Raw genomic sequence first — 72,089 nt, forward strand, 5'->3', positions numbered from 1 at the left:
GCACATGTTGGAAATAGGGCACTTATATGCTGCAGAATTAACAACCTTAGATAATTTGATTTAGTTCAATTTATCGATTGGTGCAAACAAGCAAAAAGAATGTTGCGCTGAGATGATTAAATGTGATGGGTTCTTTTTTTAAAGCAGTAAAATATACCAAAGGCATGACCAAAGAATTAATATGCAGCTTATAAACATGCTGCAGGGCAAATTCAAAAAGGAAACAAACAAGAACCAAAATAGACATACCCATAAAGTTTCTGGGAGCAAAAGAATCTGCTCATGTAAACTTAGTGATTGAAACTGGCCACATGAAACAAAGCTTTATTTTCAGTGGCACCTGGGAATGGTGAGATGGAAGTAATTCCCCTTTAATGAAGATATTGTTGTGTGTCTGAGGCTTTCGACAGAACAGCAATCTCTGCTGACTGGGAAAAGCTTGTATTAAGTTACAGTTCAGCTCTGCTGGATGGGAAACTGTATGTTTTAAAGTAAAACCTTAGCTTGCATTATCTGTTTAATTTGTTGCATGCCATTTAGGGCATAAACATTTCCAGTTCATTTTAATTTCATATCATAGGAGAATAATAAAGACAGCACAGTTATTGGTCACAGCTGTGTGAATGTGCTGAATGTAACCTAAAGAATTATGCTGTCAAATATACGGAGCCAGTTATTATTGTTTTCCCTTACAATCTTGCCAACACTTAATTATAGGATTTTATTAAAAATATTCATGCAATTAAAATCTCTATATTTGAAAGCCTTTTTAGTAAGAGACTAAACAAGAATAAAAAAATTGTATTCAAAGGTTGCCAGGTTTTGTAACAAGATAATGTTGGTGTCAAATTATAAAACTAATAAACTGCTCTTATCTGGTGTCTTACATATTTTAAATGTAGCAAGTTTGAAATATGCAGTGCTTTTGAACCGTTTAATAAGACTATGTTTCTGGAAAATAACAGTTTATAATCTCTGGACAATTAAATTTGGTTATAAAAATTCATTGATGTCATCATTTTGGGATAAAAGTCTGTGCTGGGATACTAAAAAAATGCTTTGTTACATACAATAAACATGGCACACTGAAAGCAAATAACTAATGTACATCCCTTTTCAGTTGGTTGTGTGTAATTGTATCTTCTATGTGAGAGTTAGACAGTAGCATTTTTTCTTTCTTTGTGTTACACCCAGCTAAGTTTAAGAACTTTGTACAAGATATTCAAAGGAATTCCATTTATTAAAATAATTACTTAGATTTGTGCTACTAATCATGTAGGGTCTGATTCTGTACCCATTAAAGTCAATGGGCCAAATCCTCAACTGGAGTAAATTGACAGCTCCAGTGCAATGCTAATTTAGATCACCTGATGATCCCATGGGTTCAAACTTGGTGACCTTATATTTAATCAATGAAATCTTTCTTGTTGGCAGCTTTGAGGCCAATGTATTTGTAAGCCAGGCTGCATAATCTGATTGTGAGGTTAATATCATTGATACAGTAGTTTTAAAACAGTATGGCAATGGCAAAGAATAGACACCAAGGGAAATTGAAATTTTTTCTCAGTCTCCAAAAATGGATGAAATAATCTGGGCAAAAGCAGACTCAACAAATTCCCAAACCTCTTGAAGATTTGTTCAGTAATAAATAACTGTTTCAGTCCACTACACTGATCAAAAGAAATGCTTTAATCAATCCCAGGCAACATGTCATGCCATTGTGTAATCACTGGCGCAAATAATCAAAAATACAAAACAAAAATATCTGTTTAATACAGTCCAGATTAGGAATGTCTTTTAGAAAAGTGCTTTTCACACAGGTGTATTCTATTTTAAGAAAATAGACAGGATTAAAATCTATAGGCTGAACAGGCGTCTAATGTTGGCATATGGCTGTCAAAATAAAAACCATTAGATTGAAACTGACCGAGTACAATTACTGGAAATAAAGCAGGCAAAATGCTTTACTTTCACTCCATGTATGTTTTGATTTTTTTTAAAGTACAAATTACTTTAAAATCATTCTTTCATGTTTTCACCTGCTTCAAGGCAAATCCATTTTCAACCTCTTGGTCATGAGGCCTCCAAATTTCTTTCCTGTGATTAGAAAATGAATCATTATTACCAAACCTCTTCTGCCTATCAAAGAAAAATGTTTCAAGCCCAGTTGTGCTCAGGATTTAATCTCCATGCTATCATGCTGCTAGGATTTTTCTTTCTGATTCTGTAAGGAGAGAGAATGCAGGGGAAAATTTGAAGGCCAAATGTTTTCATTGTTTGTATGAGAAGTGGTGCGAGGAAAAAAGACTAAAGCAAGGTTGCAAAACCTGGGTAATAAGCAGGGAAATACAAAGAAAAATTGTCCTTGAAAATTCTGGGAGGATGTTCTGCTGAAACCAACTGTGCTTCAAAAAGAGGTGGGAGTGGCTAGAAGAGTGGGGATCCCCAAAAGAGCACCAGATTCTTTCATTCCAAAAGAGCGGCACACATGTTAAATACACCACTGCAGAACGTCTCCACATTAAGTAGCTCTGTTCACCCACTGCTGGAGCAGATGGAACACAAGACAGTGTGCTAAATGCCAAGGCCAAAACTTGCAAAGAGAGGAGCCCAAAGTTAGACACCTAAATACGTATTCTTATGGATTGAATTAAAACTTGTTGTTCTGGGTAGAGAAGCCATTGTAATCAGGTGGCTGAAACACTGGCTGTACCAGTCAAACACAGGCAGATGGAAAAGCTGAGTAGAAATTGAATTATGTGGTCCAAGGGGCTTCAGTTGCAGGGGCAGCTGCAGTTTTGATTGGTGGAACTATTTTGGTCTATGTGTGCATGTGGGAGAGAGAGAACACAAGCTGAAGTTCCACAGAGAGACAGAGGCAGTGAGGGAACGACAAGCAGACAGTAACAGAAGGCTGTTAATGTGACCCTGAGAGAGAGCTAGGAGAGAAAGCTTTTTGGATACCAAGTTCTGACTGAAAGAGGTTGGGAACAATGAGCAAAGGAACCATTTCCTGCTGCTTGCTTCCTACTGTGTTTAGGGAAACAGGACTTTTTGCATGTAAATAAACCAAACTGCATCATAGAAATACCTATCACGAATTTCTCTTCCTAACTGGAAAAATCTACAAGATCCTAATTTTTTGGCTAGCTTCTCTGGTCAAAAGGAGCTACAATATATAGGTGCTAAAATGAGTGCCTGGATTCTCAGGGGTGTTGGGTGCCCCATAGATGTCACTGAGATCAGAGTAAATTTGATATGGATTTATGACACCAGCTGTAGGCACTCATTTTTTTAAAATCTTGGCTCAGTTCTTTGCCTACCTACAAACTGGTAGATCAAAGACTAATATGATCAAATGGGTCTACTCTAATGACACAAATAAACGTAAGTGTGGTGAAGTGCAGACCATGGAGCATCTTGGTCACTTGTTGACTCCTTGGGGAGACCTGTACGAAGGAAGACCTCACTGCACCGATGGAAAGAGCCATCGCTTGTGCACAGTTCTGGAAAAACATCTAGTTTGTGACAAGGACATTAAGAGAAGAAGGCTGTGTCTCACAATACCTAGAGTGCCTAGCTTTATTGGTCAGAAGCAGAAGGTCTCTGGGCTCATTGCAGGGCCTGAGGCAGCATATAAACAGTGCATAATCTGGGGCTGCTGTCTCCTCACAGAGGGTATAGTAAAGAAAAATAGCTGCTAGCGCTAAGGAGGGAAATGTTATCTGTCTGGAGCACAGATGTTACACTCCACTCTACCTTCTGAAAGAAGGCCTTGAAACCCACAGCCCTGTGCTAGAGGAGGTGGAGAGCTGTATTCAGGGCTGGCTCCAGCTTTTTTGCCACGCCAAGCGGCGAAGCGGAAAAAAAAAACAAGATAAAGCCAATCGGCGGCACTTCGGTGGCAGCTCAATAGCGTCGCTTTATTCTTCTGCGGCAATTCGGCGGCGGGTCCTTCGCTCCCTCTCTTTCTCTTTGGTGGCACTTCGGCGGCAGCTCAAAGAGGACGGGACTGAGGGACCCGCTGCTGAATTGCCACCGAAGACCCGGATTTGCCGCCCCTTTCCATTGGCCACCCCAAGCACCTGCTTCCTTCGCTGGTGCCTGGAGCCGGCCCTGGCTGTACTTCCCCAGCAGGATCAGCAGGCTGCTGCATTGTGAGCTTCCTAGAGCGTAGGGGGAGCGTGCCAGCTGCTACCTCATAAGGAAATGCTGGCCAGTGCAGAGGGAGACTGGGGCAGCTATTCTCTATTAAGCAATAGCCTATCCTGGCTCCTAGCTAGGGTGACCAGACGTCCCGATTTTATCGGGACTGTCCCGATATTTCCTTGTTTGTCCCGCGTCCTGACCGACATGCGGTCGGGACACTGGACAAACAAGGAAATGCCCCGGAGCCCGGAAGTACTCGCACCCCCCCCCCCGCCGCCCCGACTCCGCCCCCTCCTCCCCCGATTGGCTCCCTCCCCGAATCCCCGCCTCTTCCCCGGGCTCACCATTCCCCCTCCCTCCACAAGCGCTGGAGGGAGGCCCGGGAGACGCAGGGGGAGCGTGGGGCCGGGGTGAGGAAGAGTCCGGCCTGGTCCCGAGCAGGCAGGACTCAGTTGGGTGGTTAGGAGAGGAGGGGGGCGGCCCGCGGGGCCAGGCGGCGGCTGTTGTTCTCCCCGCCCCGGGCAGCGGGACTCGGGAGCAGCCGCTGCTGCAGCTCCCACTGCCGCGGGGGAGGAAGCAGCCATGGCGCTCCATGGCTGCGGCGCCTCCGAACCCCCCGAGACGGGGCCTGCTGCAGGGACCCAGCAGTGCGTACGTTGGGCCCAGCCCCTGGCCGGTCGCGTCTGGGCTGCTGCCCAGCTGGTGCTATCCCGTGGCGGCCCCGGGGCGGAGGCATCGGCAGCCCAGCCCCGTTCGTTCCCCTGTGGGACGGGGGGCTGGGGCCTGCTGCCCCCACTCCGGGGCCACCGCGGGATAGCACCAGCTGGGCAGCAGCCCAGACATGACTGGCCAGGGGCTGGGCCCAGCGTGTGCGCTGCTGGGTCCCCGCAGCAGGCCCCGGCTCGGGGGGTTCGGGGGCGCCAGAGCTGCAGCCGCGGAGCGCCATGGCCGCTTCCTGCCCCCGCGGCAGTGGGAGCTGCAGCAGCGGCTGCTCCCGAGTCCCGCTGCCCGGGGGTGAGAACAGCCGCCACCTGGCCCCGCGGGCCGCCCCCCTCCTCTCCCAACCACCCAACTGAGTCCTGCCTGCAAGGGACCAGGCCGGACTGTTACTCACCCCGGCCCCGCGCTTCCCCTGAGTCTCCCGGGCCTCCCTCCAGCGCTTGCGGAGGAAGGTTTTTTTTTTTGGCCCCGCCCCCCCCCGCCCCCCCCGCGTCACTCCCCCCCCACGTCCCGATATTTGTCTTGGGTGATCTGGTCACCCTACTCCTAGCAAAGCAAATGGCAGAATTCTTATTCACCTGAATGCCAGCAGATCTGGCCTATATGCTGGATGTTAGAACTTCCTGTTTCAATTTCATTTTTTATTTGCAATATTGATAAGTTATTTCCTGGTTTGTATTTAATATAATATTAAATCAAAAATGATCAAAATGACAAGGTTTTAAATGACCAGTAAAGGAAGAAAAATGCAAATTTGCATGGCTATATGTAACATTTTTGACAATAAATTACCTGAAAATGAAAACAGAGAGAAGAATTCAGAGCAGATATCTGTACATTGCTACAATTAAACATTTTGTAATGATTTTTGTCCAGTGGAGCAAGATTAGTAAACTTCTTGTCTAATCATTTATAGTTTTAGTAAATATTGAGTTTCATTTCAATATCATTAACATTTTAGTTCTCTGCATTCTGGTCCCTGAATGACGCTAGAATAAAGATATTCAGGTAAACCTGAAGAAAGTCAGATATCTCTGCATGTGCAGTTGTGTTTAAGCTTTCACATGTTTTTTTTTAATGCCACAGGGAGCCATTAATAGGGCTAAAATAACATGGAATCTTTTCTTTTGATGTTTCCACCATGTAGGAGGTGAAATGCTGTCAGAAGACAAGATTTCATATTATTTAGGCCACATTAGGGTGTCCCTGAGGCAAGAAAAAAGGCTGTGAATACCAGAAACAGAAAGATATATACTAGACCCCAGCAACATCCACTTCTTTAGTTAGTCCTTGAGTTCTTGCTTCCAGTGAAGTCAATGGTACTTCCTGCAGTCATTAACTTTAGCTGTAACAAGATTGGGCCAACAATAACTATTAATGGCTTGAGTTGTTTACAATATTATTGGGAAATAACCTAGGATGTAAATTTGAAGATCTCAGTGTTTAGAATGAATTCTAATCTTGATAAATAATAAATCTCAGTAGTGTTTGACTTTTGAACAGTCCCTTACCTAAGAAATACAGTTCTAGGATTTGCACGCCAAAGTTTGCTGTATCTTAGCATGTATTTTTATAGCATGCTCTAGTTAAAATTGAATTACAGCTTCCGTCATAACATCCCTCATTTCCTCCAAACATGGCTGGACTGATTTTGTCCAGTTGTCTTGTTCTTTTCTTTGGTAGATTTCACATATGCACAGAAAAATGTAGAATTAGCTGTGTTTTTCGTTTAGCTCAGTCTAGCATGGCTGTTACTGGGATCACTATGAAGCACATTAGCTCAGTCTGAATTTACAGGGTTTCATCCCATTTTAAATTTTAAGCCCAAGGGGACAGAATTAGGATGGAGTTTTCAATCTTAACACTGATTTTTCTGACCTCTAAGTGCTTAATTTTGGAACCTTAACACAGAATGTTTACCAGCCATGCACCATATCATATATGTTATCTAACAGCAATGAATGATGGTCAGAAACAAATGGAGCATAAGGGAGTATACAACAAGCAAAGGTCATGATGCAGCTAGCAATGTGTGCATTCAACTTCTATTGATTTGCACAGTTGGGACCAAGTCTTGGTGTAGTTTAGAGACCCTTAACCTATTTGCTGAGAAATGCGCTGGCTTCTTTATCTTCTGAGGGTCATCTGGCAGTATATATTACATTAAAATGTATTAAACAAATGTTGTTTTGTTCAAGGTTTCAATTTAACTTTAAGTGGAAGTTCCTTCTATAACCATGCTGATATTTAAATGCCCTCCGATTTTGATATAAAAGGCTGATTTTAAACATGCAGATGAAGCATTGTATATGCAGATGTAAATGGGATCTTTTCTCCAGAATTGTGGAGAGGCAATTTCCCCTATATAGCTTTGGCACTCATTTTTATGCATGGAAATGTGGAAAAAAGATCTGTATGTTCAAGCTTATTTGTAATATGCCTCAGTTTGGTTCAGAAATGTCTAGTAATCACCTCCTGTGCTAAGCAAAAATCACTATGAATATGCATATAATTTCTTTAGTCTTAAAGGTGAATTATTTTGTAATTATAACAGAAAAGTAATGTAATACTGTGACGAACTGGGATTGTTCTTAATGTGGTCTTTGAATGCTGAGTGGGGAGGTTGGCTGGGATGGTCTGCATTGGGGGATGGGAGACAGGCCTTGAGGAAAGATACCTGAGCATGTAATGTGAGAACCCAGGAAGGGGTGGGAGGCGAGGTGACACCTTTTCCCCGGGAAACTGAACAAAGGCTGGGGGAGGAGATGCTGGGGAGAGTGAGAGTTGCAGGAGCTGGCTGGTGTAATGGAGGGGAGCCCAGACTGGGCTCTGACCCCCCCAATGGGGCTGTGGTGCCCCTGGGACCCCAAGATGGACCTAATTGGGGGGGGGTCCTGTTGTCTGTGTCTGCACGACCTGTCTTGGACTGTGTTCCTGTCGTCTAAACCTTCTGCTTTACTGGCTGGCTGAGAGTCATGGTGAATCGCAGGAAGCCGGGGGTGCAGGGCCTTGTGTCCCCCCACACTCCGTGACAAATACTGTGATGCTTCTTGAGGTCCCCAGGATGGTGAATCACTCAGTTACCGCCCCTCTCTCCACCTCCAATGAGAGACATATTTGCTTATACTTAACTGGGTTTCATCTCCCTGACACCACCAGCCTGTTAGCTGGCCAAACAATCTCTGAGCTATGCCAGCCCTTACTTCGCCTTACAGGTTAATAATACTTCAATAACAATAACTTCAGTACCCGGAAAGATAATGGAGCAAATAATTAAGCAATCAATTTCTAAACACCTAGAAGATAATAAGGTGATATGTAACAGTCAGCATGAATGTGTCAAGAACAAATCGTGTCAAACCAACCTAATAGCTTTCTTTGACAGGGTAACAAGCCTTGTGAATAGGGGGAAACTGTAGACGTGGTATATCTTGACTTTTATTAAGGCTTTTGATATTGTCTCATCTGACCCTCTCATAAACAAACTAGGGAAATACAACCTAGATGTTGCTAATTTATGGTGGGTGCATAACTGGTTGGAAAACCATTCCCAAAGAGTAGGCTTTGTTGCTTGAAATGTTCATGGTAAACATGATGGAAATTAGTCTGATCTCCTGAATAATCTCCAGCCTTCTGCATAAAATGTTATTTCTATAGGTTCCAGTATGAGAAATTCTACTTGACTGGTGGTGAATTAATGTGGTTGCAATACTCTAATGCACTCAACGGCCAAAGCAAAAATAAAATGACTATCTTTGAAACACGGGTTGAGGTAATAGTAAGAATAACTGAAAGTAATCTTGCCAGTCCATTACTATTTTCTTCCTTTTTGAGTCTAAGCCCTTTTTATTCACAAACCTGACTCAAAGCAGATGGATCTGTCAAAGATCACTCTCACAGGTGAGCTGAATTGAGCTGATTAGCTGTTAAGAGCTAACAGCTGTAAAGCGAGGCATTGAGGAAATTGTTGGAGACCATGCCCTACTAAAAGATGAGATTTCGATCAAACACCAAAAAGAAAAACATAGAACAGCTCTGAGAAGTTGTACTATTGAAATGTTAAAGAAAAAGGTTTTTAAAATCTTAGAAACTACCTGAACCCCTCGTTAAGAATGTAATATGTCTTCATACTGCAAACAGTTGGAAATTTTCTTTAAAAAAATACATCAGGTTCTGTTGTTCTTAACAAACTATCTGTTTTAGAGATCCAGTATTGCTGTTTCTGGGGAGTATCTAATTTCAAGTCCACAGAAAGATCTTAAATTTGATTTGCCGCTTTATGCTGTATGATTTATAAACATAAAGGGTCCTGTACAAAGTATGGAACACTTACTTTCCTAAATTGCAACAAAAACTTGGAACTTTACCTAGCACTTTAGGATGTGAAATCTACTTCATGGGAAGGGAAACTGGTCTGACATATGGAAATAGAGGGTAGCTCCTTCCTGTGAGTGTCACTGTAAGGACATGGCAAAGGATGGATACAGCAGTTCTCAAACTATGGGTTGGAACCCCAAAGTGGGTTGTGACCCTGTTTTAATGGGGTCAGTAGGGATGGCGTTAGACTTGCTGGGGCCCAGGGCCTAAGTCCAAGCCCAAGCCCCACGACCTTGGGCAGCAGGGCTCAGGCTTCGGCTCCAGCCCTGGGCGGCGGGTCTCAGGCTACAGGCCCTGCAGTCTTGGGGTTGGGTACTCATTTTTGTTGTCAGAAGGGGGTCACAGTGCAATGAAGTTTGAGAACCTTTAGATTAAAACATAGATATAAAAATGACACGCTACCCAGGCACAACGAAAAATAAGCTGCATGAAACATGAATAGAAAGCTAAGGAACATTGATATAATAGCCAACATCTGTAAAAACCCTACCAGCCAGTAGTATCCTCAAGACTATTTAGGGCCAGATCCAATCTCGCTTATACCAGTTTTCACTGAGGTAGCTCCATTTAGTTCAGTAGTGTTATTCATGATTTGCACAAGTGTAAGTAAGGAAGGAATTGGGCTCAGAGTTTAATCATGAAATGGCAGCTCTAGCAGGGAGAAAATGTGATATCCTTTGCTAATAAAACAGTTCCAAATCACAAATAAGTTGTTTTCCTATTCATGTTTATATTACTATAAATTGTGGACAAAAAAATAAGTTATTTTTTTAACTGTGTGATTGCAGAATCAGTGTAGTGTGCCGAAGTAGCAAAGTTGTGTGAGGTGGCTGCAGAAGTAGGAGGGTTGTGACTCAGTAGAGTCTTACTGCACCCCCATTGCGTCGCTGACCAGGAGCTGCCCAAGGTAAGCCTGTGCCCCAGCCCCACGCCCCAGCCTCTGCCACAACCCTGAGCCCCCCTAAAACCCAGAGCCCCTTCCTGCACCCCAAACCCCTCATCCTGGGCCCCACCCCAGACTCTGCACCCCCAACCCAGAGCTCTGACCCCCTCCCACACCTCAACCCTCTGCCCCAGCCCTGAGCACCCCCCCAAACCCAGAGCCCCCTTCTGCACTCCAAACCTCTCAGCCCTGGCCTCACCCTGCAGTCCTCACCCCTGCACCCCAACCTTCTGCCCCAGCCCTGAGCCCCTCCCACACCCCAAACCCTCATCCCCAGCTCCATTGGGTCATGGGCATCAACAGTTTTCTTCAACTGGGTTGCCAGAAAAAAAGTTTGAAAACCACTGCAGTAGAGCATAGCTGCTGAATAAGGACATCTTTCCATGACTGGACTTGGTTTTGGCATGTTAGTACCTTTTGGAAACATCATAGAAGACCTTGGCTCCAAAATAGATTATAGTTATTTTAGGTGCTTGTGCTCTAAAGAGTTCTCAGGAATGACCTGAATGTTGTTTGGAAAGAGAGTAGAAAGAGCATTATTAAAATGATCAGACTACTTTAACATAGGACCCAAGCTCAGGCCTCACAGCTGTACTTCATTTTCAACTCCCGCAATGCTTTTCTTTCATAGTTAAGTTCAGGGATGAAATCTGGGAGTTACTTTCACAGGCATGAGGTGGCTGGCAGGCATACTGTGAGCTGAGGTTGTAAAAGCTTTCCTTCACTACTGTGGCAATGCATCACAGTCATGACCTGCAATAGCCCCTTAATTCAGGTCTTTGGCCTTCCTTGAGCAAAGGCTGTCAGTCAGTCAGTGTTTTTATGAAATGCACAAATGGGGAATAAAATGATACACTCAAATTCATTTTCATTTATGAACTAAATCAGGATTTGAACTCATTTCTTCAGAATTGAATGATTAGTCCACTGAGGCACAGAGATGTACGTCAAATATCATGGGTTCTTCTGAAAATAAAAGGTTTGCCTGGAATCATATATTGAAGTGATTTCTTCACAAAAGGCATCTACAAGATCCTCAATCTTAATCCACTTTGAAATCAATTTAAAATCCACTTTACTTGAAGTTTAAGGATCTAATACATATTCATTCACAAATTTTATTTACGATGAAATACCTAGCTAACCCTTTAGCTATTACATCTGAAAATCAGAATAGATGTGAGGCTCAGGTTAAGAGGTAAAGTCTTATTTCCTTCTGAGCAGCTCTAACTTGTGCTAGTCCTGTCAAAAACATGCACACTGGGCCCAATCCTTGCACCCAGCCTGATTAAATAGACTGTGGGCAATGAAATTACACAAGGGGTTGTGAAATGGCCTAATTTCTTCTCCCCAACCCATGAGCAGGGTGCTGAGTACCCAAGCCCTATGTGTTACGTACATTAATGTTCATATCTTATATACTTTATTTTATATTTTATGTCATTTTTAATTTATACAAAACAATGGAAGCATTGGCCCAAAGATCTAGGCATTTCTGGCAAATATTTACATATTTAAATATTTACAGCAAATATTTAAAAGCAGAAATAAAACCAGCAGCTTCCACTCATTCCCAATCAGAGCTTGCCAACCAGATAATAAATATTTAAGCTAACAAACCACCCTACTCATATGTACCAGTCTTCATTAAATTGCTTCCACCCTGAAAATCGGGGGGAAAGGGCTTTGCGGCATGCCCTTTACAGGCTCTTTCACATTAATAGGGGAGCAAATTCCAGAGTTGGGGTTCCTCCCAGAGTAAGCTTTGCCAGAAGCCTCATCTCTTGGAAACCAAAAGAGAGCCTGGGCTCATCACAGTTATGTCAGTATCACCAGAATAAAAAGTTGTCCACCAAGTAGGGAGATGCCCAGCTATACAGAGATACACAGAGCTAATCAGAGGGCTAGGTTGCTTAAAGTCTTTTTCAAAAAAGACAAAACCTAAAATTGAAATAAAAATCCACTCCATCCCCATCTTATCTGCATGCTACCTATAATCTCCTACACTATTAAGATGTCAGACCCTGCCTTTGCTCAGCCAGTAAAGCCAACTATTACGGACCTCCTATTAAATATGCAAACAAGCATCTTTGTGCTTTTTCCCATGCTGCCTCTCAGACATGGGTTCCCCTTGAAAATCTCCAAAGTTACATCATTGTTCTTCTTCAGATCCCTTTGTAAAACTCTCCTTTGCAGTTATGTCTACTGAAAACTTGCTAATGGTTAAGCAGTTGGTATCCTGAGACCACTGTCAATCATGTAGCTCAGTATTGTCTCATTGTTTCCTGGTGCTCCCTATCTGTCTGTATCCATCTGTTGTCTCTTATATTTTGAGCTTTTTGGGGTAGGAAGTATCTTTTTTGTTCTATATTTGTACAGCGCCTAACACAACAAGGTACTGGTCCATGACAAGAACTCCTTCATGCTACTGCAATACAAATAATTACAATATATAGTCCCTGCATATTTAAGTGTCAGGCCATTTCATTTTGTGAAATAATAATATTTCGATTTGATTTATGGCTATCTTTTTCAGAATGTTCAAATTACAGCGCCATTTCCCATAGGCACCATACAAAGATTTTGTTTCTGTTTGGTGAAAAGCGTCAGTATTGATCATTATCCTTGTCAGTACACACGATCTTCAAAATGATATTGAAGGAAAATAAAAAAAACGAGGCCATATATTAGACAAATAAACGACCGCAATACAAGAAAATTAAAATAACAATTTAATGTGGTATGATTTGGCTGGTTTTGCATCCATATTTTTTTTAAATAGTACATCTTTCAGGTGCTTTTAAGAGACAAAACCAGCATATATATATATATATATATATATATATATATATATATATATATATATATATATATATATATATAATATATATATGAAGAAAGAACATGTAAATATTGTATCTCCATCTGTTCCCAATACGGTATGTTTACATATTAATGTGCAGTACAAATTTGTAAACATGAACATTTGAAACTTTTGGAGGAAGTGATACTAGCTCTTTTCCTTTCTATAACTTTATTGGAACAGCATGTCTGAAATGGCCCAAACCACACATGTAAATACGTTTAATACTGGATATGTTTCAAGTGTTTTATATATTTATTTGTCTGTTTTATATTGCCATCCAATCCAGGTTTGTATATATAATTTTAATACAAATTATCATCTAATTGCAGCCCAAACCTCAGAAGATTAAATATATACTAAGGCACTTATATCAAAGCAACTACCACCAATGTCCAAACGATGCATTTGGCTTATTTTAATCATAGCCAGTAAACATATTAAATTCTGGTGAAACCAACTGGTAAACTACAGTTGGATTCACAAACACTATTGTTATTTTGTCTCATTGAAGAAGAGGTTTCTAAACACAAATGTAGCATATTCCAAAGTGGAGTACAAAAACAGTGCTTAAATATTGTCAATTCAATTCACTGAGTACTGTAAATATAATAAGATATTTCTGAATAGATTTGAATCTGAGGTTGGATTAACAACATTTTAATTTGTGGAATAAGTTTCAGCTTTTGAGAAATGTATTTCCCTCCCTATTTAATTCACCCACACAGCATTTTTATGTTTATTTTATTTTCAATCCACTGACGAAGGCTAGAAAGTTGGAAGTTTTGCACTTGTCATATATTCCACATAATAGTAAAGAAAAGAACTTCATTGGTACAGTATATAGACTACACCTGCATGTTATGGACATATGGTCCTTTTGAAGTTGTCTGTCATTCATTCCGTTTGCACATTTAAAAAAAAAGATTTATTATTATTAATATTTGAAGTAATGGTGGTGATTTATTTTCTCATGTTCTGTCACTCAGTCATCACTACTAGCAGTTTAAAACGGTAAGACTAAAAGGAAACTTGTAAGTCATCACTGATCATTTGGACATAGCTTTTCTACTATAAACAAAACCATATATACAATGGTGTTCAAATTCTGGCAAAAATACCATCATGGCTATTACAAATGTAGCTGTTAGCTCCGCTTGGCACTCTCCCAATTTATCAAAAGTTGGACCCTTCGCATCTGGATACTGTCTCCTTGGCTAGCTATTCACAGCCTGATTGGAATTCTGGTTTTCTGACCTGCATGGACTCCACGGATTATGAAATGTCCTCCAACTGTTCACAGGGAAGCTCAAATCACATCCTTTCCAATAGCTATACTGTACACGGAATAAGCCCAGCATGTGCCATGTTAGTGGACTTCACTAAGCACCTTCATTGATTTGGGGCCAGAATTCCCAAGGCTATTGTCATAAACTGGTGACTCTTTAAAAAGAATCATTATGGAGCTGGAGAGAACAATGAAATGTGAAATGGAATGTTCAGTGAAATGGAAAAAATATGTTAGATGTTCTAAAATCAAAGGACGTGATTCTCTTCTCATTTATACCAATGTAAATCAAGAGTAATCCCATTCAAGCCAATGTTGCATAACTGGTGTAAGAGAGAAGAAAATCAGATCTGGAATAGTTAGTCAGAGTTTTGCCACCTAAGCAGAAACATCTAGCCACAGGTCGAAAACCTTGGGTCATTTATTTCAGTCTGATCAACTGTTAGGTTTTTGAAAGGCCTATACAGTGCTTGCTATATAAAGGTCAAAATGTGGCATCTCTCTCCTCCTGCCCTCTCCCACCCCTCCTCGGTGCCTGGCTTGTCTATGTATTTCTTATTACTCACTTGTCCAGCCGCAGAGTCAAAATCTGCAAACTTCCATAAAACTTTTTGGTGGAACAGCAAATAGCAGAATTACATTTAGAAACAGCTCAACAGAGGTGTGTTAAAAAGTACTTCATGGGGTTCTTGAATCATACGTTTAATATCACGCCAGTCAGAAGCCTTTTCTCCTTCACCTTTGTAGTATGTCTAAAGTGCATAATATTCTCCAGACACTTTCACTCAAAGTGTTGATTCCTTTTTGGATAAGACTGTTCATACCAATGTCTGGTTCTGTAAGTACCTCATACCTGTGGCCCTGTGAGTTAGAACCCCTGAAGCCCACTCATAGCCTCCCACTGAAGTCAATGGGGGTTTTCCATTGTCTTCAGTGGGAGTCAGATCAGGAGCCTCGCTCCTTTTATTGTTTACAGTGCTACCACCACAGCAAGTAAATGGTAGAGAATGCTCCACTCCCCTTTGTGAGGTCTCATGAATCAGTGAACTGGCCTGAGTCTGTTCCCATTTAAATTACTAGTAAAACTCTCCTTAAGTTCAGTGGGAGCAGAACTGGTGTTTGCAATTATACAATTAAGAGCTAAGCGCAAGAGGAGAGAAAAAAAAACAGTAAAATAAATTCACATCATCTACATCCTAACATCTTGCCTTTATATTATTTGCCTTTTGATACAGAGTTTATTCTTATTCTTATTCTATCCTTTATACATCTAACAAATCTACTTTTTCCTTTGGTTTGGATCTGAAGGGTAAAGCCAGTGGAGTTCCACACTTGTAGCCAAGAACAAAATTTGGCTCACTGTACTGAATATTCACTCTGTGGGCCAAATTCCTTGTGCTATACCACTGAAGTCGCTCTAGGAGGGAGTAAGGTGAATAGGTTTTGGCTCATACTAGATGTTGCCAGTGCACAATGAAATGTACCTTTGAATTTAGCTGAAGTATCTGATAGTCACTGAGAGTTTGCCAACAATTGCACCACCACATTGCGCTGCATGAGCACAACAAAAATGTCCCATAAATATTCATGTTAAACAATCGATTAGCGATGTTTGCATTCCCCTTTTTGCTCTCTGCAAATAATTGCATGATTGGGTTTTCCTGGAATGCTCAAGGAACACAAAAGTTATGCTTGCCTGCTTCTGAAAAACTTCATTTTAAATTTGTTTTCCATTTGTATTCACAGCAGGAACCTGAATTATCCATATCCAATCAGGAACCATAAACAATATAACGTGACTCATAAGAATGATCATAACTAAACAATACAACTCCAATGTCAGATTGCTCATTTTAAAAGGTAAAAAGAAAAGTGGAGAAAAGTTAATCAAATAACAAATACATTTGAGGAAATCATATTCTGTTTACATCATACATTCTGTGAATGGAAAAAGAAGGTGATTTTGACAAATTGTTCGCTCAGCTCTAGGAAATAAAAATATAATTTATTTGATCCAGATTTAAATGATACTTTTTCATAAAGTCTTCTATGCCAAAAATTTATAGCTTAGGTTTCAATCAATTCTTTTAAGTGGACAAATACCAATTTTGTTCCACAACTTCAAATCTATCATGATTGTAATATTTTATTTAATCACTGCTGTTATTGTGGAATTTGGGATTTACCGTTTGCATCCACCCAGAAAGAAATGACTGATCTAGAAGAGCCTCCTCCTGCTCCCCCAGTAATTTAGTCAAGATTTAGGACCATGTCTTGCTCCTGTTATTCTCGTGAGCAGTCCTGATGAACCAATATTCTGATCTCTGTGATACAAATGTGCAAAATCTGGTCCATTGTCTTCAATGGAACTACTCACGTGAGTAAAGCAGTCAGGGTTTGTCCCATTGCAGGTGAAGGTGGTTGTAAGACATTTGGTTATAAACAGTGCTTCATTGCAATGTTTCACTTTTAATTAAAAAACAAAACCCTAGACATTGCTAAAAAATAACATTAGAACGCAGATATTCTCCTTTTTCCAATATTACTAACTGTTTTGATATCAATTTAACAGAGTTATGTATATCCTAAGCACTCATCTCTTATTGATATATATGAGAGTTGTGTGAATAGGTCACAGACAGCTCTACCAGCAGGAAATGTTAAAGCTACCAATCTCCAGAATGCATTTGCATTTTAGAAAAGTCCTATGACAATAGATCTTCAAACTGTGTTATTTAAACAGCATTTGCTCCTGTTTTTGTCTAGTTTCACTAAAATTTATGAATGAGAGTAAAAATAGAATTTTGCCAATAACTTTTCATTCTTAAATCCACGTGCATTTGCAATGTAGTACCATTTTTATGTTTGTAAATTCAGGATTCTCTCTCTCTCTCTCTCTAGTTCTAATTCCACAACCTGTCTGATTCCTGTCAAATATTCTCTGCAAATGTCTATTATATATCGAGTTAGATGTACAAATCAACTGACTTCAGGAAGGGCCTGAATATACATCAAATAAAGAAAAATAAATATCATGCCTCCAATTGTGGATTACTGTTAGTGTTCTATTGTGCCCTTGCGTGGTGGAGAATATTTACATGGGTAGCACGACTATCCAGAGTTAGAACAGTTAATGCTAAAAAAAAAAATTGGGAGGGAATTAAAACCTCATGCTTCAGAGTTTGTCAATCGCTAGCTCTTAGGGATCAATATGAGATCTCTATGGCATCAGATTACCCCATATCTGCCTGCTGTAGGTTTTTTATACCTTTCTCTGTAGCACCTGATGCTGGCCACTGTTAGAGAGAAGATAATGGACTAGATGGGCCATGGGTCTGACCCAGTCTGGCAATTCCTATTTTCCTTCATGCCCCGAGGGGTTGGAGGAAATGCAGATGAGCACTCCCCCAGCAAGTGATTCAGGAAAAGTTTTGTCTCACTTTTAGGCTCAATGTTTCCTGGAGTTCTGAGATCTGCATCCTGAGCTCCCCTTATATGGGACCAGCTGGCCAACATGAAGGGTGACATGGCCCTGCCCTGTCCTCCCTGCCCACTTTGGAATGGGCTGGTGCCACTTTCAGCATTATCTAGTGGAGTCCTTAGGAAAGCACAATGAGCAGAGTGTGCTGTGTAGGGGCACAGGCACAGGAAGGCACCTTGAACTCTTCTCTCATCAGATGCCCTTTCCCCACCACTCTAGGCCAGGAATAATCAAGCCCTTGGACTGTCGGTCAGTCTTTGCTTCCTTCAACATCAAATGTTTAGATTTGGGACCAAATCCTGCTAAGCTGGTTCATTCAGGTCTTGAGTCAGCAAGATGCTTGCTTCGCTCGAAGTGTGCCCCATAAAGTCAATAAGTCTTAACCATGGGCTTAAGCACATAGCTAAATAGGGACAGTTTGCTAAATCAGGGCCTCAGATAGTCCCATTAACATCAGTAGGACAACTCAAGTAAGATGAGCAGAAGCTAGCCCTTCATCTTCAAGATAATAAAGGGGAAGCTAGATAAAGAGTTTCATGAAAATAATGTTTAAAGTACTGTGTATTTATTATACTTAGTTGCTGAGGTTCATTCCTGCTGCAGAGTGCAAATATTAAAAGGGTGAATGTAAAGTTTGCGCCTATCCTATGAACATTACATAAATAACGCTTACCAAAAGGCATCTCTCTGTTGTTGGCTATTTTGTTGTCCCCCATGCTCAGAACATTTTTTACAACACAGTTGCATATGAAACGTTAAATATCGAGGCAGGTCACTCCTGTATTATGAGGCACTTTATATACAATAATCAGCAAACCTTTGGGAACGACTGAAGAAAAGACTTGCTTACATGTCACTGCGTTAGAAACGTTATATAGTTCCATTAGAGGCAATGGTTAATTGCTGAATGCCAGATAGAATGATTACATCTGCCATCTCTAAAAGAAGTCGGAATGCTGTCATTCACTTTGAAATGGCTTGTTGCGTTCATCAGTCTAGATGGCATAGAAAAGTTATAACCATACAAGCCATATGGAGAATGTAAAGAACAATTAAGTGCTTCCCGAGCAATGGGACTTGATGGGAAAATGTTTCCAGATGCATGTAATCCATACAACATTTGATTAGCAGAATTGGGTACTTGTAGACACTGCCCAGTTAAGTCTTCAGATTTACCATTTTTCAGATTTGTTATGCCAAGGGAAGATAGCACAGGCACATCCATCATGAAGTGGGGCAAAATATGTGGAGTGCCTCCCAGTTTTTCGTGGCTTGGAAATACAAGTGACTGTTGTCTCAAAAGGCTTGTAGGACAAATCTTGTAGTAAAGGGGCAAATTGAGATTATGTAGATATGTTTCAGGGCATGACCCTCCAATGTTGCTCGCTGACAAGTGAAACGTAGGAGGTGAGCAAGATGGAGAAAGCAAGGAGTTCAGAGGAGATGGCGTCCCACCACTTGAGGTTGTAGGTGAAGAACCAGAACTCCCATCTAAAAATGAAAGCAAAAGTCATCAAAATGATGCTATTGGATGTTAACAAATAAGAATTATGGGTGGAATCCTGACCACACTGAAGTCAATATAGTCTGCTATCATTTTCATCTAAATATCTACTGATTCCAAAGGGAATTCTGCAAGCAGGACTATGGCAAGATCCATCCAGCCATCCATAAATTATGCATCAAATCTTTGTTATTTAGGCCCCAGTTCAGCAAGGTAGTCATGCATGTGTATGTAAACATGTGACTACTCCCATTAACTTTTTTGCGGCAGGAACGGGGAAAGATTTTATTTATTAATATTTGGGTCATTTACAATAAGACATTACAATTACATTCTCTTGACATGTATAGGTACATATCTTAGTACAGAATTAACAGTATTAAGCAACATCCTGTATATTGATCATATCTTGTTATATCATTAACATCTCTCTTTTTTTGTCCCAGTAACTTGATTGGAACTTCTTAGGTGCTGAAACTCACACACATTCTTAAATACCTTGTTGAATCAGGCCTCTATGTATAATCAATTCTCTTCTTCTGTTTATAAATGAACAGTGTCATTTCAATGTGCTCTATTTTCCTCGTGATTTCCAGGGATTGTCCTTACATATAACAATAGAAATACTTCTTATTCAGCATTGATGGCGATTTTGCCTTGCACCCCTGATCACAGGAATTAACTCATTTTATTTAGTTTCCACTGCAGTTTATAAGACATCTTTAGTCACTGTTTCTCAAACAACTTTAAACGTTCTTTTCAATTTAACATCCTATTTTCTGAAGTGGATCAATGAGTGCTTTCATAAATTTATTAGAAAAACAGCATCCACTTATTTTACATTTATTAGGTTACTGGTGTATAATGCCATTGTTCAGCACAAGTTTTCAGCAATGTGTATTCCTGTTACTAAGCTGACATTATTTTAAGATGGCATCATTTAAAAGCCCCATTCTTCTCCTGCAGATGTATTAGCACAGCTCCATTGCACCTTATATCACAAAATTTTGGATCTACTTTTTTCTCATTTATTTATATGTATTAATGCTGTCATGGAAAAAAACAAAATATCCCCAGTTGCTTTTTGTCACATTTGTAAAATGGTTGTGGCATGTTTAGGATCTTTTTTCATTTACACTATAATTCAAATTAATGTACGCAAGACATGATCTGGTCAGGTTTTATATGTAATGGTCTATGAGGAATCTTTTGATATTCTATACTTTTTGCTGTCAGTGTATGAGACTGATATAATGTGAAAGTTTAAGAAGTGATGCAATGTAGAAACTATTCTTGTTCTCGGATTAACTGCAGACCATATCATGTATGTATTTACAGGAATGATGGCATATTTTTGCACATTAAGGGCTTCATCTTTTTCACACTGATGTCAATTGCTGTTTTAATATTGATTTCAATGGGAGAGGGAGCAGGCAACAGAAAGGACCCATTCTCCTCCTCCTCTCTAATTCTCATTAATATTATAGTGTTTTAGGGGCAATTTAAGCAATGTAAGATCACATTTGTGATGGCAAGATCATTATCTAAACTTGCACAAGTCGTCTCAATGCAGCTAAGTCGGGGACAGTGTGTAAAATATTATTATAAACTTAAAATGCTCCTTAAAATGTACATAAAATGGTTTCCAATAGATCTTTGGATTTTGTGGGGTGGGAAATGAATAAAATAATGCTGCAAATATGGTTCAGCATTTTTATTAGGTACCATAAATATATTGTTGCTGAGATTTTTTTCAGCATCTACAGTATTCATTTTGTCTGCGCTCTATGTGTGTCACTATTAGTAGTGCACCATTCCTTGGCAGGTCTATTAACTTTTGGAATGTGAAAATTCTTGCCCATCCGTAAGCTGCTCTACAGTTCTGATGGATCTATGTAGGCATGTTTAGACTAGATGGCCTTGTCATGTTCTGAAATTATTTAGTTAAATTATTAACAAAAAAAATTCAAGTCCTATTTAGGAGTAGCTAATGGACACATTGTCAGTGTTTTAGAAATGCAAGCAGAGCATAGCAAATCATCGCAACAAGTCACTGAAAAACTTTTCCTGGGTCACTTAGCTTTCTTTGCAGTGCAAATATTTAGACCTGATCTTATTCCCATTGAATACAATGGGTATTTAGACCAAGCTGTGCGTACATGTATCAGAGTATGTGTGTGTGTGTGTGCCCATAGCATATAAGTGAAGGTGATATCAGTATTCTCAGCCCAATTGTTCAAAAGTCAGTTGGACCCAAAAAAGTCATGACATTGTCTTGAAAAACCATGAGATTTTTTTAAATAAATCATTTGCCTTCTAGGTTTTAAGCCCTTAGGATGTGTGTTTTCAAGCTTTTCTCCACCACCAAGATGTCTAGAAACTCATTTTTATTTAAATGAAAGCTGAGATTCAGATATGTTCATATGGCCAGGAAATTGGCCATTAAGAAAAACACTGAATATTGTGGGACTAGCAATAAAACCCATGAAAGTTGGCACTTCTATGAAATGCACATCATAAATGGCTTTTATCATGCACCTTTTACCATCTTGCCTGCACTCTGCCCACTAATCCATCTCCTCTAGGACTATTTCTAACATTACAAACTTCTGAACAGTATTAGCTATCTTTTGCTTAAGGCCGCTTATGTGTAATGCAGCCATCCAAAACTCATGCTGAAAAAGCTTTTATAACATCCCACACCATCATTAATTCTATACAGTATTTATGTGTGTAGCCTCTATATCTATGTATCTTGAGTTCTTGATCTTATAAAGTAGAAACCATTCACATTTTGAGATAATGTGGGATGTATATGCCACAATATAGAAATCTTCAAATTTTTCATAAGGTAAATGACTGTGTTAAATTGGTAAGCATAGCCTTTTTTTTTTTTTTTTTTTTTTAAGTGTTTTCCAGTGGTAGAGTCACAGTTTTTCATCTGGCTCTATGAGCAGACATTCTTCAAGCAAAACTTCCAGTGGACATTTTGCCTGTGTAAATTCTGCAGGATTGGGCTCCAAACGAATAATTTCTCAATGGAGATAATTTTTATTTGAAAAATCTTGCAACACTTATTTGCAGCTTTGCAGCAGTTAAATGTCTTATTATTGATAATTTCTACATATTGTATCATATTCTTTACTATTTAAGCATTGGATTTTGTTTATCCAAAAAAGAATAGTAGCAAACCATAGAAAATATAATTAGATATTATTATGATCCTATTTCAAGATAATTTTCTAAAATGGAATGGACAATCACAAGAAATGTCACAAAATCCATACAAGATAGCAAAATAACAAACCTATTCTAAATATCCCTCCAAAATAGCTGAATACTATTTTTTCATACAAGTTATAGGTGTGAATCCTGCAATATTCTCAGCTCCAGTTGAATGGTTAGTGGACATTAAAGCATTACTAAAATGTTCATGGGGCAAGTTTCATACTCCTTAAATTAATTTCTACAGGAGTCTTTCTTGCATAAGGTATGTGGAATTAGGTCTACGGAATGTTGTTTGGTATCTACTCACTTCCTCTGTGTAATATTTATTTTATTGTATGTACTCTTATTTTTAGATTTAATACATGGACTTATCAAAATCTTTAAGTTTATGCACAATGCTAAAATACATTAACTACAGCACTTAATAATTAACTAATTGACACATTATCATGGTAAGAATACAGACTTCACACCCAAAAAGGTGGAGCTCAGACCAGCAGAGGGAATGAATTTTATAGCAAAGGGTCCTTCACTGAAGATGCCCCACCACCATCATGTTCAAATATGATGGCATTAACTCAAGCATCTCAAGGTGGCCTTTAGTCACCAGATAAAACATAATGTGACAGATGGTCTTTAAGGCTTCAAACCTACAATAAACTCCAGGAGGGTGGAATTTTGCACCTCTATGGAGCCCCACTGAAATGGTGCAAGGATCCTCCTGGGCACAGCTCTTTGCAGGATCAGGGCCTGAGGTAGCTGTCCCTAAACGAGTTGTTATTATTGACTTAATATATTTACTTTTTTGTCCTTTTTAGATATTTATTTATTCTTCAATGTCATTTGATTTGAAAATGAATAAAGAGTTAATGTAAAAATATTGTCTCGCTCACAGAAACAATCAACTAGGTAGTTGTTATTAAGCATAAACATCAAGAAAGGACAGAGGCAGTAAATTTTAATTCTAATCCTTTAATCACAGTGCCATCACCTAGAATGGCATCCTGCTAATGTCATGTCATTTCACGCATGCACAACAATTAGATTATTTCTGTTTTACGCTTAATTTTGTTTACACTTTAGAAACCACTTGAACATTCGAAACTCACCTTGGGTTTCTGCACCAAAGGTCTTAAAATCCAGAGTAAGTGGTGGCCTCCATGGATATGTTTCCAAAAGTCCATCCAGCACTCCCCTATAAAGTAGAACTTGGAATTCAGTGACTTGGTGGATATGGCTCCTGCAGAGAATTACATTTGCGGACTTCCTGCCTTACTAGATATCGTTCATAAAGAAAGATTACATAAATATTCTAAAGCATTCTCTTGTCTTTCTTTCCAGTCAGTTAACAAAGTCATTTCAAATCTAAAATTAAAATAGTAAATTAAAAGTAATAAGAAATAGAGCACAGATCTTTTTACACACATGAGAATGTATAGAATTTGTGGATGACAATTTATAAAAATTACCTGTTTCTCCCAGGGTCTCTAAATCCTTTAGCAAAGGGATTCCTGTCTATTTTCAGTTTGGTAATCTACAGATTAAAAATTACAATAATCAAATAATTGTAGTGAGTAAATAAAACCAGGCGAAAGTAGGATTAAAATTATATAACAGGGGTATAGCTTTCCTCACTTCTGCTGATTGTTATATTGAATTGTATTGTTTAGATTAAAATCTGCTTTCCTGGATCCTCCATATAGCCCTGTTGACTTCAATGGAACGACAGGACAAGATTTGGCCCAAATATGGCAATTGTTTCTATTATAAATATCCCTCCCTCCCTATGCACTTTAAAGCAGCACTTATTAATTAATTATGATGATGATTCCTTAATCTCACGCAGATTGAGTTCCTTTCCCTTTGATATTTTCTAAACAAGTTTCCCTTCTATTTATTTTATCTGCAGTTTTGTGCACGTGTTTTTAATGCTATTTCCATAACATTGTACCGCGTTGTTTATTACAAAGCACCGCCTAGCTCCCCTAGTGCTGTGGCAGTCTGTGAGAGCAGTGCCCGGTCCTACAAGGTGCTGAAGTCAATAGGAATAGGACTCAGCACCTCGCAGCATCAGGCCTTTTCTAAATACAATTAGTTATTATTATTATTGTTGTAGTCAAGTCCCTGGGGAGAGCAAATCTCCAGGGATTTCTTACTGAAAATACCAGCCCTGCGTAAACTGGCAGTAACAGGCCACAATATATCCTAGCGTGTGTTATGGAACATGCTCAAAATTAATAATAAAAAACAAAGTTAAAAATCCAGGATTCCAGCTGCGGTTCTGTTTCCCAGGAATCCAGCAAAGGTGAAGCTCTCCTTGTTCCCGGGGCCGCTTTACCTGTTGGTTTTGATAAGCCGTTACAGTGGTGAATTCGGTTTCCTTAAATGAAAAGGTTTTAACCCCTTCCGCTGGCAGAGACTGGATCTGGGCCAGATCAAATCTGGAATCCTGCACAATCACGTGCACTCTGGGTTTGTACTTGTGCATGGACTGCAGGATAATCTGTAAATTACAAGGAAAAGAGGGTGAGCAGCTCTCCCCTCCGCACAGAAAGGGACAAGAACCCCTGTGTCCGACTGAAATTCTTCTCCCATTAGCAATAGCCAAGGCGCTCCCGCCTGCTCCAGTTCCCCGAGCTGAAGCAACTGCCTCGAAATCAATTCTCCCCCTGACTCTGAACACCGCGTTAGTAAACTCGCATTTGCGTTCGCCTCTGGGAAGATTCGTGTGTGTGTGTATGTGTGTGTGTGTCCGTCCATTTTGCTTTGTAAAGCCCCGTTTGTTTTATTTTGCAAATACCAGCAAAACACCCACACCCTCCCCAGCTTCAACGGCTCGGCTCTCTGGTGATCGTTTCTCCTCCGCCCCAAATCCCCACTGGCAGCGCCTCCTCCAAACTGCTCTCCCGATCTTCGTACAATATTTCGGGCGGAAAACAACCCCCCCGATCCGGATAGGAATTGGCACTCGAAAATCCAGTTCGTTTAACTCAAGAAGAAAGGGACAGATTGTAGCTGAGTGTGGGATATTCCCTAAAAATCTACCGCCCCCCCAGCAGTGCAGGATTTAGGCGCTTTCTGTCACAAATGACTGCAGTGGAAAGGCTGTAAGGTTGCGGCTCTTGTGTGCAGCTATAACCCTCCTTCCCGATCTCTGCTGGGTGCTGGGCACTTGGAATAACGGGTCTCACTCAGGCTGGTGCTCATGGACACCCACTGAGTCCCCGTGGCGCTTCCCTGGCTGGCATCTGACTTGCCTGAAAAACGCTTTGCGTCTTTATCAGAGGGGTAGCCGTGTTAGTCTGGATCTGTAAAAAGCAACAGAGAGCCCTGTGGCACCTTTAAGACTAACAGATGTATTGGAGCATAAGCATTCGTGGGTGAATACCCACTTCGTCAGACGCATGCTTATGCTCCAATACATCTGTTAAAGGTGTCACAGGACTCTCTGTTGCTTTTTGCGTCTTTAGGGTCTTGGCCTCACCCCAAGGGGGGCCTGGAGCCCCCAGCGCGGTTCCTGGTCAGTCCCTCTTTCCTCAGCTTCCCCTGGAAGCATGTGCCCCGGATCCAGCCACAGACTGGAAGCGGGATGGCCCAGGGACAGCGAGAGAAAGCTCCGCACACTGTTCAAGTGCATTTATCCCGCACCCAGCACTGCAGCCGCCTAAACCCCTTCCCACCTCTGCCCGTCCAGGGGCAAGTGACGATTCTCTCCAGACAAGAAATCAAGCTGAGGGGGCTGCGCGGAGGGAGGGGGGATCCGCCTCCCGGGGGGCTGCCGCTGCCCGCCTCCCTCCCCCCTGCCGGACGAGAACCGAGCTAAGTCCACACCTACATGCCCTTTGTCGTCCATCTCATTGTTGGTGAGTTTCACCCTGTCGAAGCTGATGATTTGCCTCATCCAGGTCTCTCCCGAGCAGGGGGAATCCGGGTGGATATAGAGCCTGGGCGTTATACAGGAGTGGTCTGTGTTCCCAGCCACCATCCACTGGGAGCTGTGGTAGACATACCTAGAACGGGAGGACACAGCGGGGTCAGCAGACAACAGCCGGAGCCCGGGCCGGGCTGGGCACCGCGTCAGCTCCCCAGCGGTGGAGCTTGTTTCCCAAGCCAGGCTGTGCCCAGCCAGGCCTGCAGGGAGGTGTATGCGCCCTGCATCGGGAAACCCAGCAGCTGGGTCGGCCTCACCCATCCCTTCAGGGCTGGCAGCGCAGGGGCAAAGGGGGGGTACTCCTGGCCAGGAGAAGCAGGACCCCCGCGGGCTCTCCGCGCTGCAGACACTCTCCCTGCGCGCACGTGCGCCCGCTAAAACAAACTAAAGGGCTGCAATTCAAACTCGGAGTTATCAGTTGGTCCCGCTGCTTTGTCGGCCTCTGCCTCGTCATCTGTGTCACCGGTGTGTATGTGGGAGTTAGGTGAGAAACAACTCTTCCCCCCACCCCCGGTTTCCTTCCTGGGTTTAGGTTCCCCGCCCGTTCTCAGCTCCTGTTCCTGGGCGGTGGAATTGTCCCTGGGAGCTCGGAGCCCCGCCGGCCGGCGCACAGCCCCGGGGGGCGCTAGTTTCATTGCACCCCGGGGCCCTGCGGGTTGATTGCGCTGGGGGGCGGGGCAAGGCTGCTTGTTGTGTCTGTGTTGGGTCATTTCGCTGTTGCACCCAAAGCAAGGCCGGCTCTGAACCTCCCTCCGGTTTACACCGATAATCTTTGCACAAACCCACACACCGAAATAGCCCTTGGTACTCGGGAGCCAGGGCCTGTCCCCTCCGGGCGGCGATCACCCCGTGTCCCTTTCACACCCCTGTCATTCGGTGACTGCTGAGCAAGCCGCACAGACCCGCGGAGCTGGCTTCCCCTCCCCACCCCCACCCCAGCACCCTCGGGGGCTCCAGGCCACAAGTAACCTGCCTAGGGGCTGGGGACTGGGCGCATTGCCCTGCCCCGGGTGTGTGCGCGCCCAGGGCAGGGATGGTCAAGGGAGCACCGACAGGCGAGGCATACTACGGAGCTGCAAGATGCCTCGGTCAAGCGCAGAGACGCCCTAGGCAAGAAAACTCTCCCGGGGGTGTTTGCTGCGCAGAGAGGCAGCGGGGCGCACTTTGCAACGCGCGAGTGAAACTGCCGCAGGACACACGTGTGAGAGCCGCCGCTCTGAGGCTGGGCGCTAGGGAGTTTCACCGAAATGAGGTGGGGAGAAGGCTCTTTTGCTGGTCTGACTCGTGGGTAATCAGCTAGTTATTGTAATCAACGTGCATGGTGCAGGCTGGTTTGGTTTCGCTGTAAAACACGCGGCATTTGGTGGATCCGTTTCTTTACCTGTATCTTTTGGAGTCCACAGGAACCACGTCAATGGCGACGTAATATTGTTTCGCTGGTTCCAGACCCTTCACTTTCACCCTGACAGAGGGAAACATTCTCCTGCGGGATGGAGAAAGGAGCCCGTTATTCTCCCTCGTTCGCTTGAAGCTTGTAAGGCGGGAGTAAAAAGTTTCAGGACAAAGCTCCCAGTTTAAAAGTCGAAAACTATTTTTTTTAATAATCCCTTTCGAGGAATGGGAAAATGGGATTGCACCGAAAATATGAGGAGTGAAATCCTCTGGGAGTTGTCGCTCTTAGTACAAAACACTACACAGAATGTGCGGAGTAAAATATCTGTTATGCGCGGGTGTTCATGGAGATAAGGAACATTTTAGCTGTATGTAAACAGTTGCTGTAAGATCTACTATATGGGAAATATTAAAGTATATGCATAAAAATGATCGCTATAAGTAAAACAGAATTCCACTGATCGTGGTTTCTAACATTAGGTTACATACCCGCATTTGTTGTTAACGTTTGTAATGTTGTTCATATCGATATTGCTAATACTCGCGTTGATTAAAATATTTAAGAGAAAACACACACCAAATATAGTCTGTAGGAGATATATTGGAACATTAAGTATGAAGATTTTATAGGCTACTATTCCAGTTATCATGCATAAATTCATACTACACTTTTTTGAACGCATGGCTACTGGTTTACTTTTGGTCCAGTTGCCAAATCTTTGACAAAGGGGTTTAATGAATGGATTCAGTTTTATATTTTACAACGCTCTCTAGAACGTCCCGTTAGCACAAGCAATCGAAAGCACAACAAACGTATTTAAGAACCTGGGTTTTTCTTGGGCCAGAAGACACCCTATGGCTATCACTCATGAATTACATGCAAACACCCAGACCCCAAGGCTTACTGGCTCTGCCATACCTGCCGGCTTTGGTAATAATCATTTCCGTGCCGATCTCATGAAATCTTTTCCAGAGTTCAGATCCTTGCAGTTCCACGTGGATATCATCCTTCGCTTCTCGACTTTCGGCGCTAGCCGAGAAAGAAGCTGATGTGCCTGCTTTAGGTCTCTTTTCTGCCAGGAACAGAAATGAGAAGCATTTACACGATTCCTGTTCAGAGCAAGTTTACATGTACAGAAATGCCCCCCTGCCCCTGAATTAGCCCGCAGAGCCCCCACCCTGGGCACTGGCTTTCTGGATACAGGCTGCAGCAGAAGGGAAAATATTTAATCTATAATACAGAATACTGATGGTTAGTCTAGTTTACTCTAAATCTAGACTAACCATCTCTGCGAGCGCCTGGAGATTAACAGGGCCCGGGGGTGGAAAAGGAAGGCAAAGGTTATTTTCCGTGGCAGGCACAAATCCTTCTGTGTCAAACCTGAGCCGAGGGCAGCGCTCCCTTCTCTAGTTACGGGTTTGCACAGGAACCGGGAACCCGCTCAGGTGAGACAGGGCGTTCGGGGAGTTTATTCAAACCACCGGGAAGTTTCGCGTGCACCACCTGGGCAAGTTCTTCGGTCTGTTTCTGTGAAACCTGCTGGTCTGCCGGGCTGGGGAAACAAATGGAGATGCGGCTCAGCTTCCGCACGTCAGCCAGAGAGCTCGGGAAGTTTTTCATACATGGCTGTAGTTTTGCATGTATGCAGATCTCAGGCTCCCCGCAGCCTCTCCCCGTGACCTGGCTGCGGAGTTTGAGGAGCGGAACCCATCTTGCGTGAGTTTGTGAAGCCCTTAGCCACGAAGGAATCTCTGCGCCAGCTCCTGTCAAACGTTATTTAAAGAGAAAAACGGGGGATACTAACCAGGTTCCTGGCTTTTCCCGGTCCCTCTGCAGCCGGTCCCGTCCTCCTCTCCCTTCTCCGCGCGAGGCGGTTGTTTCTCATCTCTGAAGTCCTGCAGTTTCCTCTTTGCGGATTTCCCGACTAAGGCTTCAACGGAGAAAGCGTGAGCTCGGGAGCTTAGAGCCATCCCGGCGCAAATTGGATCCTCCCGAGCGGAACTTCAAGCCTGATCCTTTAAAAACGGGAAGGAAATCCCCCAAATCCTAAAATAGAGCGAAAAGTCCCCTCGGGCAGGAGCGGTAAGGTTCTTCCTGACAGCCCCTTCCCTCGCACTGCCTCCACATCGTGCATGCGGGCACCCGCGGCAGGTTAAATCCCTCGATTTATTCCTCCTGCTGGTTCTACGAGATTGGCAAGGGGAGGAATTTTTAGGGAACAGACCTGCCCTCACTGGCAAACGGAGCAGCTCCGATTGGGGAGCAGCCGCATGAGAGAGATACTGTTGCATCCAACTGAATCAATAGAAGGCTGCAGGCACCACTGTTTGTTTTGGAAACTGTTGGGAGCGTAAAAAACATTGAGTGACAGTTCCTAGGGCTAAGGAAAAAAGGGGGGAAGACTGAAAAGGAGGGAGGGAGTGGGGAAAAGAGGGAGTCTGCCCCGTCTAGGATAAATCAAAGAGGTTACTGTTCTGCATTCAATTGTAAAAGCCAAAGAAATGTGACATAATTGCACACTAGGGGCCACTTTTCCAACAAAAGTGCAAATAATGTTTAACCAGAACCAGCAAAAATCTCTCTAGGCTTTTGCTACCCCAATTAAGACACAACGTGTGTGATTCACTTCAACTGCCTTGTTTTCCCTCCTCGGAAACCTAAACGGTGCTATTAAAGCAAACTGACCTCTTTTTGGGTTTTAAAGCTCATCGAGTCAAACTGTAGTCCCCTACCCCCAGGTGTAGGCGACTCCTTCGTATGTGAGAGTAAGGGCAAGACGAAGGGTTTTTTTTTAACAGGATCAAGGATGTAACATTTACACGTTTTCACTTCCAAGGCAGGACAAGGACACTGCATCACTGCCACCCAGGAGCGAGCATCTGCAGCAGATTAGAAGGGGAAAAATCAAAATATTTTATTCAAATTATTCATTTCAGTTACTATTGTTAATATTTCAGCCAGTATATTTTATAATAAATATAATTCGAATAGCTTCGCGGTATTGCAGATGTCCATATAACAGACAAAGGCAAGGCTACAACACAAGTCTTCAGAGATTTAAAATAATAAAAATGCAACGATTAAGTTACCAATTCTCAGAACAGATCTTCCCCTCATTTACTGATGAACAGAAATATAATCTGAGCCCTGCAAAACCCGGTCATTCGAGGGTATAGTTCCTTTCCTTTGAAACGATTTCAGCTATAACTCCAGTGACTAGGTTTCCAAATATTACAAATCTCTTCTTCCTGCTTGGAAATGTTATTGAAAAGTGCCTTAAAACAACTTCCATCCCGTTTAAAATGTGACAGAAAGGGAAATAACTGTATATTTATCCTTGCCAACCAATTTATACAAATATAATTCACTCATTATTGAGGACTACTGAGAATGTCAATGCATCATTCGTTCCTCCTTTCCCAGGATAAAAATGCTATGTCGTGTATTGAGAATATTTATACAATTAGGAAAAGTCTTGGATACTATTGTTAATATTTCAGCCAGTATATTTTATAATAAATATAATACTTCGCAAAATCAGCAAAGTTGATTCATAAAGAACCTCGATTTAAAAAGCAAAAGCAAAATCAAACCAAACAGCAGGATTTACATTCTGCTCTAAATCCACAACTCTTATTTATATAAATCAAAAATTTCTCTAATTCAATAGCCACTTACATTCCGGGATCTCAAAGCGCTTTTACAGACATTAATTGAATTAACCTCCCAGACCTCCTGGGTGATAGGTAAGTGTAAAAAGATAAGAACAGTCTGGTCTTGATCGGCTAAGGAAGTCCTGAGGATGAATCAGGACTTGACTATTTTTAACCTCTTCAGAGGTCAACGGCACAGCAGTTTCAATCCGTCTGATCGAATATGTATTGATTACTTTTTATGCACCCATCACACTTGTCTCTAGGGCGCACACACACATTCTTAGAAACAAGACAAAATGGAGCTGCTGAAAAACGAACAGACTCACTCAACCCTAGGCTTAGTCCCTCTCCAGCAAAAGCTTCGGGAGATGAAATTAACGTGCCCCAAGCAGACTGAGCAACCAGGCCCGTTGCCAGCGATGTGCACAGAGGCGTTTGGGGGAGAGAGGGCAGAAGCCACTTTCCAAGCAGGGACCTGGGTGCAGAGCTGTAGTACAGCCCGTTCTCGGTCACTATCCGTGGGCTGGAGCAGCGAGTGCACTCACACGTTTGCCCTCCACCTGCATCTTAAATGGCGCAGGGGTATTTTGTGGGTGAGCTCCATACCGAGGGCAAAGTCACTCCGAGTGAACAGATGGCCTTTATACCACGCCCTGTGGCCTTGATCTCTCCCAGACAAAAGGAAGAGGGGAGTTCCAGACCTGAGTCTCCCAACCCGGACCCCTTGCCTAGTGCTCCCAGATGTTCAAATCCAGAGGCTTTTAGCAAGTGTTCCAGTTGATCTCAACAGCCACAAAGACAGGTAGTTTCTCAGGTAGCTGGGGCCAAGCCGGTACATGCATCTTGATCGGCTGCCATTGAATTCAGTGAACCAGATTATTCACCTCTGATGCCAACCTATGTAAATCTCTGCCTCCTGACTGGCTCAACAGAGGTGTATTAAAAGCTTTGTTCTGGACCTCTATCTTCACCTCCCCAACATGTCAGTTACTCTTAAAGTAGAAGCAGCTGTGACTCTTATGCCACTCTTTGTAATGGGGAGATTTCCAGACATTTCTCATGAAGACACTGGGAACGGATGTACCCATTCCTGTGGTGATTTCATGTTTGAGCAAACTCATGGACATTTGAACAGGCCATCAAGGGAGGTTGTGGAATGCCCCTCACTGAACATAAGAACATAAGAAAGGCCGTACCGGGTCAGACCAAAGGTCCATCTAGCCCAGTATCCTGTCTACTGACAGTGGCCAATGCCAGGTGCCCCAGAGGGAGTGAACCTAACAGGCAATGATCAAGTGATCTCTCTCCTGCCATCCATCTCCATCATCTGACAGACAGAGGCTAGGGACACCATTCCTTACCCGTCCTGGCTAATAGCCATTAATGGACTTTTCCTTATCCACTTTCTCCACATCACTCATGATTTTATATACCTCTATCATATCCCCCCTTAGTCTCCTCTTTTCCAAGCTGAAGAGTCCTAGCCTCTTTAATCTCTCCTCATATGGGACCCGTTCCAAACCCTTAATCATTTTAGTTGCCCTTTTCTGAACCTTTTCTAGTGCCAGTATATCTTTTTTGAGATGAGGAGACCACATCTGTACGCAGCATTCGAGATGAGGGCGTACCATTGATTTATATAAGGGCAATAATATAGTCTCAGTCTTATTCTCTATCCCCTTTTTAATGATTCCTAACATCCTGTTTGCTTTTTTGACCGCCTCTGCACACTGCGTGGACATTTTCAGAGAACTATCCATGATGACTCCAAGATCTTTTTCCTGACTTGTAGCTAAATTAGCCCCCATCATATTGTATGTATAGTTGGGGTTATTTTTTCCAATGTGCATTACTTTACATTTATCCACATTAAATTTCATTTGCCATTTTGTTGCCCAATCACTTAGTTTTGTGAGATCTTTTTGAAGTTCTTCACAGTCTGCTTTGGACTTAACTATCTTTAGCAGTTTAGTATGTATCATCTGCAAACTTTGCCATCTCACTGTTTACCCCTTTCTCCAGATCATTTATGAATAAGTTGAATAGGATCGGTCCGAGGACTGACCCTTGGGGAACACCACTAGTTACCCCTCTCCATTCTGAGAATTTACCTTTATTCCTACCCTTTGTTCCCTCTCTTTTAACCAGTTCTCAATCCATGAAAGGACCTTCCCTTTTATCCCATGGCATCTTAATTTACATACACTGGAGGTTTTTAAGAACAGGTTGGACATACACCTGTCAGGGATGATCTAGGTTTACTTGGTCCTGCTTCTACACCGGGGGGCTGGACTTGATGGCCTGTCAAGATCCCTTCTAGCCCGACATTTCTATGATTTCTATTTCTATGATTCATTGTCACAAATATTTTCAGGTAAGCCATGCACGGAAATCAATTGGCTTGATTCCGCCCTGCTGGTAGAGTGGCTGCAAATTGTACTCCCTTTCCCCAGCAATTGCTGGCAGGCAGGGTTTGTCTTCCCGTGCTCCCTAGGGTTCCACCGGAGGAGGGTCTGCTCCATATTGTGGCTAGGCCTCCATAGGAGCCCCACCAATGGAGATTGCCTGGAAACCGCATTCAATCAGCAGCCCCCAGCAACTTGGCCAAACTCCTCCCACTTTCTGGAGCTGTGCTGCCTGACTCCGGGGTCCTGCCAGAGCAGGAGTTGCAGGCCCCTTGCACCAGAGCAAGCCTCTGGGCAGCCTTTCTACCCCCTGAATCCCTGTGCTGACATAAGGCCTAGAGTGAGTCAGTCCTAATGTTGGGGTTTTACCCTATATCCCAGACCCCATAGAAGCCTTAGGCCTAAATGAGACAGCAGCTCACACACAGACACACATTTACATCACAGGGTTCATGAGGCAGAGCTGTACCCTGATTATGCAGCAAAGGGGAATTATGCAGCCATTTATAGGAGCAAAGCTTTGGCTTGTTAGAACACAGGATCCCCATCTGGCAACTAGATCCCTAAGTAGCAACTGCCTCTGCTGCGTCCTCTCATCCCCCAAGTTCTGCAGCCCCTATTGTCACTGCTGCCTTTGCTCCCCCACTCCTTCAGCTGGTCACAGTCTCTGCTCCTGCAGGGCTCATAAGACCCACTGGCAAGGGACAGATTATAAATTGTTGATGCCTCTCCTTTCCCCAGCTGGTAAGGCTCAGAGTGGAAAGTCCACCGCCATCCCTGAGAGAAGACCTAGGCAGACTGGCAGTTACTTTTGCCTTTGTTGGTGTCCTCACTCTGGAAAGATCATCTTGCTGCCTCTCACTCTGTATTTTTAAAGACAGCATTCTTGGAACAGTCATAGGAAATCCATCCCCTTCCACTGCTGGGGAAAGCACAAAGCAAAGAAAGAGACAGGGAAGGAGAGAGCAAGAAGATAAAAAGGCCCTAAAAGAAACTTAAAAGCAGAGGTATGCAGCATGTGTGTGCATTCATGTGCCACAAACAGGGATTTATGCTTCAGTCTGAATAAAAGTTAACATCCACAGACATTTCCAAGGTTGCATAATTACATTATACACAAAGCTTGAACATAAGCATTTTACAGCTGGGCAAACTGAGGCATAGAAAAGCTTAAACGGTTTGCCCAAAGCAGTGTAATTCAGTTGTCAAGGGTGTTCTTACATAACCACCTCCCCACTCTACCTCGTGGTGTCAGCCTTAAATATACACAATAGAAGTGCCTTCATGGATTACAAAAGTGTAAGAGTCTAATTTTATTTTCATATGCCTTTTAATCGTGTCCCCAGCATTTGGAACATTAGAGTCTAGTGTCACTGTCAACTTTGAGAGTGAGTTGGGATAAATGTATAATATTCTGACACTGCAGCAATAGCAAAGAAATTTCCGGACTGCCTGAATCCTTTGCGAGATGTGGAACATTTCTTGTTCAAGGGAATAGGCAGCAGCTTCTGACTCTAGCTCTTACAAAGCCAGACACCAAAATGGAATTCTAAATTACAGGACAAGATAGAAAATATCTATATATAGAAAGTAAGATATATGGCATGTACTGCTATAAGTAGAATACCATATGTGTGGAATGTGCCTTGTCATTCTACTTCTTAGAGGTGGCCTAGGTGGTTTTGCTACTTCTAAATTATAAAATTATCTCTAACTCAGAATAATGGAATATGCATATGACTTGAAGGGGAACATGACACGTTTATGCAGAGAAATGGTGTGAAGGGTGCAACTTTTACTGAACAGAACAGGGTACACAACACAGCAAAATGGGTCTTAAACATGGGGAAGCCACAGTTACTGACCAGGGAAAATCTCTTGAACCAAATAAAGTAGAATCCAAGTGAATCCATTGTTCCAAAAGCATTTGTCTCTCAGCTTCCCAGATCCAGGCATGTGACTCAGATAGACCATAAGAACAAAAGAATGGCCATACTGGCTCAGACCAAAGGTCCATCTAGCCCAGTATCCTGTTTTCCAACAGTGGCCAATGTTGGATGCCCCAGAGGAAATGAACAGAACAGGCAATCATCAAGTGGTGCATCCCGTCGCCTATTCCCAGCTTCCGGCAAACAGAGGCTAGGGACACCATTCCTGTCCATCCTGGTTAATAGCTATTGATGGACCTATCCTCCACGAATTTATCTAGTTATTTTTTGAACTCTGTTATAGTCTTGGCCTTCACAACATCATCTGGCAAGGAGTTCCACAGGTTGACTGTGCATTGTGTGAAATAATGCTCTGCTACAGTAGAAAGTGTAAGAAGCATTGTCTTTACTGATGTGTTTCACAAGTGTTCTATTATGTGAAAACTCCCCTATCTCTCCTGCCCAGATCCCATTATCTGCCCAATAAAAACAATGTTTCAACAACAAATTCATCACTAGAACCAGAAGAGATAATTTACTTGGGACTGTTTAACAAATTGGTATTCTCAGGATGAAAAAAAAATAGCTTGTGGGATTACAATGAACCGCACTGTGAAAAATATAACCTGATAAATAGTGCGAATTAACAATTGTACTGACTACACATTGCTCCAGCAGATGAGTGGGTAGCTGGGAAAGGACTCCCACCAGCTGAGAGGCAGAGGCAGAATGGCTCAGTCTCATGCAACCCCCTCTACTTGAAAAGACTGCTCCTCAGCCAATCAGGACCGATATTTACAGTGAGGCAGTCAATAGTAAATCAATAAGTAAATAGTAGTCAATAGTAAGTAATAGTAGTAAATAGTAATGACATTAAAGGCTGTGAAGCAGTTAGAGCTCTGCTGATGAAAAGTGCTATATAAGAAATAGGTGTTGTATTAGAAAGAAAGAAAGACTAGTGTAAGTCTAATAGTAGTAAATAGTAAGTCAATAGTAAATAGTAAATCTGCTGGAAAATGCATTTTGGGAAACACCAAAACTATTTGAAAATTGGAGTCAAATTTGGTGAATACTTTTGGCAACAAACAAATAAATAAGGAAAATCCTATTTGAAAAATGGGAACGTTTGTTTTGACCATTTGTTTTGAAACAGTGTTTCATTTCAAAATTTAGCTGTGAAAAAAACAAAACAAAAAGGGGTGAAAAACACTGGAAAAACGGAAAGAATTAATTTCAAGTCAAATGAAACATTTAATTCAACCTAAACTGATTTTGTTTTTGTTTATTTCATTATGGTGAGAAATAATGAAAATAATCAGCAAAGGTTCAAACTGATTTTTTAAAACATTTTTCAGGTCAGCTCCTGAACCAAAAAAATCAATTATTTACTGAGCTCTGTTCAAAACCTAGATCTCCTATGTGTCAGGACCTTCTCTGCCAGGATGGATCTGAGGTTATTTAGTGCTTGGTAATGTAGCTTCTGCTGAAGGTTACATTTTATATATGAATATAATGGGGAGTGCTGCAAGACCCTACCACTCTACAGTGGCTGGCTGCACCCTACCGAGAAGATGAGAAACCTACTTACAGCTGATAGAACTCGGGTGCGCGAGTCCTGTGGTTTAGGAACTGAAGGTCCTAGGTTCTTTTCCTGACACCAAATATGTCTGGCTTTGATTGCAATTCTGCTATTTTTACTTATGAGAGCCTTACAATATGCGAGCCTGTTATTGTAAGTACGCCACACATGGAATTCCCATTTGAATTAATGAGAATACTGTGCAAGATTAGGCCATGAAAGAATTACTGTTAGCTGTAATGAGAGAGAGGAAGGAACAGGAACATTTCAGATTGATTTGAAATTATAACAGAAGAAGGGAAGCTTCAAATCAGCTATCCAGGAGGTATTATGAAGTATAATATCAATGTAAATTCCACAATGCATTTCAAAGAATGTTTTAATCTTTTTTGTCTAAAACATAAGGTCATAATGGGTCTATTAATATTTTCACTTACTCCAATGTAAATCAAGAGTGACTCCACTGGAATCAAGGGAGTTTCACTGACAGAAATTGAGTTAGTGAGAAGAGAATCAGGCCAAATAACTCTGAAGTGACAGGAAGTGCTGAGTAAAATACTAAAGAAGTGCATGTTGAAGGTGGAAATTTAAATTATCTGCACTGGTTGCCAACTAGCTAGTTGCCAGGCAGGCTTACACTAGTCTGTCTTTCTTTCTTAATAATCCAACACCTATTTCTTATATAGCACTTTTCATCAGCAGAGCTCTAACTGCTTCACAGCCTTTAAAGTCTTTACCCTCTCATCAACCCTGGGAGATAGGGCTGGCCTACACTAGCTGTTAGTGTATCAGTGGAATCAGTTGAAAATCATGCTGATCCTATTTAAGGCTCTTCTGAATCTGGATATGTGCTGACTCAGTGATCACCTCTCCCACTATGTTTTTTAAATGATATCAGAGGGGTTGGGGTTGAACTTACTGTCTACCCTGTGGTCCCATATGGATCAGCCTAAAGGCAAGGCCTTCTTGGTTCAGGGGCATGACCTGCCCAGCTCAATCCTGAGTCATTTAGGGGCTGTTTTCAATGCGCAGTACCAGGCTTTTCTAATTGGGTCAGTAAATCAGTGGCCATTTTTGCCTCCTTCCTGGTGTTAAATTATTTAAATATTTACTCATAACTCTGGATACTCTTGTTACCCATATACACCTTTAATACTAACTGAATCTGCTGGATCAAAGAGTATCATACTTCTTGCTGGTGTCTGTTGTATTTATTTCCCTCTTCTTCTTCTAGGATGCCCCGGCATCTCCCTCCTGCACCAGCCAGAAACATCCCCAGAAGTGGCCTAGAGTACCAGGTGAGGGGCCTGTCTCACTGCCTTTTCATGAGCAGGAGGATGGCAAATGCTCTTACAGAAGAGGAAAATGCTTTGATTTCCTGGCTGCCGGGGAGCCCCTCGGATCCCCGCACGGTGGCAAACGGCCCCGGAGGCGAAGAGGTGGGAGGGGATGGTGTGTGGACCGGGACGCACAGGGAAGGGGTGAAGTGGGGCGCCAGAGCACCAAGGCCAGCCCTGCCCGGCTTCAGCAATGAGTTCCACCCTCGGAAGGGAAGCCGGACGAGGCGGCTGAGGCGCTGCGCTCTGTGTTTGTAAGAAAAGGGACATCTGGAGAGCGGGACTTTCTCATTCATTCCCCCTACGCTGGAAGGTCAGCTGACCTCGATACTTTGGAGCTGAACCGAGGAGCACAAACAGAGCTGAAACCAGTTAGAAGCTGCTGCTTGCAATGAAACATGGCGGGGGAGGGCGCATTGCACTGCAAAACATCCAGGGCGAGATCTGCGTTGCCTTGCAAAACACGTTCACCTTAAGAACACGAGGAAACAAGCGCGTTGAGCTTTCCACTGAATCCCTGTAAACAGAGCTACGGAGAATTCGGTCCTCTTTGAAAAGTGGGCGGCGTGTAACCACCCAAAATATTGTGAGCGATTTCATCCTTCCAGGGAGAAATACATGTGCAGGAAGCGCTATACACTCATCACAATCAGGACGTCACTGCACTTCTAGTCTCAGAATTGCCCTGTAACATACACCTCCCTCCCTGCTTCTTTCTCTACCAGGGTTCAAGCAAAAGGAGTGACTTTACAATCCTGCTGTAATCCAGCAGCTCACACATGATGAGATCTGACATAAAAATGTCACCAGTTAGATGCAGTCCGAGGTACTCAGGTGCTGAAATCTTGGCTGTTCCTCTGGCGAGAGACGTGGCTTTCCCCAGAAGATGTGACCTGTGGGGCTGGGTCAGAGTCCATGTAAAAGAGAATCCCTCCTCGACTCACTGCAGCAGGTGCCTGGGGCTGAGAAGCGAATGAATTATGGAGGAGAGGGGAGATTACATTTCAGCGCAGTCCTGTTTTCTGTAACGTGGCTGGGCTGCAGCTAGAACCAGACCTGAAAATCGACACTCCAGCGTCTCTCAGCCACTTCGAATCCGTTTCTCGATACGAGGAAACCCGCCTGACCTAACGTCCCATCGCGGCAGCAGCAAAACTTCCCCTAGCTGTATAAAACCCAGTCATCGCCATGAGACTCTTTAAACTGAACTCAAAGCCATTTCTATCAGGGGGACATTCCAGTCTCGCCCCGAAATCTTCTGGGGAAGTTCTGTTTGCCAGACTCTTTACAAAGAGGTTATTGGGGTAGGGGGATTATGTATCAGCTCTTTTTATTTTCACTTGTTGCAGATATTTTATGACCTCGCCGTTGCTTTCCCTCATTTCAGCCCCCATTGTCTCAGGCCTGATGCGCCACAGTTAGCACCCACGCCACGCACGTGATAAATGTCATGTCACAGACCAACCTCTCATCATCCCAACCCCCCCCCCCCCCCCCAATGGTCAAAAATTAGCCCACAGCCAGGTCTGGAGTGCCAGATCTGCCGCCAGCCGATTACCAAACTTTCCTCCCGGCGTTGAGTGGGGTTATAATCCCTGGCCTTGGTGTGGAAATATTTCCCCGCGCTTCAAGTCAATCTGTCAAGAAAACGTTGATTTACACCAGTGACTCGACCTGACAAGCTCTTAGCGAGCAGAACTGGCGTGAACACCCTCGAGCTGCGCCTCTATTCGAACCTTCCCCGTCTGTCCGAGCGGAACTCGGCCGCTAGGAGTGAACAGGCGCCTTTGGCCAGCGCCAGCCAGCTGCCAGGGGAAACGATTTCTCGGCCCTTGCTCGGTTTGGAAGCCGAGGGAATGAAACAAACACAGAGCGGCCTCGTGCCACAAAAATGGATGCAGGTATCTTACCCGGAGGGACTCTAAATTAAAGGATGGTTTAATGGGTTGGTGCAGGAGCTGGGATGCCAGCAGAGACATCGCCCCCGTCATCGGTCGGTTTTTTTTGGGGGGGGGAGGGTTATTTGCCCCCGGAAATCGCTAGCTCTTTGCTTGGTTTAACCCTCCCCGTGCCTTTTGGATGGCGGCATTTAGACACCAGGGAAGGTAAGAGCCAGCGGGTGTTTGCAAGGAGGTTTGTTCAAACAGGTCCGACAAAAGACAAGCATTGCAAATGAAAACGGGCCAGCTGCTTCCCTCGGTTACACAGCGTCAGTGTAAATGGGGGCAGAACTGACTCCGTTCTCCCCAGCAACGTTACCTTCCGTTGCTTAAACATAAAGCAGAGAAGGGTTTCGCTTTTGATCCAAGTCAGACGCTTCTTTTTCACCTTACCTCCAACCCCGAGTCTCAAAGCGCCAGTTGAAGGTACTGGTTCCAATAGGGGTTTGGCGAGAAGTCAGCAAAAGGGACTTTCATCAACCAGCGAAAGCCGGGGGGGGGGGGGGGGAGCAGGTACATTTGCAAATGAGAACAATGTGCGGGGTCTGCTGTGCGGCCCAGAGTGGAACAATGCAGTGCAGCGGGCTGGGTCCGTCCCACCCTTTCATGTGGGCAATGTGTTTCCTGTCCTGATTGGGGCTGCGCCCTTCTTGGAGCGGGTTAGAAGTGGAGCGGGCGGAGGTTTGGTTCACCGGGAAGGTAGTGGCTTCTGATCAGAGCCAGGCGATTGCCCCAAACAGCGGCTCGCGTCCCCGGGCGCGCACAGTGATTTGTACCTGCTCTGTTGCTGGGGGAACGCGCCTGGCAAGGCTTTGTGAATTATTTCCATCGGGGGCGACCCGCGCATGAGAACAACTAACAAACCCGCAAGCAAATAAACGGGTGAAGAACTGGGGAGGTGCCACTGCCGGGTAACGTTTTGGGCGTGTAACTTCAGAGACACGAGCCTGCAGCTATGAGATTGATCCTAGGCCTAAAGGTGAGCATTTTCCAAATGTAGTCACCATGGGTCTAGGGCCATCCCTATGGCTCATTCTCAAAGCTCCACTTTTCCAGGCCTGAACAGTGCAGGAATCAGAAGACGTGAAAGGAATAAGTTAACACTAACAACAAGAACCCAGAGGCCATGGCTTTAATGGGGCTAGAAGAAGCCCTGCAGACTTCCCTAGCAGCTCCCTTGCTTGACTGGTGGTTTGTGATCTGAACTCTTGTCCATTTTTATTTGGTGATTTGTCCCATTAATAGTATCATCTACAACTTCTGGTGGCTTCTTTATTTTAAATCCAAGATTGCAAGCAAATCACAAGCTATTTCTGTTGCAGGAAGGAGGTTTCCTGAAAACTGCAATATCCCAGAACAACATAGAAGAAATCAGATAGCTCAATTTCCCCTTAAAGGAGACTCAGCTATTCCGTTCTCACCAGGCAGAAAAAGGGCCTGAGATGGCTTTGGAGAGAAACTGACAATCCCCCTATTCAATCAATCAGAGGAGGAATACTGAGGCCTACTGAGGTATAGCAAAACCTCCTGGCAGCTGGGCAGGAGAAACAAGATCAAAGCTGGAGCATGAAACATCAAATCTGCAGAGAAAAGTTTTACCAGCCAAAACATCAGAAAGGGAAATCAGCACTGTGTGTCACCACTGTCCTCAGCTGATGGTGTTGAGTGGACCTCAGGACTGTAGACAAAGGAAGCCCAAAGTTTCATTTGACACTCCTCTGCCCATGCAAATAACATGGAAGTTCCGTTCACCCATCAGCAACAGAAAAGGTTTCCTAAAATACCTCAGGACTTCTGCTGTCACCCATTCCCCACTCCCGCGCCTTAATCACCAGACCTGAGGTTGAAATCAATCAGTGATTCTTTTTTTTTTTTTTTAATTCCTCTGGCTAAATGGTTATCATTGCAATTAAAAGTCCCTGGCTTTTGATGTGGTCTGTGCTTTCTGTCATTTGAAACACAATTATCTGAATCTAGGTTGGCAGTAGAAAGGACTTTTGTGAAAAATATCTCCTTTCACTTCTTTTCCCTTCCTTCTCTGGTGTGTTTGATTTTCACATATACACCGTGGCTGTGGTTCACATACACATCTGTATACGCACACAGAGAGAGACAGAGAGTTTTTATTTGGTTTTACATTTAGGAGACATTACCTATGTCTGTTACAGCTGTCCCGCTGCTGGATTCCTTTTTTGAGTGGCCGCTCCTTTCCTCCTCCCCCCCCCCCCCCCGGAACTGACCAAAGTCACAGCCTGGCCCTGCTCATGGAAATGGCTTGTGCAGACTGACTGGAGCCATTGCTCTGCTCAGGGAGGTGGGGGCTTTTTTCGCTCCTTTGTCTAGCTTCTTTGTTCGGACCCGGCTCGGTGTAGGGTGCTCTGCCCAGGTATGCAAGACCTAAAGTGGCCACGTAGCTGAGCATATGAGTCATACCTGTGACTCAGAACTTGCCCAGACATGTCCTATGCCTACCTGCAGTTTCCCTGCCTTCTCTCCTCCCCTGGATTAAGGGGAACCAATCAAAGTTACTGGCGGGAAACTGCCTGAATTTGCCCTTAAAACCAGACATTTTCTGATCAGACCCCCGGAGAAGGTCCTTGCTTAGCCACCTGGTCTGATCAGCTAGGGGTCTTTGGGGGGGCATCTTCCCGCTCTTGTTTGTTTTTGAGCGTACCCATTAGGTTAGATTTAGCCTTTAGTCTAGATAAATTGTAATTTCATTTTGCATAGTTGTGGTTAAGTTAGGTTTAGAAAATTGCTTGCATTGTACTCTGTAAGTTAGGCTTAAAGAATTGTTGCATTGTGTTTTGTTACTTGCTAATTTGTGTAGTCTTGGTTAAGTTAAATCATAGATAAGATTTTGCTGTGTTCTGTATAATTGTCTCTCTGCTGTTTAAACTTGCAGCCTGTCTGCTCTTTGTCTCTCTCGCTCTCTCTCTCTCTTAATCCCTTCCCCCACGTGCTCACCCTGCTCCTACTGCTGCCAAACCTCAATTGTATTACTGAAGTCTAGCATAAAACCCCATTGGTTACCCTTTTTCTCTCTAACACCCCTCACATTTTACATTTACACCACTGTGACACATTTTTACCTAGAGTTGTTGGTTATTTAACACATTTTACCCATAACTGTTAGTTGGTCATATGCTGCTGTGACACACCCTTTACATAGAAACTGTTAGCTACCTGTTACATTTATACTTCAGTGTTAATTGGTTACCAACCGTATTGTACCCCACTGTATTGTACCCCACTATTGAACCCCCCTATCCTATTTACTAAAAGAAACCCCTCCCCAATTGTCTACCTTAATAAACCCCATACCCCTCACTATTGAATTTTTCCTGTTTTTGCATTTTCTTAATAAAGTCTATTTTGCACCCCACCAGTGCAGTAGTTGTCCCCCAAGATCCCCTACCTGCTGGCAGGGTCAAGCTACTGCAGGTACGTGGTTACATAAGAAATATAAATAATAACATTCTGATATGATAAATATTGGGAGAATTCTAGATTTGCTAATTGTCCGGATTTTTTCCCTATTAATACTGCAGCTCTATGTCACACAGATAGTGGATTGAATGGGAGGAGAGGGTGGTGAAAAGAGGGCATATCAGACAGGCCTGTCCTCCTCAGGAAATAATTTCAAAACAGCATAAAAAATCAAACTGAAAAGAGAATGAGCAGTAAAGACAGAGGGCTCCACTCTGCTCTGCCTACTGGGGCTTACAGGACCTTGTTGAGCTAGTGCTCTCAGAAACTCTGTCTGATCATCTTGCAAGGACACAGCATCTGAGGCCCTGGGAAATAACCTTTGAAAACAATGTCAGCCCATGGATGTGAATAGGTGGGTGTGGAGCAGGCGGTAAAATGATTAATGATACATCACAAACTATTGATGGGAATTACTGTTTCTTTATAACTATATTTTACATTACAATATGTGAGCCTTGTAGTGACTGTACTGTCCAGTCTTTGGAGCAGTTCCAGACAGGAAGGTCCAGATCCCTAAAGATATTTAGGCACCTAACTCCTATAAATTTCAGTGGGAGTTAGGGGACCTAAAAATCACTGGCAATTTTGCCTGAATAAGGAGTGGAAGCTCAGAACTACATTTGGAATTGCTGGTACATTTGTATGGTCTTCCAAGCCAAACTGAAAATTCCCTTTGACCGTATTGTGCACTGTTATGTCCTCTGGAGACTACAGATTCCTGCTTAATCCAGGAAAACTGAGTGATGGTTGTGAGCCAGTCACAAAACCCAGTGGAGTTTAGTAGTGTTTCTGCTGAATTTTAAATGCATTGGTTGGTTAGTTTAAATGGACCTGCAAAAATACCCTCTTTTGATCATTTGTGTTATTCTTCTTCATCCCACACGTTCCTGTCCAAAGGAGGCTGAAGTAGGCTTCATTATAACAAAAGGATGGTAATACTGTTGTTATTAACATACAAGGCAAAATCCTACTGTCTTTACTCAGGAGATTAATCCAATTGAGGTCAGTTAGGCCCTAAATCAGTTAATGCTGGCTAACGTGGCATTTTCTAGTTGTGATATGTATTCTGATTTGTCATGATGTTGACAAATACATTGTTTTGAAATGAGAGTATATTTTACCCATTTAAAACCACTAATACAGAGCAGGATCTGGATAGACCAGATGAAGTTTAATGAAAAATGGTATGAGAGAATGAAGTTCACTGGTCAGCTCAGATAATAGCATGGTTAAGATATAGGATGCAGGAATGTCCTTTTTGTGCACTGTTTGCTGCTGATACTTTTTGGAAAAGTGGAACTTCTTTTATGCTGAATCTTATGTCGTCTCCTTTATGCTACATTTCCAAGCAAACCTACAATTTCTGATGAATCATTTAATTTATTCAAGTGCTTTAAATTTCAGGATTTATTTCAGTGTTCACTAAGACAGGAAGAATAGTCAGAGGGCAATATGGCTCAGCATCTTTAATGACCTGAAAATCAAAAAAGAATTCTATAAAAAATGGAAACATGGATGAATTGCTAAGGAGGAATATAAAAGAACAGGACAAGCATGTGGAGACAAAATTAGAAGGGCTACGGCACAAAATGAATTACACATAGCAAGGGACATAAAAAGCAATAAGAAGAGGTTCTTTAAATACATTAGGAGGGAGAGAAAGATGAAGGAAAGTAGACTCTGCATAGCAAGGAAGGAGAGCTAATAGCTGATGACATCAAGCAGGCTGAGGTGTTTAATGCCTATTTAGCTTTAGTCTTCACTAAAAAAGTTAATGGTGACCAGATACTCAACACAATTAATATTAACAAAAAGGGGGAAGAAGGCAAGCCAAAATTAGGAAAGAACGGGTTAAACAATATTTAGATAAGTTAAGGATTTTCAAATCAGCAAGGCCTGATGAAATTCATCCTAGGTACTTAAGGAACTAGCTGATGCAATCTCAGAACCGTTAGCAATTATCTTCAAGAACTCATGGAGGATGGGCAAGGTCCCACTGGACTGGAGAAGGGCAAACATTGTATCTACATTTAAAAAGGGGAACAATGAGGACCCAGGAAATTATAGACCAGTCAGCCTAACTTCAATACCTGGAAAGAGAGTGGAACAAGTTATTAAACAATCAATTTGTAAACACCTAGAGGATGATACGGTAATAAGAAATAGCCAGAATAGATTTGTCAAGAACAAATCACACCTAATTTCCTTCTTTGGCAGGGTTACTCTTGTAGTGGACAGGGTGAAAGCTATAGCAGTGATACATCTTGATTTTAATAAGGCTTTTGACACCCCCCCCCCATATGACATTCTCATAAACAAACTAGGGAAATGTGGTCTGATGAAATTACAATAAAGTGGGTGCATAACTGGTTGAAAGGCTACTCAAAGAGTAGTATGACTGGTTTGCCATTAAATTGAGAGGATGTATCTAATAGGGTCCCACAGGACCCTAGTACTAGGCACGGTACTATTTAACATTTTCATTAATGACTTAGCTGCAAATTTTATAAGCGTATTCTCCAATCCATTATCTGACACCAAGGCAGAAGGGGTTGCAAGCACCTTAAAGGACAAGATTAGAATTCAAACCTTGAGAAATTAGAGAATTGGTCTGAAATCAACAAGAAGAAATCCAATAAAGATAAGTGCAAAGTACTTCACTTAGGAAGTAAAAATCAAAGGCACAACTACAAAATTGGAAATAACTGGTTAGGCAGTAGGACTGCTGAAAGGATCTGAGGGTTAAAGTGGATCACAAATTGAATATGAGCCAACAATGTGCTGGACTTGTGAAAAAGGCTAATATCATTCTGGGGCATATAAACAAGAGTGTCGTATGTAAGACACGAGAGGTAGTTGTTCTTTTGTACTTGGCAGTGGTGAGGCCACAGCTGGCGTACTGTGTCCAGTTCTGGGCGCCACATATTAAGAATGATGTGGATAAATTTGATCAAGTCCAGAGGAGAGCAACAAAAATGACAAAAGGTTTAGAAAACCTGATCTATGAGGAAAGGTTAAAAAAAGTTTAGTCTTCAGAAAAGAAGACTGAAGGGCGACCTGATAATAGTATTTAAATATATTAAGGGGTTTTATAAAGAGGATGGTGATCAATTGTTCTCCATGTCCGCTGAAGGTAGGGCAAGAAGTAATGGGCTTAATCTGCAGAAAGAGTGATTTAGGTTAGATATTAGGAAAAACTTCCTAACTATAAGGGTAGTTAATTTCTGGAATAGGTTTCTAAGGGATGTTTTGCACTCTCCATCACTGGAGGTTTTTAAGAACAAGTTGGACAAACATCTGTCAGGGATGATCTAGGTCAGTGGTTCTCAAACTAGGGCTGCCACTTGTTCAGGGAAAGCCTCTGGCGGGCCAGGCCGGTTTGTTTACCTGCTGCGTCCACATGTTCGGCCGATCACGGCTCCCACTGGCCGCGGTTCACTGCTCCAGGCCAATGGGGGCTGCAGGAAGCGGCGCGGGTCAAGGGATGTGCTGGCCACCCTTCCTGCAGCCCCCATTGGCCTGGAGCAGTGAACCGTGGCCAATGGGAGCCATGATCAGCCGAACCTCCGGATGCAGCAGGTAAACAAACTGGCCCAGACCACCAGGGGCTTTCCCTGAACAAGCAGCGGCCCTAGTTTGAGAATTACTAATCTAGGTTTTCTTGTCCTCTTCAACATAGGAAGTTGGACTTCATGACCTCTTGAGGTCTCTTCCAGTTTTACATTTCTACGATCAGCATTCAAATACACTGATGCTCTGATTGACTTCACTGGCAGCAGATTGAAATCCATGATATAGTTTGAGACCTAGACATGTATGTGAAATATTTACATTTCAGTGAAATGTTATTATTCCAATTGTGATAACATGTTTTACATGTTGCAGTATCATGCTGTTGGCTTTTTAAATCGAGCACCCGAAAGAAATTCCTTATCCAGTGTCAAATAGGTTTCCTATTGTTTACATCTCTGTTCATTTGCTTTAAATAAATTGATTTTTATTATCCAAAAACCTGCTGGCCATACCTCCATGAGCTTGAGATAGCTAACCAAGTTATAAAAGTCCATATTCATATGTACAAAAAGGCCCTGAGTGATACTGACAGGCCAACATTTTCAAACCTGGGTATCTAAAGTTATTAGTCTCCTAAATCCACACTTAGGTACCTGAATAAAAGGGACCTGATTTCTATGGGTGCTTAGCACTTGCAGCTCCCATTCATACTGGAGTTAGTTTTGGGAGCCCATCACCTCGGATGGGCAGGCTATTTTTATTTAGGTGCCAAAAATTAGGCTTGGAAATGGTGGTCTTAAAGGCTCAGTCCAACTCCCCTTGAAATAATGTGATGTCAATGGGAGTTGGGTCAGGCCCTAAATAAGTTGCCTGAGTAGAAAAAAAGAAAGATCCCCTGAAGACTCTTCCCATGGAGCTTTTTTTCAAATATTTGTAAACTGTCTGATTGAGAGATTGTTTCTGTTGTGATTATGTGCCTCAGTTTCCCCCTCTGTAATATGGGGACAGTGATACTTTCCTTTCTTTGCAACATACCTTGTGAGCAAGGGATGAAATGTTTTGTATTCTTATCAGAATTCTTTATTTTTTTGGTTTCCTTTATTTGCCTTAGTTCTATTCTGGGATCCTCATCTCCCCTGGAGTTCAGTGGGAACTGGACCTGCAGAGCCCCAGCTCCTTTTTACACAGTTTACCTTAATGTAGTCTGGAATTTTCAAGGCACCTGAAGGAGTTACATTCTTATTTGCACTGGGAGCTGGGTACCGAAATCCTTTAGGCACTTTTGAAAGTCCTAACCCCCTTGTGTTTTAGTGTTGCTCCAGTTTTGAAGTCTAGAGATGAAATCCTGCCCTATTAAAGTTGATAGGGCAGATCGTTGGCAATGTAAATGATCACAGCTCCACTGACTTCTGTTACACCAACTGAGGATGTGCCCCAATGGGAGTGAGTACTCCCATTAATTTCAGTGCGGCCACTGATTCTTTATTTCTCCTTAAAATCAGAAATTAAACCAATGTAGTGGAACACAGTCATAAGTATGACATGAGCTCATGAGTTAACAGTATGATGAACTATAGGTCCTTCTCTCGGTGAGTACAAGATTGACTTTTTGTTCTCGTATCAGTACTGATAGAAGACAGCTGAGGGCATTACGTATAAACTTTTATCTTTGTTGAGATGACATATTATTAAAAAGTATTTCAAGTAATCTTTTATTTCCTTAGCATTGCCATACATTTCAAAAACTTGGACAAGGATCAACCAAACCCTTTTAATTTCCTAGGGTGAAAAATAAAACAAAAATACAGCATAATTGGGATGATATAATCAGGAACATTTTGGAGGTTTAGGTCCAATTAATACATTAGGGTAGTTTTTTTTCAATGGATTTGAAGAACTTTAATTTGTCAGACTGACTCAAACCATTCTTGGGGTTTGTAATTTTATTGTCTTTAACAAATTATTTGATGGTATGTAATGTGCTCTCGTCATCAGAAAGTTGAACAAATAATAATTGACCTAAAGTGCAGAATAACTAACTTAATTTTAAAGTGAATTCTATATTTATGCCCAGAGAATCACATACTTTTTGTTTACCTTGAAAATGATCTGCTAATACTGTTGATTAATCTCTTAAAACATGCAGGTAAGTCTAAAACACAGGCTTTACTGCACACTCGCCAACCAGCCCTTGAAAGATTTAATTTTGTTCCAGACACATTTGGTTCTGCCAAGATTACTTTGCATTAAAAAAAAAAAAAGGATTTACGGCTTATGGCTAATATTTCAGATTTACAAATCACCTGCACTCAATTAGACATCTAATACTTTTATCTTTTATATCTACACCTGATATAATGTCACAGATTTATACAAAGCTGCAGTTATAAATTTGATACTAACACATTTTTAGTTCTAAGATGTAACTTCCATACATTTTTGCATGCTTGAAGACTTGTTAGCAAAGAAAAGCTTTTTTAGCATTTCAGAAAGATTTTCTAATGCAGCAGAATTTATACCATATGATTACGATACTCTTAATTAGAAAGATGTTTTCAGCTAAAAACAGCTTTGCCTGAATCAGAAAATTTAAATTGCATTTCAGAATATAAACCAAAATAAAATATTACTATCTTTTTACATGACAACAAAAACACGAGAGTCCAAATTCAGTTAATCGAGTCCTCTCTCCCTGTATCTGAGACTACAGCCCCCACATTATATTGCTCTTCTGGGTTAATCATAACAAGTGAGCCTTTTCAAAAGAGTCTCTTTAATCATTTCAAACTTATACCTTTGGTATCCATAGGCAATGAATGCTGTTTCCTCTAGTAAAAAGCTGTAGTTCATCCTTTTTCTTCTTTTTCTTCTTTTCTGTGTGCAATTGGATGCATCCTTAAAGACAGAGTCTAATCACAAATACATGGCACTGGAATATCATGTATCTTTTAAAATATCTGCTATTGCATTGTGTGCTCAAGTGGTACAGAGACTTTTCCAAGATATTTGCTGATGTGCACTGCATATCGGAGATTAAAAACTAGCTGTGATATGTATAGAGCATCAGTAATTGATCTGTCAGATATTCAAACTCAAGCAACAGACGTTGTAGGCTTACAAATCCATGATTACCCATCATTGGTGCCCATTGGGTTCACAGTAATGTGGGAGACTCTCTGAGGAATTTGTTCCAGTGTTTTAATTCTTTCTTAAGCGTCCCACTGAGGATGGGGGCCCCGATTCAGCAAAGCCCTTAAGCACATGTTTAAATTTAAACATTAACTTCTATGAGTCTTAGGCATATACTCAAGACTAAGCACAAGCTTAAGTGCTCTGTTTTACTGGGGCCTGAGAAGCCAATGACAACGCATCAAAGGTGAATTTAATACAAGAAAAGCAGTCTTGACTAGAACTGGGCAAATGCTACCAAAAATAAATAAATAAAATCAATGAACGCTTGTTTAAATAGGTGCATCCCCCCCATAGCCCATAAAATATGGCTGGCTGCTAAAATTGTCTTCTTCACCTGTTGCTTTAACCCTGCCACCTCACTCTTTGTATCCCTCTGTCTGTTACAGCTGTCCCCTGCTGCATTCCTTTTCCCCCCTCTCCTTTCTGTTTGTCCTGTGTGGCTGCCCCTCCCGGCCATTGTGCTAACTAAAGTCACAGCCCTATTCATAGGAATGGCTTGTACAGACTAACGGGAGCCATTGCTCTGCCTAGGGAGGGGGCTTCTTGCTTCTTTGTTTGGTTCCTTTGTTCAGACCCTGGCTTGGTGTGGGGGGCGCTGCCCAGAAATGCAAGACCTGAAGTGGCCAACTAATTAAGCATATGAGTCATACCTGTGGCTCAGAACATGCCCAGGCCTGCCTATGCTTACCTGCAGCCTTTCCCTGCCTTCTCTCCTCCCCTGTATCAAGAGGAGCCAATCAAAAGTACTGGTGGGAAACTGCCTGAGTTTGCCTTTAAAGCTTGACATTTTCTGATCAGACCTCGGAGAAGGTCCTTGCTTTGCCACCTGGTCTGATCAGCTAGGGGTCTTTGGGGGGCCCTCTCCCCGCTCTCGTTTGTTTTTGAGCATACCCCCATTTTTAAACTCCCCTCCCACGAACAACCAATTTGTGCCTGGAGATCTCCTGATTATTGTAAGCAAATGGAGTCCTCTCTCCATCCTCCGACGCTACTGCAGTTCCTGTCTCTGTGCTTGCTGCTGTCCTGGGGATTGGTGAGAACTCCCTCTTGCAAACTCCCCCTGTCCTAGCTGCTGTCCTTGTTTCCCCAGCAGACAGACCCAAGCTAACTCCTTGGTCTGTATCTGTAATCTGTTTCTTGCCCCGCAGCGCCTTTGCTGCTGGAAATAAGCCTGTGCCGCTGCTAGGCTGTGCCTTCCTGGACTGTATCCTGGGCTGCCGGCAGCCACCCCACTTCTGCAGCCACCACTAGTTAACCCCCCTCCCCCGGGGGTGTACCCTGGGCACACACCACTCTGCCCTCCGGAACTGCTCCCCCTCCCGATCAAAGAAGCGGCATAGTGTAAGGTGCACCTATTAGAATCAGGTTCTTAGTCTAGATAAGTTGTAATTTCATTTTGCAGAGCTGGGGTTAAGTTAGGTTTAAAAAATTGTTTGTATTGTGCTCTGTAAGTTAGGTTTAAAAAAAATTGTTGCATTGTGTTCTGTTACTTGCTAATTTGTGTAGTCTTGGTTAAGTTAGATCATAGATAAGATTTTGCTGTGTTCTGTATAATTGTGGTTAAGTCTGTCTTCCCGCTACCCCCCACCCCAGAGCTTGCCCGTGTCTTCCCCCGAGCTCCCCAGTCATTCGTCGCAGTCTCTCTGATGTTTAAACTTGCAGCCTGTCTGCTCTCTGTGTCTCCCTGAGTTTAAATCTCCCTCCGCAGTGCCTCTACCTTTGGTCTCTGCTCCACCACGTGCTCCTCTTCCCCCATCCCCCAACCTCACTCCTCTACCACTGCCTTTCTCTCTCCCTCTCTCTCTTTTAATCCCTTCCCCCACGTGCTCACCCCGCTCCTGCTGCTGCCAAACCTCAATTGTATTACTGAAGTCTAGCATAAAACCCCATTGGTTACCCTTTTTCTCTCTAACACCCCTCACATTTTACATTTACACCACTGTGACATATTTTTACCTAGAGTTGTTGGTTATTTAACACATTTTACCCATAACTGTTAGTTGGTTATATGCTGCTGTGACACACCCTTTACATAGGAACTGTTAGCTACCTGTTACATTTATACTTCAGTGTTAATTGGTTACCAACCGTATTGTACCCCACTGTATTGTACCCCACTATTGAACCCCCCTATCCTATTTACTAAAAGAACCCCCTCCCCAATTGTCTACCTTAACAAACCCCGTACCCCTCACTATTGAATTTTCCCTGTTTTTGCATTTTCTTAATAAAGTTTATTTTGCACCCCACCAGTGCAGTAGTTGTCCCCCAAGATCCCCTCCCTGCTGGCAGGGTCACCCTCCACTAGCTCCCCTGGCATACACTGGTACCATTTCAACATATTAGCCATGCCTTCAAGTCCTTGCAGACTCTGTCTGGTCTCATCACTTTCCTCTGCCCCCCTTCACTGTATCAGTAATGCAAGCCACAAAGCCCCATTCACTTCCTCCTTACACTCCCATTTTCTTGCCTTTTGTCATGTTGACCTTCTACATGCGGAATAGCTCCCCATTCCCACTTCATCAAGTCATCACCTTCTTACTCAGCTCCCTACTAAAACACACACCTCTACCACATCACCTGCAAGGTGTGTGTTCACCTCTACAGCACTCACACACCCCTCCCCCCCAAATGATCCTTTATGCTTAAGGTTCCTGTGCATCCTGTCTTCACTGTGCCTGTCTTTTAGACTGAACGATCTTCAGGGCAGGGAGGGAATGTCTTTATTTTGTGTCTTGTACAACAGCGAGCCCACCACTGACATTAAATAAGGATTAAATAACTAACACTAACAGACTACATAGTACACATTCACTTCAACTGCATTAGTAACTCCATTTCTCTATGGTCACTATTCACTAACCATGTACCCTCTCTCTCACCTAACATGTTTGGAGGGAGGGAAAGTGTGTGAGCATTCATGCAAAAATGTGTTTCTTACCAATGTTTGTACCAGATGTGTTCATGCAATCATGTTGAAAGGTCTTTGAGGTTTTGGGAGCCATGAAGTGATGGAGTAGAAACAATACCATGTGACTGAGGTACCCAATCATACAGTTAGGGCTGGTCCACACTAACCCCCCACTTCGAACTAAGATACGCAACTTCAGCTACGTTATTCACGTAGCTGAAGTCGAACTATCTTAGTTCGAACTTACCGCGAGTCCACACACGGCAGGCAGGCTCCCCCATCGACTCCGCGTACTCCTCTCGCTGAGCAGGAGTACCGGCGTCGACAGCGAGCACTTCCGGGATCGATCCGGGATCGATTTATCGTGTCTAGACAAGACGCGATGAATTGATCCCAGAAGATCGATTGCTTACCGCCAGACTTGGAGGTAAGTATAGACGTACCCCAAGTATTACACATCAGGCAATTCTGTAATAGTACTGGCTTGTAGCAACCTGCATGGGACTGATTTTCTGTCTTAGTTTGAAAATGCATTATTTACACAGAATATGTAATTTCAGAACATAAATGATGATGACACACTGGGGATAATGGTTTATGTTTCTCTGCAGTTTGCAGAGTTCTTGGTTTTTGTTTTGTTTTTGGTAGCTGTTGGTTTAAATTGGTGAAGGACTCTTACAATCAAAAATATAGCTAGAGGAATTGGAAATAAAATAATCTCACCATGAAAAAGAGGTTATTTATTAAAAATATTTTCTGTTAAACATATCAGTCTCCTCTGTTAAAAAAAAAGTAAAAGTATTTTCAAATCTATCTATTCATACTACCATATTTATACATTTTACTAGACCTTTCTTATCATTTCCACAATATTCTGCAATTTGTCAAACTTCCTAAACTCAATAATAATAATAATTAATATAACTCAGCTATATGTTTTCAGAGATTCTGTATATTCACTTGTAATAATTTTGAATTGATATAAATTGTTGTGGTTCCTCAATATTGATAAGATTAAACCTAATAACTGTAAGAAATATAAATGAAAAAGCTATTGTCATCGACCAAATGTCCTTTAGTTGATAAAAAGTAAATGTTACAAATGATCTAACACAGTTTGCATGGCTGCCGCTATCAACAGAGGGACAGAAAGTTGGATGCAAGGGAATTTTACAGCTGTAATGTAATAAGAATGTCCTCTAAACTTTTCAGATGGTATGCAGAGTACAACTGAAGTGAGAGTAAGCAACGGAACAACCCTTCTATATGGTGAAAGGTCTTGGTATATCTCACTTATAGTCTGGATTCTTTGAAGAGATTGGGGGACTTTAATTTGAAAATACCAAGCCTTTATTTTGCTAAATGTTACTACCAGTTTATTTGGACTATTAACTGATTGCTTATTAACACATTAACAAATGTTTCTTTTTCAAAAAGCATTTTTTTCATAAAAAGCCCCAAAGACTGAGTAAACCTTGGCAGACAACAGCCAGAGTAGCCTATTCTAGTATTTACAAGATTATTTTCCCTTATGTTCTCAAATGTCAAGTCCTACTGCATAGCTTTAATTTCATTCTCAATCTTATTTGGCCCATAATGAACTTCTATAAACCTCTGGTCTTATATCAAGTACAGTATAATGTACACTAAGGCTGTACTGTAGCTCTTAGCAAAACCAAGATAAAAATCTGTGATGAACTCTGTCCTGGAAAGCAAGTTGAAATCATGTGCTGATGCACATAAAATGATTGTGTATATGGCCAATGTGTTTTATTCAAGACAAAGGGAGATTTGCTGTTGACTTTAAGGGACCAGAAATTGGGCCCCAGTTAATTAAGTACCCAGCCTTTTATTATACTTCTAGCTATTTACACCATAGAAGGGAGTCCTACCTTGCATTTTAAAATTACATTTTCTTTTTCCCAGGGTTCCTTTTTAGTTCAGATCTTCATCCCAGAGAATCTTGCTTCAACCTTCTCTTCTGCTTTGAGGCCTTGTGTTGGAATCACTATTGTGCTAGCCAAGGAAAGCTGGATGGGATTTCCTTTGCTAATAGTTAGGCTTGGAAGGATTAGTTTTTTACTGATAAATGTTGGTAAATGTCAATTTCACCGTATACACACACACACACACACACACACACACACACACACACATTTCCATCGATCATAGTTGAAATTTACAGATAAGCAGGATTTTTCTTACTTTGCCTGAGACCTTCTTAGATATTTACTTTGTATATTTTGACATGTGAGGTTGACAATGTACCCTTTAATGGTTATAAAGCTTTAATTTTGTGAATCTCAGCAATCACTGTCATTAAATAATTGTCTGACTTCCTATAATTTCCCACAACTGTGAAAATTTATATTAAAATAATAAAAAAGCTTAAAACCCATAATTTTGTGCAACTGTGACATTTTAAATTGATAATAGAAAAAGATGCTTAACAATAAACATCAATGTTATCTGCTGAAATGATAAAAAAAATAAAAAAAAATTCTGCCAAATATAGTCATAACATAGCCACATGATTCCTTAATTAGACAGAGGGATCACTGTGGAACAGAATGAGATTCTCTCTTTCATTCCGCTCTATCTCCTCTGCAGCAACCGCTGCCGCCTCTGGTCTTGGGAGCGAGAGGCAGGGACCAAGATACCTAATGGCAGTGTTCCTACATGGCCATTACTCAGAGGAACTGCACATGCGCTCTTCTTGGCCTGAAGAGTATAGGAACAGCAAAAGGTGCCACATTGTTTCCTCTAATGTCCTAGCTCGCCCCAGTGTAAAGAACTGGAGAGAAGAGCAGCTTCAGAGCTGTTAGTAGAAGGATGTTGGCGTCTAAGCTTGTTAGACTGCTACTTGGAAACCTCTCTGTCTTTAAATGAAAGTCAAGTAAGAAATCCCAAATGTGTATGTGTCATGATTCTTCAATCCACAAGTAGTAGAATATACAACAAGTTAAAAAGTTGAGTTAACACTTGTTAATGGTTTCCTTTCAAAGCCATAACACAACTGCCGCCATAAAATGAGCACTTGTTGCCCTGCTGTTCTCACTATGTAACTGCATTATGAGGCCCAAACTGATCGACGGTAGGTTTTTGTTACCGGTTAACCCAAAGAAGGAATTTCTGTTTTTCCACAACAGTGATACAACTGGAGGCAAATCTCATGGTTATGTACATTTATTTTTAATTGAAAAAAATGTAAAAATCCCGATGCAAATCAGGTGCAGCCATTGGTTTCCTGGCAAGTTGCTAGCAGGGCCTTTGATGGCACAAGCTTGGACTATAACAAGACAGCCAGACCAGCATGTGAAAGTACAGTCTGAAGTGCCCAAGGAGTAACTGAGCAAGCAAAATAGGCCAATATAAACAGGGGACACTGAAGGGGGGGAGTGCAGTGCTTAATTTGTGCCAGGGCTTGCCAGGGCTGAACCCCAGCACCTTTAGGCTTGGCAGTTCATAGCCCCAGCAGTTCTAGGCTCACCACATCAGTTATGAAAGTAAAAAAATTGCTTGAGTCCCGATACCTAATTGCTTGAGTCCCAGCACCTCTTTCATTAAAATTAAGCACTAGGTGAGCGTGTGTGTGTATACGTGTACATATCAGCAATGGTTAGGGTATTTGTAAATGGCAAAGCCCCAGTGACTTCACTGGCAAGACTATGAGGCCTAAGGGTAAGAACATTCAAAGCTAGGCCTGAGAGTTTCCACAGAAGCCATTGATAACTTGTTTTTAACTAGCTTCATTGCATCTGAAGGTTCTTAAGAGATTCTTGGGTGCCATTACCTGCCAGATGCACGACATTAACATTATATTAAAATAAATGTCAACTATGTTATTTTATGCATAGGCATACAAAAGCCTATCCAGGGAATAGGATAAAATTCTAAGGAAATGATTCAGTGAAACAAAAACAGTGTATACAGTATTTGGAGGTAGCTAAATCAAATTAGGTGACTGATTTTTGCTGAAGGAGAGTTCATCAGACTGATGTTTCTATTCTCCATTACATCAAGAAGGTTAGTTATTATTGTAAAGACAAAAATCAACACCTTTTGGTAGGTTAATGATGCATCAAGTACATGCATTAATGGTGCCATTATCAAGCCATAATGCAGTGTCATTAATGTGTCTCTTTACAACATCCCTTGACTATAATAATTCAGTCCATTGTGAGGTTTCATAAGACATCTTATATGACTACAGAAATTGAATTGTGTCACCATTATACATATATACTGTTAGTACCTCCATTAGTACCTTGATACATTTTACCAGATTGCTTTTCATGAACTAGCTACTTGATTCTGGTTTATATTTGAGGGGAACTGAAACAAGAAGTACATGGGTAGAGTATGCACTGCTTGTGAACTAACAAGCACCCATTCTTTTCCACTACTACTAAATTACAGAACAATTCAGTGCTTCTGCATCTAAATAAGATTTTAGTCTGCATACTGCACACTACAGCTGGACAAATACAGCAAAGGAGTATTTGAGAATATTCTTACAAATAAATCATGCTGATTCACTTACTAATATTTGTGGCTTCTTTTATTCACTACTATTTGTGGAACTGTTTATATTTGCCAAAATAGTCACGAAAGGCAAAAGTGTCTTAATCTGAGGCCTGGTCTACACTACGAGTTTAGGTCGACTTTAGCAGCGTTAAATCTAATTAAGCCTGGACACGTTCACACGACGAAGCCCTTTCTTTCGACTTAAGGGGCCCTTTAAACCGGTTTATTTACTCCACCTCCGACGAGGGGATTAGCGATAAAATCAGCCTTAGCGGGTCGGAATTGGGGTAGTGTGAATGGAGTTCGACGTTATTGGCCTCTGGGATCTATCCCACAGTGCTTCATTGTGACCTCTCTGGACAGCACTCTCAACTCAGATGCACTGACCAGGTAGACAGGAAAAGCCCCGCGAATGTTTGAATTTCATTTCCTGTTTGCCCAGCGTGGAGAGCACAGGTGACCACGCAGAGCTCATCAGCACAGGTAACCGTGATGGAGTCCCAGGATCGCAAAAGAGCTCCAGCATGGACCGAACGGGAGGTACAGGATCTGCTCGCCATATGGGGAGATGAATCAGTGCTAGCTGAACTCCATAGCAGTAAAAGAAATGGCAAAATATTAGAAAAGGTCTCCAAGGCCATGAAGGACAGAGGCCATAACAGGGACGCACAGCAGTGCTGCGTGAAAATTAAGGAGCTACGGCAAGCCTACCACAAAGCCAGAGAAGCAAATGGAAGGTCCGGGGCAGAGCCGCAAACTTGCCGCTTCTACGCGGAGCTGCATGCCATGCTAGGGGGTGCAGCCACCACTACCCCAACCGTGTGCTATGACTCCCTCACTGGAGAAACATACAGGGAAGAGGGTTCGGAGTACGAGGAGGATGAGGATGGAGGTAATGTAGATAGCTCATAGCAGCAAGGAAGCGGAGAAACCGGTTTCCCCAACAGCCAGGATATGTTTGTCACCCTGGACCTGGAACCAGTAACCCCCGAACTCACCCAAGACCCTGAGGGCACACAGGGGACCTCTGGTGAGTGTACCTTTGTAAATATTACACATGGTTTAAAAGCAAGCGTGTTTAATGATTAATGATTAATTTGCCCTGGCAATCGCAGCCAGTACAGCTACTGGAAAAGTCTGTTAACGTGTATGGGGATGGAGCGGAAATCCTCCAGGGACATCTCCAGAAAGCTCTCCTTCATGTACTCCCAAAGCCTTTGCAAAAGGTTTCTGGGGAGGGCTGCCTTATCCCGTCCGCCATGGTAGGACACTTTACCACGCCAGGCCAGTAGCACATAGTCTGGAATCATTGCATAACAAAGCATGGCAGCGTATGGTCCCGGTGTTTGCTGGAATGCAGACAACATCCATTCCTTATCGCTCTTTGTTATCCTCAGGAGAGTGATATCATTCACGATCACCTGGTTGAAATGGGGCGATTTTATTAAGGGGACATTCAGAGGTGCCCGTTCCTGCTCTGCTGAACAGAAATGTTCCCCACTGTTAGCCATGCAGTGTGGGGAGGGGTGAAGTGATCATCCCAGAGAATTGGGGGGGAAGGGGGGTTAGTTGGGTTTGTGCTGCATGTTAACCCAGAAACCGCAGCCCCTCCTTTTACATTGCAAACCCATTTTAAATGGCCAACCCAATTCATGCTTGATATGGGAAATGAGGGCGCTGCTGTTTGAAACCATTCCCACATGTTAAGAAGGTTAAAAAAGCCAAAAGACTGTGGCTTACCATGGCTGCCTGCAAGCCGAAATCTGTTGCCTGGCACTGCGTGAGTGATCTCTCACACGAAACCGGCAGGCCCTCCCTATAAGAGGAAAAATGCGACCTTGTAACGAAAGCACATGTGCTGTGTAATGTGAACAGCAAAATTTAACGTGAAAGAGTGTACCCATTGTTCTCTAAAATGTGTCTTTTTTAACCACCTCTCCCTTCTCCTCCACCAGCTGCAAATGTTTCTCCTTCACAGAGGCTACTGAACTTTAGAAAGAGAAAATGGAGGATGCAGGACGATATGTTCACGGAGCTCCAGATGTCCTCCCACGCTGATAGAGCACAGCAGAATGCGTGGAGGCAGTCAATGTCAGACTACAGAAAAGCACAATATGAACGAGAGGAGAGGTGGCGGGCTGAATAGCGGGATGAACAGAGCAAGTGGCAGGCTGAAGATGATAGGTGGCATCAGCTTGCAGACAGAAGGCAAGAGTCGGTGCTCCGGCTGCTGGAGCATCAAACTGATCTGCTCCAGCGCATGGTTGAGCTGCAGGAAAGGCAGCAGGAGCAGAGACCGCCGCTACAGCCCCTGTGTAACCAACAGCCCTCCTCCCCAAGTTCTATAGCCTCCTCACCCAGATGCCCAAGAACATGGTGGGGGGGCCTCCGGCCACTCAGTCACTCCACCCCAGATGATTAACTCTTATTGAAGGCCAGCCTTCTGATGCTCGGGCAAAGTTTTAAAATGCAGTGTGTCCTTTTCCTTCCGTCCTCCCCCACCCATCCCGGGCTACCTTTGCAATTATCCCCCTAGTTGTGTGATGAATTAATAAAGAATGCATGAATGTGAAGTAACAATGACTTTATTGCCTCTGCAAGCGGTGCTCGAAGTGGGGAGGGGAGGGTGGAGTGGTTGGTTTACAGGGAAGTAGAGTGAACCGGGTGGGGAGGGGGCGGAGGGTTCATCAAGGAGAAACAAACAGAAGTTTCACACCGTAGCCTGGCCAGTCACAAAACTCGTTTTCAAAGCTTCTCTGATGCGCACTGTGCCCTGCTGTGCTCCTCTAACCGCCCTGGTGTCTGGCTGTGCGTAATCAGCTGCCAGGCGATTTGCCTCAACCTCCCACCCCGCCATAAATGTCTCTCCCTTACTCTCACAGATATTGTGGAGCGCACAGCAAGCAGCAATAACAATGGGGATATTCTTTTCACTGAGGTCTGAGCGAGTCAGTAAGCTGCGCCAGCGTGCTTTTAAACATCCAAATGCACATTCCACCACCATTCGGCACTTGCTCAGCCTGTAGTTGAACAGGCCCTGACTCCTGTCCAGGCTGCCTGTGTACGGCTTCATGAGCCATGGCATTAAGGGGTAGGCTGGGTCCCCAAGGATCACGATAGGCATTTCAACATCCCCAACAGTTACTTTCTGGTCCGGGAAGAAAGTCCCTTCCTCCAGCTTTCGAAACAGAGCAGCGTGCCTGAAGACGCGAGCATCATGTACCTTTCCCGGCCATCCCACGTTGATGTTGGTAAAACGTCCCTTGTGATCCACCAGGGCTTGCAGCAGCATTGAAAAGTACCCCTTGTGGTTTATGTACTCGGTGGCTTGGTGCTCCGGTGCGAAGATAGGGATATGGGTTCCGTCTATGGCCCCACCACAGTTTGGGAATCCCATTGCAGCAAAGCCATCCACTATGGCCTGCACATTTCCCAGAGTCACTACCCTTGATATCAGCAGGTCTTTGATTGCCCTGACAACTTGGATCACAGCAGCCCCCACAGTAGATTTGCCCACTCCAAATTGATTCCCGACTGACCGGTAGCTGTCTGGCGTTGCAAGCTTCCACAGGGCTATCGCCACTCGCTTCTCAACTGTGAGGGCTGCTCTCATCCTGGTATTCTGGTGCTTCAGGGCAGGGGAAAGTAAGTCACAAAGTTCCATGAAAGTGCCCTTACACATGCGAAAGTTTCGCAGCCACTGGGAATCGTCTCACACCTGCAGCACGATGCGGTACCACCACTCTGTGCTTGTTTCCCGGGCCCAGAATCGGCATTCCATGGCATGAACCTGCCCCAGTAACACCATGATTTCCACATTGCTGGGGCCTGTGCCTTGTGAGAGGTCTATGTCCATGGCAATTTCCTCATCACTCTCGTCGCCGCGCTGCAATCGCCTCCTCGGCTGGTCCGGGTTTCGCTTTGGCATGTCCTGGCTCTGCATATACTCCAGGACAATGCGCTTGGTGTTCATAGTGCTCATAATTGCTGTGGTGATCTGAGCGGGCTCCATGATCCCAGTGCTAGCTATGGCACCTGGTCTGAAAAAAGGCGCGAAACTAGTATCTGATGGACCAGGGGAAGGAGGGAGGGAGGGAGGGCCGAGTGATGACATGGCGTACAGGTACAAGGGAATTAAAATCAAGAAAGGTGGCTGTGCATCAGGGAGAAACACAAACAACTGTCACATAGAATGCCCCCCCCCCCAAAGATTAAACTCAAAACCCTGGGTTTAGCAGGCCGTTGATTTCACGGAGGGAGGGGAAGCAAATGAATACAGAACAAATCTATTTTTTACATCTTAAGCTGGCAGCCGACAGTGCAGCATGACTGATAGCCACTGCAGTACAACGACGACGGATACCAGTCGTCATATACCATCTTCTACCAAAGGGCAAGGGGCTGCTGCTGTGTAGCAATGCAGCCCCACGTCTGCCAGCCCCACGTCTGCCAGAACCCAGGTTGCCCTCAGCCTCTTCTGGGTGCTTAGCAGAAAATACTGGGCAATTGGCAGAAAATAGCATACTATGACTGATAGCCATCATCATCGAGACAGTTGCATGTCTGCCCAGGTGCCCATGATTGACAGCCAAGGCAAGGGGCTGGTGCAATGCAGCCCTACGGCTGCCAGCCCCACAGCTACCAGTCATGCTGTACCATCTACCGCCAAAAGGCAGTTAGCTGCTGCTGCTGTGTAGCAATGCAGTACCACGTCTGCCGGCACCCGGATGACATATGGTGACGGTGAGCTGATCTGAGCGGGCTCCATGCTTGCCATGGTATGTTGTCTGCACAGGTAACCCAGGTAAAAAGGCGCAAATCTATTGTCTGCCGGTGCTCTGACGGAGGGGGAGGGGCCTGACGACATGTACCCAGAACCCCCCGTGACACTGTTTTGCATCATTCAGGCATTGGGATCTCAACCCAGAATTCCAATGGGAGGCGGAGACTGCGGGAACTGTGGGATAGCTACCCATAGTGCAATGCTCCGGAAGTCGACGCTAGCCTCGGTACTGTGGACGCGGTCCGCCGACTAGAGCACTTAGAGCATTTTATGTGGGGACACACACAATCGGCTGTATACAACCGATTTCTATAAAACCGGCTTCTATAAATTTGACCTAATTTCGTAGTGTAGACATACCCTTAGTGTGACTACACAGTAACTTTATTAAAGAATGTTCGTCTTGATGCTGGCAGCTATGATTAATAATGGATGGGTCATGATCTTCGAGGAACTTTAATTGAAGTAAAAGGACTTGAGTTTATGGCAAAGTCGCCTCCATGCAGGGCTGCCCAGAGGATTCAGGGAGCCTGGGGCAAAGCAATTTTGGGGGCCCCTTCCATAAAAAAAAGTTGCAATACTATAGAATACTATATTCCCATGGGGGCCCCTGCGGGGCCTGGGGCCTGGGACAAATTGCCCCACTTGCCCCCACCTCTGGGCGGCCCTGCCTCCATGAACTGAGCCCTTTAGGGGGAAATTCATCCTTGGCACAAGCGGGAGTATTACATTTTGACTTCAATGGGAGTTGCAGCTGCTAATGGTAATGCTGAATTTGGTCCTCGATTTCTAATGCAAAATATTCTCTTGATTCCTCGTCAGTTTGGCCTCTCTCAGAAGCAAATCTCAACTCTTTTTTGCAGCTACTCCACTAACCTTTACTGGGAGATAATTTGGAAGCACATATAAAAGACCCTTTCTTTAACAGAGATTTCTCTGTAGTGCAGAAAATAGATGTAAGAAACTCCCCTTCCTCCACTAAGTAAAGGAAAAAATTTCCAACATATGTTGAACTTTTCTCATAATACTTAAAGAATGTGTAATAATAGGGGATTTGGAGGGCGTAAAATTAACCACATGGATAAAGTAGAAAACTTTTTGAATGGCACCAAACTGTATCCTGTCCAGATTTACCCCAGGGATGAGTTGTGAAGCTGGGAACGACAGACAGTGCTGTAGGGCATTGTGCATATGTGTGTAATAGAAATGAACCTAATCCCCCATTTCTACAAGTGAAAAATATTTTTATGGGCATTTGATGGTTTTCTTACCTGTCACATGTAATGAGGAAAAAAATCTATCATTTCTCCAGTTAGCTGCCAGAGAAATTGCCTAGCACAAGTGAAATTAAAAATACAGTTCTAGAAAAAGCCATCTTAAGTAATGCTATATACCCACCAACTGAGAGATACAGAGCAGACCTGAGGCCAGTTTTTCCTCCAAGTTACCCAGGTATAAATCCAGAATACCTTCCTTGGCTTCAGTGGAATTACTCGGATTTCCACAAGTGTAAGTGACAGCAGAATGTGGCCTGATGACTCTAATTTTCCATTTGGGATGTTCCATCAAATTCAAGTAATTTATTAAAATTAGTTGATACTTTCACACTAAGAAACCTGAGAGTAAAGGCTATGTTAAAGGGAAAGATGATCCTCTGTTCACAGAACATAGCATATGCTCTGATTTGGTTCACTTCAAATAGTAATCAGATACCTCAGCAAGGCTCTCTCCAACTGTAATCAATACAGAGGTGAAGTGTCTTTGTCAGTTATTGTTAACCACAGATCATCTGCATTGTGCATATAAAGGGAGACAAATTCTTCCATAGGATCCAGGCACACATGCAGATAAGCTGTTTACCTGATGCATTTTTGACAGGTATTTGTTGCTGGGGATCACGAGATTATGACTGACTCCAAATGAGATAAGTAAATAAGGAAAATCCATTTATTCCTGTCTGAGTATTGGTGACATCATAGAAGAATTTTCTGAAGCTTTCTTGATCCATCACTAAATTTGCACATGCAGCAGCTGGATCTCCCTTTGAGCTGCCATATTCTATGTGTGCACCTCCTTGCTGGTCATCCCCCAGTACAATAACCCTCCACCATTCATCCATTTCTCCAGGTTATTTCCATCTCTAAGCCTGCTGTGACAAAAGTACGTAACTTTGCGCCTATTGAGTTCTGACAGCAGGGTCTGCTTCTCGCCAATAATATTCTTAATATAAGCATTGGTCTTCTTTTCCATCCAGGAGATACACAAGAGTCTTCACCAGCACCACATTTTAAAGGTTTCAGCTTTCTTCTTGCCAAGAGCACTAATTCCCCATGATTCACATCGATAAGTCCCTATGGAAAAAAATAAGTTTTCACCATTTCACATTTCAAGATTTCCAAACTTTCATAAGGGAGGCCATGGATGAGCAAATCATTTCTAGCTCTCTTCTGATTTCATTGGAAAAGACTTCTTGGTTGGATACGTGTGATCCCTGTTAACTGAATTTATCTACTGCATCTACAACTTGACTGTTAATCGTGATGTCTACCTGCATCCTATTTTTGTTATTCCTGTTAACATGTATGCATTCAATTTTTGCCACATTCAGAGGGGAATCCATGTTGCTCCATTACTCTTTTTACAATCTCCAACACTTGCTGCATTGCACTGGTACCTGTAGCAAAAAGCATTGTGTCATTGGTGGGTCTGAGGTCAGTTAAGATGTGTCCACCAATAGAAATCCCAGCTCCTTGCACTTTGTCACCGGGAACCTGCATGCCCCAAACTAGATGGCATATTTCTGGTGTATTATCCCATTTTGAGTGGTTTTCCGCTGGGCAGGGTGTGAGACAAGAGTATATTCTGTCCAAAAGCCTTTTCAACATGTACACAGAATTTATTCTGAAACAAGCCCTGGAATGTTTTGACAAAGTGCTGAGAACCAGCAATTGAGTCAGCACACTGGTCCCTGTCACTCCAATTAGTTCCCTTGGTGAGGGCCTGATTGAGGAGAGGAGTGGCTAATTTCCAAATCAGCCTTGGCTGAGGAGAGCTAATGAGCACACAGGAAGGAAGGGAGAGAGAGAGAGAAAAAATGAGGCTGGATAGAGAGGGAAAGGTGCTAGAGTGAGAGAGATGGCTGGGTGGAGAAATCTCTTCCCTTCCCTGCTGTGGAAAGTTGAACTGTAAATAGCATTGCTGCACTAGTATGTAAAGGTGGTAGAGTAGAGCATTATAAATAAACTGCACGATGATATCTACAAACTGGAGGTATCAGAGTAACTTGTGGGAGAAAACAGGAGCAGGAGGTCACCCCTGTTATACTTCCAACCTGGTTTTAGATGTACTCACCAACAAATTGAATTCTATTGATCTGACACTGGATTAAAGGAAAGTTGATCAGGTGAAACATTATTTCAACTTTTCAAGTAAAAACTAAACAAGTCTGGAGTCCCAGAGATGGGCCCTAGATACTGAAAAGGCCAATTTGTTTGGTTAGTTTTTAATTTACTTAGAACATAGGAGACTACTTATGCCCTCAGGCTTTCTGTGGTCTTAGCCACCTGTCATCAGGTCTAAGGGAATGTTTCCCGACCAGCCCTGGCACCGCCCGTTTCATTCACATGACCACCTGAGCTGCTACATTTTGATCTGCAAAGTTTCTCCCCACCTATTCCCTCATGCAAATGGACTCTTTCAGCACAGCCGTGCGTGGTGATGGGCACCCATGGTTGTCAGGAATGTGCCCAGAACTGTGGGTGTCAGCTGCCACAGGAATAACTGTGAGGCACATTGTGGCCATTGCCAAGGATTCTGGAGCATATTGGGCTCAGTTGTGCAAACAGAGATGCCTGTTAGAGGAAGAAGCAGCATGGAGAGGTGGGTTAGTGAAAAGAAGCGAGTATGGAAGAATGGGGATGAGGAGTCTCCTCCCATCTTTGGCTTAGCGTATTTAGGGCCAGCCCTGGGAAGGAAAGCTTAACTCTTCCTCCAGGAGAAGAGCAATGTGTCCTGTAGGTAAGTTTTTGGAGCCTTGGGCAGATCCTGGCTGCTCTTGCATGAGTGCACAAGGGCAAGAGAAAGTGTGGGAGCCCCTTTGCCCTTTGGAGATTCCACAGGGGCAGCAGAATTCTTGGTGCGTATGCTCGCCAGGCACAAGGTGAATGGCAGCTAGAGCACTGCCATGGTACTAGGCATTTTAAGGGGTGGGGTGTGAGTGGCTGTAGACCTCTCTGCTCTTGCTGGCATTGGCTGGTGATCTGAGGTCAGCACCATTGAAAAGGGTGCTGTTTCTGTGTGTGCTCCCTTATGCTGCCTGCCTCTGACCTGCTGCTGCCGGTGCAATGCAACTCCACACACACAATGATTGGTAAAGCCACCACCTAGCCCTTAGCCTTTATCTGATTGGTTGTAGGACCCTGGTGTACCACTTGGGGGAAACCCAGATATGTTTTGCTCTTTGTTAATAGACAATGATATTTAGTGTTTAAGTGATGGTGATTTTATTTTTACCATAGTGCAACAATACTTCAGAGTATTTGTGACTCAAAAGAAATGATCATCCTGGTTCTCCTAACTCAAACAGGAACAGTTTTATGAGACAGTAAGGAAAACAGGATCAAAATTTCACTGATGTGGTCTGGCACTGAACAGGACTGACATTTTTGTATGTGTCTTTTGAATCCTGCCTGCTGGTGTAAAAGAAACAATGTCTGGGTCTGTCGTTTTGTGTCCTTCTGCAGAAAGGGAGAAATGCATGCAAGGCAGCTATAAATATATCACACAATAGGAATTCATATGGACGGAACCTATGGCATAAGAAGGTACCATAACCATCAAGGTTAGCACCTAATGGAGGCCAAAGGGAAACATTTTGTCTAGAATTGCTCTCTAGCTGTAAAAGGTTTGCAGTGAGAAAAATCATTTCAGCTCGGTGTGGGAGACAGGTTTTCTATTCATTTTTAATGGGTTCATTCATTGTACATTAATTCAATGGAGAATGAGTTAATAAAGAAATGAATATCTGACTTGGTGTGTTCAATTCATGCTGCTATTTAGTTTAAGCCTCTTCTTCTCAGTATTTACGCCACTTTTACACTAATACAGCTCCATTTATTGATACAGAATTACTCCTGATTTACACAAATGTAATGAGGCTCTTTGTGGGTAATGATGAATACAGAGTCTACGTTCCTTGACAATAGGCATTAGAAAGTTAGACTGACTCATCACAGAATTTGACAGCTGATGTTGTTCCTTAGGGAGATCAATGTGCTGTGGTTTCCATGGGAGACAACAAAAGGGTAATACTGAGAGGGAGCTATTTCTTCTGCTGCGGCTTTGGTGCTTTGGTACTTTTTCAGAAGGGCGGGAGGATTTTTGTGGAAGATATGTGTTGCTTAAACCACCATCACTTCCAAAATTTCATTTTAACAGGGAAATAACACCTGGGATGGGGGATGCTTTCTGGAATCTGGCAGATGGTTAGCGTGTTGTCCCTTCTCAAGCCCCTGCCTGTGTTCTGGAATATCTCATTTATTTTTGAGACCCCTGGGACATGATGGGTGATGCTTGTAACTCTTTAAATCTCTAGTGGATTGGCCTGCATGACTTTCACTGTATAGCCAAGATTTTGTTTTGGAGATCAGAAAATTATTCTTGTCAGTGGCAATAACTCTTATTTAATTATCCATCCAGAAATTTAAAGTTACTAGAGTTCTTTTCATTTCATTTTATTTTATTTTCAGATGGTCTCTGACCAAATCCCCAGATCCAAATTAATCTCTCCCTCCCACAAAACTCTGGCTCACATTTCACTGCTGACCCCTTTCTCTATAACAGGGCAAGCCAAAATAGTGGTGTTGAAAACTCCCAAATCTCGGGATGTTTGGATCCAAAACCAAACTTTATGGCTAATGTCCATCTCTCCAATATTTACAATTTTTATGCAATGTCTCTAATTTGACCAGATGCATTCATCTCAAGAACATTGAGTTCTATTCTATACTTTTCAGAGTGGTAGCCGTGTCAGTCTGTATCAGCAAAAAGAACGAGGAGTACTTATAGCACCATAGAGACTAACAAATTTATTTGAGCATAAGCTTTCGTGAGCTAAAACCCCCTTAGAATCATAGAATCATAGAATATCAGGGTTGGAAGGGACCTCAGGAGGTCATCTAATCCAACCCCCTGCTCAAAGGAGGACCAATTCCCAACTAAATCATCCCAGCCAGGGCTTTGTCAAGCCTGACCTTAAAAACCTCTAAGGAAGAAGATTCCACCACCTTCCTAGGTAACCCAATCCAGTGCTTCACCACCCTCCTAGTGAAAAAGTTTTTTCCTAATATCCAACCTAAACCTCCCCCACTGCAACTTGAGACCATTACTCCTTGTTCTGTCATCTGGTACCACTGAGAACAGCCTAGGTCCATCTTCTTTGGAACCCCCTTTCAGGTAGTTGAAAGCAGCTATCGAATCCCCCCTCATTCTTCTCTTCTGCAGACTAAACAATCCCAGTTCCCTCAGCCTCTCTCATAAGTCATGTGCTCCAGCCCCCTAAATTCACCATGGTGGTGTGTTATTTACTATTTCCAACTCATGATTCTCCTGTTCAAAGTGTTTCAGACACACAATCTGGGCACAGAATCAATGTCATATGACTTAGGTGAGGGAGTCCTCCATCCTAAATAGTGACTAGCTGAAATGACCAATCATTTGGAGCAGGGGTAGGCAACCTATGGCATGTGTGCCAAAGGCGGCACGCGAGCTGATTTTCTGTGGCACTCATGCTGCCCGGGTCCTGGCCACCGGTCCAGGGGGCTCTGCATTTTAGTTTAATTTTAAATGAAGCTTCTTAAACATTTTAAAAACCTTATTTACTTTACATACAACAATAGTTTAGTTATATATTATAGACTTATAGAGAGAGACCTTCTAAAAACGTTAAAATATATTACTGGCACGCGAAACCTTAAATAAGAGTGAATAAATGAAGACTCGGCACACCACTGCTGAAAGGTTGCCGACCCCTGATTTGGAGAATATTTATGAATAATGAAAACACCTGCAGAATTAGGAACAAACAAAAGGGCTCAATTCACAATGAATATTATTCATGTTGTATAATTTGCCCTGCTCTAAAATATGAAATCTCCATCCAGGTAATACAGGCAATGGGCAGACGATGAGTGCCAAGCAAACATGTTGAGCCTAGAGAGAAGGAATTACAGCTGATGGGTTCCTCACCTCTTAGAAATCAACACTGCATAATACATGAACTGCATTTGACAACTTTTGGGTTCTCCACATAACACATTCCTAAAGGGACAAAGACTAACCTCTATTTTCTACCCTGCTTGCCCTCCGAGTTCCTGTGAGATACTGTTTTTTTCTGCTCCATTCCTTCTCAGTTGCTCTTACCTGTGAAACCAGCTGCAGGAACTGCAGAGCAGCTGTGGAATCACTGTAGCTCCGCTCTACCTCCCAAACCTTCCAAGGACAATCGTTTCTGTGTTATCGAGGGAGGGACGTGAGGGGGTTGTGTGTGTTGTTTTATTTTTTATTCCTGACAAAACTTTCTCTCCTGGAAGGTCTAACAGAATCTGTTCACTGATCAGCTAATTGGTGGTTCAGCTGGTCTCCTTTCTCCAGAGACCAGCTTGACACTTTCAGATTCTGAGTGAGTCTCCACGTACCCAGCGAGTGAGAGTTCCAGATCCGCTCCCTATTCTTGGGTCTCCCACCTGGCAGTGCAGTGAACTGCTACTGCCCCATCCAGCTAGCAGGGCTGGAGAAGTTGCCATTAATATAAGACGATCTTGCCTTTGCAGCTATGGCACATTTACACTGGGTGGATGCCAGACTCCTGGATGTTCAGCCTCACTCTTAATTTTCAATACTCAACTTTATTTTACCATTCTATCCTTGGTTATTCTAACTACTTATTCATGTAAAATGTAAACAATATACGGAAGAAAATGAAAGCTTGGAAAGGACAGTACATTTGGGGAGCAGAACAATAAACCAAAAAGTTTGCAAGGAAGTTTTCACTCATACTCTGAGTACTAATTTTAAAATTAGTATATTGGGCTTTGGTTAAGAGTTTCCTTCAAAAGTAACTTTTGAATTTAAGCGGTAAAGATAAAATCTTAAATATTTCAGAAGACCTGCCAATACAAATATCTGTCAACAGATGTGTAAAGTAATAGCTAAAAAAAGGAAAAAGAATCACATGACATTTTCCATAGAAGGTGATGTCAATCCAGTAACCAAGCTATATATTCTTTGTATTTGAAATTAAAACCGTATGAACTCTCAGCACAAAGCCGGGTGAAACTATGCTTTTTAAAGGATCTCCTTAGGGATACTGGATATTATTTTCTGGTTTCAATTTTAAAGTAATAAATAAGTGTAAGTGATTGACTAGTCACCTAATAACACCAGCTGCTTTGTACAAAGCAGGTAAATGCAATCCTTGCATATTAATGTGAGTGCAGGTAGTTTCAAAATGAACTTCTGCAAACTCTGTCACTCTACAGTCAGAGCTGCCATAATAAAAGAAACTCAACTTTGCCAGTAATGGTCAACAAGATTTAACTTTCATGTGTAATTTCAGATCATAGTACAGGAAAATCTGTCTCCATGGTATTATCTCAATTTCCAAAGTTTCCTTCTGGCTGTACTGTAACTTCTGCAGTGGATTTATACAGCATGGACTGTAAATTATACAGCAAAAAAATCAAATGATCTTTTTCAATAAGGAACAAAGAGAAACATGCAATGATTTAATACAAGAACCAGTTAAATTTATGGCTTTTTCTAGTTCATAAATATGCACAGTTTTGCTCAGATTTAAAAACCATTCCAACCCCCCCAAATTAGCAAATAACCATCTGGTCTGGTGGTTCAACACCTTCAGTGGCTATAAATTCAAATGCCAGTAACATTAGC

At 42.8% G+C, this 72,089-nt stretch overlaps 1 protein-coding gene and 2 long non-coding RNA genes across 3 annotated transcripts; 2 read left to right on the plus strand and 1 right to left on the minus strand.

The window, feature by feature from the left end:
• The first annotated feature begins 9,947 nt into the window (after positions 1 to 9,947).
• Positions 9,948 to 16,383, plus strand: LOC135973426 (uncharacterized). Its single transcript, XR_010590250.1, has 2 exons — positions 9,948 to 10,153; positions 16,087 to 16,383. It is a non-coding gene; the product is annotated as an uncharacterized LOC135973426 (long non-coding RNA).
• TBX22 (T-box transcription factor 22) lies at positions 14,803 to 41,284 on the minus strand. The gene is made up of 9 exons (XM_065556526.1): positions 41,116 to 41,284; positions 29,682 to 30,756; positions 28,796 to 28,949; positions 27,866 to 27,967; positions 26,389 to 26,563; positions 24,892 to 25,056; positions 24,023 to 24,087; positions 23,663 to 23,748; positions 14,803 to 19,312 (listed from the first exon to the last, which is right to left on the minus strand). Exons 2-9 carry the CDS (start codon positions 29,845 to 29,847, stop codon positions 18,705 to 18,707), a joined length of 1,521 nt encoding a protein of 506 aa, XP_065412598.1. The 5' UTR covers positions 29,848 to 30,756; positions 41,116 to 41,284; the 3' UTR covers positions 14,803 to 18,704.
• On the plus strand, positions 40,286 to 44,107 carry LOC135973425 (uncharacterized). The gene is made up of 2 exons (XR_010590249.1): positions 40,286 to 40,683; positions 42,045 to 44,107. It is a non-coding gene; the product is annotated as an uncharacterized LOC135973425 (long non-coding RNA).
• Positions 44,108 to 72,089: the final 27,982 nt, after the last annotated feature.

Source organism: Chrysemys picta, chromosome 9, assembly GCF_011386835.1.
Source record: "Chrysemys picta bellii isolate R12L10 chromosome 9, ASM1138683v2, whole genome shotgun sequence".
In the NCBI taxonomy this organism is placed as follows: Eukaryota; Metazoa; Chordata; order Testudines; family Emydidae; genus Chrysemys; species Chrysemys picta.

Coding starts and splice junctions, on each gene's coding strand:
- TBX22 (XM_065556526.1), bottom strand. CDS start 29,847: ATGGCTCTAAGCTCCCGAGCTCACGCTTTCTCCGTTGAAGCCTTAGTC. Junction 28,950..29,681: donor CGGGAAAAGCCAGGAACCTG/GTTAGTATCCCC, acceptor TGTTCCTGGCAG/AAAAGAGACCTAAAGCAGGC. Junction 26,564..27,865: donor GTGGACTCCAAAAGATACAG/GTAAAGAAACGG, acceptor CTCCCGTTCTAG/GTATGTCTACCACAGCTCCC.